This window comes from Hydra vulgaris, chromosome 02, assembly GCF_038396675.1.
Source record: "Hydra vulgaris chromosome 02, alternate assembly HydraT2T_AEP".
NCBI lineage: Eukaryota > Metazoa > Cnidaria > Hydrozoa > Anthoathecata > Hydridae > Hydra > Hydra vulgaris.
Window position 1 is genome coordinate 31,667,489 of NC_088921.1, and position 56,205 is coordinate 31,723,693.

General features: G+C 26.9%; 1 protein-coding gene across 2 annotated transcripts; it reads right to left on the bottom strand.

Annotated features, from left to right (window-relative positions):
* Positions 1-27,632: 27,632 nt before the first annotated feature.
* On the bottom strand, positions 27,633-55,036 carry LOC100200171 (probable ATP-dependent RNA helicase DDX4). 2 transcript variants are annotated; one of them, XM_065790613.1, is made up of 8 exons: positions 54,960-55,036; positions 51,199-51,243; positions 48,836-49,203; positions 47,973-48,236; positions 42,701-43,299; positions 38,371-38,641; positions 32,713-32,820; positions 27,633-28,044 (listed from the first exon to the last, which is right to left on the bottom strand). In XM_065790613.1, the coding sequence occupies exons 2-8, from the start codon at positions 51,230-51,232 to the stop codon at positions 27,994-27,996; spliced, it is 1,695 nt and encodes a 564-aa protein (XP_065646685.1). In that variant the 5' UTR covers positions 51,233-51,243; positions 54,960-55,036; the 3' UTR covers positions 27,633-27,993. The 2 variants fall into 2 exon arrangements, with proteins under 2 accessions (XP_065646685.1, XP_065646684.1); XM_065790612.1 differs by having other exon boundaries at positions 54,588-54,968.
* Between the last annotated feature and the right edge of the window lie 1,169 nt (positions 55,037-56,205).

Genomic DNA, 56,205 nt, shown 5'->3' on the forward strand with positions numbered 1-56,205 from the left:
TTCGATTTTAGTAAACTAGGAGAGGACCAGGATTTTGGAAATTAAACTCTTCCCTTTTAGAAATAGAGGTGCAAAGGCAAAAATTTGAACTCTTAATTTAAGATTGGCAAACAAAAATTTTAAAGTGGTGGGACGACTGCAAACTTTTTGTTATGACTGAATTAAAACACATATCGATACAGAAAAGTGCAAAAACTAAAAAATAAATCAAAAGGATTGAAAACGAAATCCAACGGGAGGGGCAAAATACTATACCAAATTTAGACAGCATCAAAGAAAAACGCGAAGCTCTTTTCTCATCGAGAAAGGAGAAAAACCTTCAAAATTTCTGTATAGTTTGGAAAAACTTAACAGCGGAACAAGTTAATTAAACAAAATACACCAAAACATCATTATGCAAAAACAGCCAAAACTATATCTTGTCACACATCACTAAACATTTGAGTGATGGTGAAAAAAAAAATTTTAAACACCCGTCTAACCGGCACGGAACTAAAAGAAGCCTTTTTTAAATTTGAAAACGGAAAATCTCCGGGATATGACGGATTTGCATATTTTAGAAAAAGATTTTGAAGAACTTACCTACGAAATCCTTTTCGTACAAAAAAATACTAGCCACTCTATGAAAAAATCAATAATTTTACTGATTCCCAAATAAAGAGATCTTACTGAATGCAAAAATTGGAGACCCATATACTTAACCGGCGCTGATTACAAAATAATCACAAAAGCGCTGGCTCTAAGATTTGCAAAAGTAATGGGGAAAATTATAGAACTAAATTAGATTTGTGGAATCCCAGGTAAAAACATTTTTTCAAATTTACATCTAGTTTGTAATCTAATAGATTATGCAGAATTTAAAAATCTACTTAGTTTCATTTTACCAACAGATCAAGAAAAGGCGTTTGACAAAGTAGATCGTGCGTTTCTGCTTCAGATTCTCCAAAAATTCAATCTCAGAGAAAATTTTGTATCCTTTATTAACACCTTTTTTTTTTTTTTTTGTTCTTTTTATTACATTATAAATAAGCATTTCGTTACAATATTTAAAATACAAATATATAATAATAAAAACATGTATATATATATATATATATATATATATATATATATATATATATATATATATATATATATATATATATATATATATATATATATATATATATATATATATATATATATATATATATATATATAGGAATTGTGTTAATATTTCCAGTAAGAGTGCTCAATACAGCGTGTTATATAATTAGTAGAGCAAATAATACTGTGAAAACTAAATAATTATTAATATATATTTCAATTACATTACTTAAAGTTAAGATCAATTTCAATTTTCAAAGATAAATTTTTAAAGATAAGATCAATTTCATTCCAAATATCCAGAAATATAATATAAAATCTCGAAAAAAAACATTATCTGGTTTAACCCACCTTATTCGCTCAACGTCAGAACAAACGTAGCCAAAACCTTTTTGGGTACAATTGATAAATGTTTCCCTAAAGGCCACAAATTTCACAAACTTTTTAATCGAAACAACTTAAAGGTTACTTATAGCTGCCTTCCAAACATCAAGAGTATTATTACTTCTCATAATAAAAAGATATTATTTAAATCTCATGAAAATGCCAATCAATTATGCAATTGTCGACAAACCACCTTATGCCCACTCAACGGAAAATGCCTTACAAAAAATCTTATTTATATTTGTAACGTAAAAACTCACCAAGAAGAAGAAGGATATTATTACATTGGGCTTACTGAGAAAACCTTCAAAGACAGATGGTATAAACATAAAAACTCCTTTGTTTATGAAAGTAAGGCCAATTCCACTGAACTTTCAAAATTTGTGTGGGAATGCAAAAATAATACCTTCGAACCTATATTAAAATGGAATATTCTCGATCAAGCGGAGCCATTCAAACCTGGTGGTAAATTTTGCAATTTATGCTTGACAAAAAAATACCACATTATCACATCACCATTAAATTTGCTTAACAAACGAACCGAGCTTGCGTCAAAATGCCGCCATGAAAATAAATTTCTATTTAAAAACTTTAATGTCATCAAAGCGGACACTCCATAGCATTTTTTGTATATAATTTTTGTCGTTATTTTTTGTTGTTGTTACATCTGATGATCGCTATTGCGTGAAGCTTTAAGTAATGTAATTGAAATATATATTAATAATTATTTAGTTTTCACAATATATATATATATATATATATATATATATATATATATATATATATATATATATATATATATATATATATATATATATATATATATATATAATAATCGTTATTAAATAATAAAAGAACGCGGGAACTCGTAGAAGACCATACCGTCTTGTCGTCGAGTACCGCTAAGAAACGATCGTGTTAAAATTTATAAGATATTTACAAGATAAAAAATAAGTTAAACTGAAACTTAAAATATTCCGTTACAAATACAAGATACATTATTATATATTACAGTTGTTAATGATGTATATATAATTTTTATAAATCAATAGTTAAATAGGGGGTAAAAAGGAAGATCACTAAAAAAAAAAAAAAAATCAAAAGTATATTGTTACATCTTCAATTGTAAAAATGAGTTTTTTAAGCTTTCTTTTAAAAGAAAAGTAGTTACTTTGATGAATAAAATCCTTAGTAAAATTTTTTAAAACTATTTTATTCCATAAGAATGGTCCGCGATAATCAATACAAAATTTAAAAAGATTTGTTTGAAAAATGGGCTGCTTAATAAAATTATCATTCCGCAAAATGTATTTATTTTTATCTTTCGATGAATACAAATTATGGAAAGAAATAGGGGATGAATTGGTTTTACATTTAAACATAAAACAAAGAATATTAAAAATGTTAAGCTCATATATATTAAAAACTTTCATTTCAAATAATAGAGGCTTGGCATGAGTATAACGGTCTTTAAAATATATGAGACGTGCTACATGCTTCTGCTGACAATAAAGAGGTTTAAGTTTAATTTTCTTTGCACTACCCCAAGCAATGTTTGCATAGTTTATGTGACAATGAACAAATGAGTGATATAATTGTACTAAAGTACGTTTATTTAAAACATTTCTTGCTTTGTACAATATTCCTATACTTTTTGAAATTTTACTTGATAAGTTTTTAATGTGACTTTTCCATGTAAGATTTTCATCTATACAAACACCTAGAAGTTGGTTACTGTTACTTGTTTAATTTGTATATTGTCAATAACAAGATGAGGCATGTTAATTGGCAGTTTATGTTTTTTGATAAGAGGATGGAAAAGAACCCATTTAGTTTTATCAATGTTAAGAGATAATTTAATAGTCTTAAACCAGTCAGATATTTTGATTAACTCGATGTTCAAGCAACTAAATAAAGTAGGAATGCTTTTGTGTGACATAAATAAATTGGTGTCATATTTAAACATAATTGTTATTAAATCCGAGGCTTTGTATAAATCATTAATATAAATAAGGAAAAGAAGAGGTCCTAATATGGATCCTTGAGGAACTCCACATGTAATATTTAACAAATTTGATGATAATGTTTCATCGGCGTAAACAAATTGTTTGCGATTAGTTAAATAACTTTTTAACAATTTTAAAACATTGCCTGTTATACCACAACATTTTAATTTTTTAGCAAGAATTTTATGATAAATGGTATCAAACGCTTTCGCTAAATCAATAAATATTCCCAATGTGAATTTAAAATTATTAAATGAGTCTGATATACTTCTTGTAAGCTGAATAATTGCATGCTCTATTGAATTATTTTTTTTAAATCCATATTGCATGTTATATAATAATTTGTTTGATAAAAGGTGATTGTATATTCTGTTGTACAAAATTCTTTCTAAAATTTTAGAAAAAACAGAGAGGTTAGAAATTGGACAATAGTGTTTAACATTAGTTTTTTCTCCTTCTTTAAATATAGGAATAATTTTTGCTATTTTTAAATCATCAGGAAAAATTCCCTGATTAATAGAGCATTTAAAAATTTGGAAAAGTATGTCTTTTAAAACGTCAAAACAGTTTATAATAACGTTCCCATTGACATCATCTGGACCAACTGCTTTATTTGACTTTAACAAATTATAAGCACTTTCAAACTCTTCAAAAGACAGATCAAAAAAATTTAGATACGAGTTTAGAAGGTCATATGTTGCCTTAAATGATTTTTTAGGGTTTGGAATTATTTCGGCTAGGTTTTGACCTACAGATACAAAATATTTATTAAATTCGGAAGCAATTATTTTTTGATCAAGAATAAAATTATCATCTACTTTAATAACTAAGGGCAAAGATTGCGATGTTTTTTTAGTGTTACCCGTAATTTCGTTTATTAGTTGCCAAGTGATTTTAGAGTTTAATTTGGATTTTTCAAGTAAATTAGTGTAATATATTAATTTTGATTTTTTCCTTAGGCGTTCAAATAGTCTTACGTAATTTTTATAATTGGTCTTACTCTCAGTTGTTTTTAATTTTAAATATTTAAAATAAAGTTTTTGTTTAATTTTAGATGATTTTAGAATACCCTTAGTAATCCATGGCGATTTAAATTTTTTATGTTTGTAATTAATTTCTACTTTGGGAAAATTGATGTCATAAATTTCATAAAAAATTAAAAAAAAAAAATTTGTATATTAAATTAATGTCTTCAGAAAAGTTAATAATGTCCCAATTAACTAAGTTGATATTTAAAAGATTTTAGGTTTTTATTATGAAAAAGTTGTTTTTTAAATGATTTTTTTTCATTATATAAAATTTTTGCATAAATATCTATTGAAAAGAAAATAGGGAAATGATCAGATATGCCACTTTTAATAATGCCTTTTTTAAGCGAATTATTAAAAATATCATTGGTTATAATGTTATCAATTAAGGAATTTGTTGTTTGAGTAATTCTTAATGGTTTGTTTATTAGAGAAACTGCTCCATTTTCAAATAGGCCATTATAAAACCCATTAATGTCTTTTTTGACGTGATACTCAAAGCAATTTAAATTCAGATCACCTAATATGTAAAGTAATTTCTTTTCGTGGTTGATTTTATTTACAATATCGTCATATAAAAATGAACTAAATGTTTTAATTTCGCCAGTAGGTGGGCGATAACAACAGCTAATTACAGTGTTTTTAGTTTTATTGCTTAATATTTCAATCGTTAAAACCTCTATATTGACGTCAGAAATACTCATGTCATGCCTTATATTCAGAAGTTTCAGCATCTGTTCTTAATGGCGATTTCCTGTCGGTCTCTTTTCCTACGGAAAAAGAAGTTAGACAAGACGACCCCCTCTCTCTATTGCTGTATGTTTTTGTGGCTGAAGCTTTGACTTTGGTGATCCAAAGTGTGGCTGAAGCTTTTTTTTTTTTTTTTTTTTTTTAATTTTATTTTGCCGTATAATACTATTTACAATGAGAAAAATCGTTTACATATATAATAAATGGCCGGAGCAAGAAGAAGACATACTGTCTTATCACCGAGCCCCGTTAACATTGAAGCCGTCAGTTAATATTACAATTAAAAAACTTTAAACATAAAAGTTTATATATATATATATATATATATATATATATATATATATATATATATATATATATATATATATATATTTCTACAAAGATATTATAAAACTTATAATAAGATATTAAAATAGCATAAGTTTTCAATAACAACATATTTAAATGAAAAATAAAAGTCAGAAGATCAAAAAAAAAAAATAATAAGTTATGACTTTTTCACAAAAAAAAAAAAAAAAAAAAGTAGATGAAAACCTATTCAGTATATATTTTTATTATTTTATAATCAAATTTTAAAATAAATATTTTAGATAGAAATTTTTTCCTAATAAGAAACGTTTACATACTATTTTGAATTGTTCAAAAGATATGTTTTGAAGAATGTTATTTTTATTTATTTTTTGAAAAAATTCATTCCATAGAAATGCTCCACGATATTGAATTTGGAATGAACTGAGTTTGAAATAGAATCTTGGAACTACAAAATTATCATTTGAAAAATTTGTGGGGTACTTATGAGAAATTTTAGTAAAGTAAGAGTGAAATATATTAGGCGACAAACCATGTTTAGATTTAAACATGAACAGCATAACTTGATATATATTAAGTTTATAAACATTGAGTGCAATAAGGTCAATTAAGAGAGACTCTCCATGAGCAGTTCTCTTAACGCTAAAATAATTTTGCATGCAATTTTTTGTTTACTATAAATTTTTTTAAGCTTTCCATAGTTGCTACTTCCCCATGCAATATTGCAATAGGATAGATAACTATGGATAAATGAAAAATATATAATTTTTAAAGACTTGATATTAAGAAATAGTTTAACTCTATATAGAACAGAAGTATTTTTGGAAATTTTATTTTCAATAGATTTAATTTGAGATTTCCATGATATATTTTCATCTAATATTATTCCCAGGAAGTTTACATTTGATTCTCTTTTAATAACTGAATTATTCATAAAGAGATTGGGTAATTTTAGAGGGAGGTGATCACTCTTACTAGGTTTATGAAACAACAAAAATTTAGTTTTCAGTACATTTAATGTAAGTTTATTACAAATAATCCAACCATTAACTTTTATTAGTTCTTCATTAAATATTTTAAAAAGATCTTTTATATTTTTATTTGAGTAAAAAAGATTAGAGTCGTCAGCAAACAAAATAAGATTTAAAGTCTTTGAAGCTAAATATAAATCGTTAATGTACAACAAGAATAATAGTGGTCCTAGGATGGATCCCTGGGGAACACCACAAGTTATAACTTTGTTTCCTGTTTCATTTTCTTTATACACTATGTATTGTTTCCTGTTTGACAGGTAGTTTTTAAACCAGAGTAGGTTATTGTTTAATACTCCATAGAGTTCTAGTTTTTCTATAAGTATGTCATGGTCAACTGTGTCAAATGCTTTTGACAGATCAATAAAAACTCCTAGTGTATAACAATCATTATTGAACTCATCGGATATATAATTTATTAAATCGATTACTGCATGATCCGTTGAATGTTTTTTTTTGAATCCAAATTGTTTATTATACAGTATTTTGTTTTTGGTTAAATATTTATTAGGCCTATCATACATAATACGTTCTAACAATTTTGAAAAGCATGGTAAGACAGAAATAGGTCTATAATTTGACATAATTGTGTTATCGCCAGTTTTAAAAATAGGTGATATTTTAGCAACTTTTAATTTCTCTGGTACAATACCGGATTGTATTGAAAGGTTAAAAATATGAAACAAAGATGGTTCTATGATATCTAAGATTGCTTTAACTAAGTTCACGCTAATTTGATCAATGCCAGCTAAATTTGGGCCAACTTCAAGGAAATAGTCGTTGAGCTTTTCAACGATGGTTTCTTTATTACTGATCATTTCCCCATCAATTATGAGTTTTTGTGGCAAATTATTGTTAGAACATCTTTTTTTACCAATTATCTGGTTAATCCCATTCCAAGTTTTTTGAGTGTTTCCTTGTGTTTTTTTCAGCATCTTAGCATAATAAATTCTTTTAGAGTGTTTCTTTGTTTTTTCAAATAAACGTTTATAATTTTTGTAATTTATTTCATTTGTTAATGATTTATGTTTTAGATATTTTTCATAAAGTTTTTGTTTTCTCTTAGATGATTTAAGTAAACCTTTGGTCATCCAAGGGCATAAAAGTGATTTTGAATTTATAACTATTTTTTTTAGTGGAAATGCCAAATCGTAATATTTACAAAACTGCGCCAAAAAAAGATCATACGCCTTATTTGCCTCTTGTGATTGTAATATAAGGTCCCAATCAATTTTTTCTTATAAGAGATTTCGAAAGTGCAACAAGGAGTTTTCATCGATCTGTCGCATTTGGATTGTAGATTTTAAAGCAGAATGATTATCAGTTATATTATTTGTAATTAAGAATATTGGGAAATGATCTGTTATGTCAGTTTTGATTATACCAGATTCTAAGAGGCAATTATGAATATTATTAGTAAATATATTATCAAGTAATGTTGATGAAGTGTTAGTTATTCTGGTTGATTTGCTTATTGTTGGAATTATATCATGTTGAACTAAGGTATTTAAAAATATTGAACATTTACATTTGAAGAATGATTTAACAAGTTTACATTGTAGTCACCAGTTAAGTAAACGTGTTTCTTTGTTATGTTGGTGTTGCTTAAAAAAATTTTTAAATAAGATTTAAATATTTTAAAATTCCCACCTGGCTTTCTATAAATAGAATTAATAATAATATTTTTGGTTGCTTTATTTATTATTTCGATGCACAACGACTCACAATCTGTATCATTAACATTGACGTCATTACGCAATATAAAGTTAATAGATTTGTGAATAAAGATACTTACACCGCCACCAACGTGGGTTTTACGAAGTTGGTGAATTGATACGTAGTTATTTAATTCATAATTACAATTTTTTTCATTGCTTTTTAACCACGTTTCCGTGAGACTAATTATTTTAAAATCGTGGTTTAGATCATGCAATAATGGTTTTAGATTATCAAAGTTTTTATTAATACTTCGAATGTTTAGATTTAAAATTGAAAAATTATTATTTATTTTTTTACTAAAAAATTGAGTAGATTCACGGACTGAATAGTATTCACTTACAATGTTTTTTTCATTGAAATAATCATCAAAGCTGCTATTTTCCTTATTAAAATTAAATAAAAAGTTGTCATCCATTTCGAAATAAAAAAAAATAATAAAATAATTTCGTAATCACGAAAGTAAGATATTAAAAATTTAAAATACTAGGATATTAAATTATTACTTTTCTTTGAAGCCCAATCGCGTATGATAAGCTTATCATACGAGATGGTTGCAAACTTTCCTGCCGCTCGTTCGATTTTCATCTGTTCTCGTAGATTCTTCCTAATTTGCATTGTCTCAGCGCAAAAATCTTCATTTATATAGATATTTTTACCTTTAAGATTAGTGGTCTTTTTAAGAATATCGATTTTATCTTTAAAGTCCAGAAAGTCCAGTGGTCTTTTTAAGAATATCGATTTTATCTTTAAAGTTTTTTTTTAGAGCTAGGAAAAAGCAGAGTAAAAGCTCAAGTTTCTAGGACTTTGTCACTCAGGGGAAAGACTATTTTGATAAATACGCTAGCAATGTCAAAAGTGTGGTTCCTAGCAAACGTGTTACCCACTCCAGATTGGGTAATAGAGAGTCTGCATAGAGCCCTTTTTGAAAATCTGTGGCAAAGACCAATTTCAACCCCGTCAAATAAGAGAAACTTTTCCTACTCGTCAAAAGCAGGGGTCTCAGAATATTACCAAAGGAGCAAAGCTTTGCGCTCCGCCTCAAGACACTCTTTATTTTTAATTAATTATTTTAGGTGCCCAAGAGGTTCTTACGGTCTTATCACAGAGCACTATGAAATAGTATCTAAAAGGAAGTTCACACCTTCTTCCTTACCGAAGTTATTTAACTTGCCCAAAAGTGGCATTGAACCACGGATCTCTAGTTTATGAGGCAAGCGTGCTAACCATTGTGTTACGGCTGCTCTTGCGTTCTTTCAAATAAAAGAACGCAAAGAGGATAAAACTCACAATTCTTACTACTTTTCATTATTGGGTGGCATCATTATATTCAGTATTGGGTGGCAAGTTGACTTATAAAATTTACAAAACAAAACCAAAGCTGAAATTTCTCAAGACAAAACACTTTTTCAAAACACTCGGACAACAAAATATCTCAATATTACAAAACTACAATTAAAATCTTGGGCAAATACGATTCCCTATTCAACATCCCCTAAAATCAACAAAAAACTTTTACTTAGAAGTGGCAAAAAACAAAAAGACAGTCCTCTGAGCAGAACTTTTCTGAAACAGTTCAACAAAAACAACAATGCCGTGGGCCCAGATTTGGAAAAAAAACTTTACCTCCCACGCATCCGTACTGACACAAAATACCCTATTCCGATTTCTTCACAACAGCCTGCCTTCTGCTGCCTTGCTTTCTAAAAGCACAAGGCAACAGATCGTGAAAAACAAACGTAAAACCTGCAGAAAAATTGAGGACAATCTGCACATCTTTGCCTACTTTCCTCCTTCTGTTACAACATGGGAATACTTTAAATATGTATATAAATCCTTAACAATTAATTTAAACAATTAAATTCTCCAATAAATTCAATTTTTTCAATTGAAACTGTGAATTTATTGGAAAAAAAGCTCTCGAAACTTTCTGTTGACACTCTCGAAGTTCTCTAATAAATTCAATTTTCTCAATTGAAACTGTAAATTTATTGGAAAAAAAGTTCTCGACACTCTCGAAGTTCTCCAATAAATTCAATTTTCTCAATTGAAACTGTGAATTTATTGGAAAAAAAGCTCTCGAAGCTGCTGTTGACACTCACTCAAACCATCATGAGTGAAATATGGAACAGCAGATGCCACCATATGTTTAACAATTCCAAAATTGACCCTTTGGTAGTGTTCAGAGTAATAATCAGGAATATCAGAAATATTATTACTTTAAAATTTAACTGTTATGTCCTTAGAAACACTGCGGTCATTTTCTGTCAATTTTTCTTTATTTAAAACGTTTTTTGTCAAATAGAGAATGGGAATCTGAAACAAAACATATGAGCTAAATTAAAACACTGGTTCATAGTAAGAACTAAAGGTTTAGTAAAGGTTTCCTGCTCCCTGAAAATATTTTTCCTTTTTTACAACAAAATATTATTATTTATGATTAGACAATCACTGATAGCCCTTATTTTATGATATATAACTTCATCATTTTAAATGTTTTCCATAGCGTTCATAAAGTAGTGTTTGTATAAAAGTCCCGTAATTTTTTAATTTTCTTTAACGAAATCTTTTTTTACAAAAAAACTCTTAACTAATCTTAAACGTCTTCTTCTTATCTAAATTTTCGATTTCTTTTCGCACAACAGCCCAAAAATAAAATAACAAAAAATACAAAAAAAATATAAAATCAAAAAAATATAAATCAAAAAATACAAAAATATTAAAAAGATAATATATATATATATATATATATATATATATATATATATATATATATATATATATATATATATATATATATATATATATATATATATATATATATATTGTTAAAAAAAAATACGGATAGAGAATGTATAAATCATGAAACAAAACAGTCTTATATATTATAAACCAATTGCCATAACCTTAGAAAAGCGGAATTATGTTATTGTACTTATAGTATACATTATATGTTGTGTTTTTTTTTTTTTTTTTTTGTTAATGCAGAAATAGTTGTTGAAAAATTGTAAATAGGGTCGTTTCCACACTTATGGTGAGTTCAACAAAAGATATTGTAATATGTTAGATTAATCAAAAAGTAGAAATGCATTAAAAATGAATTTTTGCAGCCGTCAATGTAATACTATAAGGGTTAGTTTAAAACTATTCTCACTCTGAAATTTAAATCAATAATGTACTTATTTTGATCAAACTTTTAAAGCGCAGTTTTCCATACTTATCGTTAGTATTTCGCACATATCGTAAAATATTGTCGACTCTTATCGTATATCTTAAAATCTGCTTTAGTGTCTGGTTTAAAATGCGCTCGCGGTTTCAAATGAAAATTTAATGCATTAGTAACATTTTATTAAACGTTTTTAGGTGTATAAATAAAAAGAAGACTATTAAATAAACATTAATTATATAGTAATAAAAATATTATTATGAATTAAAACTAAAGATTTTAAAGCATTTCCATTACTTTACTACATATTCTTTAAGTTCTTAAACTGGAAATGATAGAGTTTCATCATAACTAAGTATTTCATAATTATTATCAACGTTTTAATGGAACTCGTATTCTGACTCAGTTTCATTCTTTTGCAACTTTTTTTCTTCAAAATATTCATGTTTTCTCTTTTCTTTTTTAGTTTTTTCATTTAATAACTTTTTCTCCATAGCCAATTGTTTCTTTTCTTAATTTTTGATCTTTTATTTGTGATTTTTCTTGCACTTTTGTTTTCTGAATTTGTTTCAGATGTTACAACCGATGGTAGACGTTCTACTTTGCGCTTGGACATTTGAACTGGTTGTTTTGGCCGTATTAAAACACTTTCGATTGGATTTATGATTTCTGCTGCTATTTTTAAACTGAAACAAGCTGGTTTTGGTTCCATTACAGCTGCATTATTGCAATCAGGCATTTCCATATCGGTTATACCTTGCACATTTTCTAAATTACAAGATGTTGATAGATTTTTATTACCCTGTTGTATTTCATCAGGTAAAATTATGGTCTTATATGTTTCAGATAAGGCTCTTTTCCAAAAATGAAACGACTGAAGGTATTCAAGATCACCTTTCCAACCTAAATGTTCTTTAGCCATTTTAAACTGTTCAAAAATACATAAATCAATGCACTTTTCAAAAAAGATTATGGGACAGGAAGCTGATAAAGTCACACTTGAATGGTTCTCTTCCAAATAAGGAGCTGGAGTAACAGTTGACTCAGATAATTTTTGAACAATTTTTTTGTAGTCAGCACTATTAGCATCAAATGGAAAAATTCTGGTATTTTTAAAACCACTTTTAATATTATTTGCCATACATTTCATTTGCCCAAAAACTGCTACATCGAGCGGCTGCAAAATATGTGTTGCATTTGGGAACAAAGCAACAAGAATTATTCCATTTTTGAGCAAAACTCACTAAGTTCAATAAAAAAATGTGATGCATGACCATCAAAAAAGTAATAATTGGTAAAGGAACTTCTTCTTTTATCAAAAATGAATGAAAAACGTTTGTAATACACTCAAAAAAACATTCTGTGGTCATCCAACCATTTTCTTTTTTTCCAATACCCCATCCTGATTGAGCAGCATTTATAATTCTGTTTGGAAAACTTGAATTATAAAAGCTGTTTCAAAAGTTCCGCTCACATTTACTGCAAATAAAGTGGTGATGCATTTTTATTATTCTTCATATGTAGGGGAGACCGGGGCTAGTTGGCTCGGTTTTTACTCTATGAGCTCTGTAGCCCTAACAGTACATTTTTTTTAAAATATTAAAGTGTAGTCTTAAAGAGTATGGATTAGGGTATCTTATAAAATTTGCATTCATTTAAAAAAAAAAATTCTTGGGGCCTTTCCGGACCCTCAAAAAAAAAAAAAAATTTGCGCTAACTTACCCCACCACGGGGTAATATGGCGCAAACTATAAAAATGATTATTAATGCACTATTAAGTGCAAAATTAATAGAAATTTTTTTTAAATTAATTTTTGAAACAATTTTATCCCAAAATTTAATATTACTTTTAGCTGGTACCAAATATTAGTCCGTATAAAAGCCAAACAGTAACCCACCTTTTATCTGTGGAAAAAAAAACTAAACAAAATTTTTTTAAATCTCTTTTGTAAGAATAAATATTTTCAATATTGTTAAAAATAAAAAAAAAAATAAAAAAAAAATTTTATAAAAATAAATATTTTTTTCCATAGTAAATGCTATGAGCCAACTTACCCCGTAAAAAATTTGTCAACTTACCCCGAAAGCTTTTTTTTTAATAAACAGTCTATAGATCCTGAAAAACGGCAGCTTTGAAAAAAAAGTCTGACTGGATATAGTAAACCAATTGTGACTGGAACTTTTACAATAATTTTTTTTTCATACGACTAAATATTTTCTTTGTAGAGTAAAAAGGAAGCGATGTTCTAAAAGTTACGTTTTTGTCCAAAAAACGCATAAATCTCAATATCTCCCATGCGCATGCGCGAATCCTGACAATACTACAGTGAATGATGAAATGGTCAATGAGGAAGTTTCTGAGTAATTTTTGTCACTTTCTGATGAAAGGCTCTAAAGATAATCGCAGTTCGTCAACTTACCCCTGCGGCCAACTAGCCCCGGTCTCCCCTACTTTTTCCTCGTTCACCAATTAATAAATAAGTTTTTGATGACAACTGAAAACCATTCTCATCCATATTGAAAACGCGCATTGAATCATTTAAATATTAAGCGTTTTCTCCTTAAAGCTTCTTTATTTCAGTGAACCAATCTTTTATGGCTTTTTCAGTTACTCCTCCTCTAGCTCGGTTAAAGTATTCACCTCGTTTTTGAGAGCTGTTTGTGACGGCAAAGAAATGCATAAAACCAACCTTTGTAAGACGGTTTTTAGTAAATTGTGTTTTTATATTGTTGGAATTCAAAAAATTTTCCACAGCATCTAATAGCTGTACTACAGACATGGCAAATCACATTCTGAGTTAGTAACAACTCGACTAACTTATTTTCAACTTGTTCACCTAAAACCGATTCATACCCGCAGTGCTTTATCTTCAAAGAAGTTCTTCTAGATATTTTATCGTCTTGCTTAGATATTTTAAACGTCTTGCTCACTTTGTACACAACCATACCTTTTTTTACAGCATTAATAGCATCACGTAATTGACTATCTGTATATTAAAGTCTTCGTTTTGAGCTACAAACTTTTGTCTTATATTTTTGTCTTGCCATTGTAAAATAATCGTAAAATGATATTTATTTTTATAGTAAAAAAGAAACAAACTGATTATTCATTGGACATACGATAAGTATGAAATTACATTTTTTTTAGTTCATACATCTAAAACAATGTTAAACAATGGCTTGACACAAACAGCTTGTAAACAACTATGATATAGCAAGAATACCATGTTATTATTTACATTTTGTAAATCACAAAAAAAATCTACGTACAATTATAACTAAGTGTAGAGTGTTTACAGCTATAATCCTGATTATTCAAACATAAACAAAGAAATTTTTAATTATCTTGAACAAAAACTTCTTTTTTAATTTCATGTTGCATTTGAGGTACATTTTGAGAAAAATTTAACACCCTGTGATAAATTATTTGAAAAACTAATTATACATAGATGAATTTTAAACGTTACTACATTGGATCAAAATCATTATTAGCTGGACAAAAGTAATAACTTTTAAAATAATTATCAGATTTTCCCCAAAATTACCATGTTGAGTATACTTCATACTACGAATATAATGGTAGCATTAGATTGTTTATTAGGTTGCTATGAATATCTATATTTCATAGCAACAGTCTATTGTGCATATTTACCTAAATTAAGAGAGTTAAAACATCAAATTTATTAACTAAAGTGATAATAATATAACCACATTTTCTGTATTAGACTGATAACACAAACAAAATATTACTATTTTTTGGTGTTGCTATGAAGTTTTTGAGCCTTAAAAACCTCCTAATCGTACACAAAAGAACTCCATTTATCGTTACCATGGTGATTATTGTTACCATGGTGATTATTGATACCATATTGTGGTGTGTTTTAAGAATCTTTTGATATTTGCTTAAAAAACTTAAACTATAAAACTTTGCTTAAAATCACTAGCTCTAGTAGTAAAAACAACTATTTGTGCCGAAACTGATAGCGGCTAAACAAACCTTTTAGCGAGAGATAACGACAGTAAAACCTTCATACTCTTTATTAAACACTACCAACGCCTTTGTTCTGTGCACTTTTAACATTTCAAGTGGTCAAAAAGTTCATGTTGCATGAAAGATGATACCGTCCATCTGCAAACAAAATAGTTAAACAAATTAAAAACTACACACATTATTTGGTATGGAGTAATTATCAAAAAAACATTCGCGAATAGTTCCGTTACGCAATAGTACCAAAAACTTACGTAATAGTACTAAGCTTTATTTTTACGAAATTATCCTGAAAGAGCAATTTAAAATAAAAATTTGAAATAAAACTATTATAAGTAAAGTTTTAATATATTGTAAACAGATAGTTTAAAAATTAGTAAAAAAAATTGGAAAAAGTTGTATAGAATTTCATGATTTGTATTAGTTGTAATCTATATAAAATATTGCTAGATGAAAGTTTAAAATAAGATATTTTGTGGTTCATTCTCAGAGTCTGTATTTTACCCGATTCAAAACATACTTTATGTTAAATCACTATCTTATAGTGTTCCAAAAGTATAGTATAGTGTTATGTTGCATATTATCTACAAAACAAACGTTTATCGACCTAAAAATACTTAATTTTAGTCAGCCGAATCTTTTCCAGCCAACTCGCTTTAATTAGGTTTTTTATTGTTTTATAAAGATACATTTTGATTACGTAAGAAATAATTATTTCGGGACTAGATAATGTTAAACATCTTATATTAAACTTCTTGAGTAGCATTCATTAAACTTCTTGAGTAGCATTCATCATTCTTAAGTGAGTTTCAGTGAAATTAGATTGGATTTGGAAAGATTTACTATCAAAAGCAGAGCTGTGGCTAGACTCCCCCATACACCCCAATAAGGAGGAGAGGGAGCTCAGCGAATTTAGGGGGCCTATTTTCAAAATTAGGGCCCCTATTGCAAAATGTAAGGAGGTTTTTTTATATGTAAATAAGTAATATCTAATGGAAAATTTTTCAAGATTTTGGGGCCCTAATGACAGATTTTAGGGAAGGGGGAGCCTCGGACCTAATAGTCACAGCACTGACTGAAAAGGTAAGTATTTTGATTATGTTAGTTTTTAGCATGTGAAGGATATGTTTCTTTATAGTGTCAAACTTTGAGTCCTAATTTTCAAAAGTTTAAAGCACAAGTTTTAAGAGAGTACTTAAAATTGCGTGCCTCAATTTTTTTCTTTAAATTATAGATACACACAATTTTTGTCACTAGTGAATTGTGTGCCTCTATATTTTTAAGAAAAAAAAAATGAGGCACAGTTTGTAGTACACTACAAACTCTCACAGTTTGTAAACATAACAACTTAAAATATGCAACATCAGAAATATGTTTACAATATAGATTTATTTTTACTTAGATCTTTAATCAGAACTATTTATACCTTTTTTTTTTTTTTTTAAATATATATTTGCTGTTTATGTAATAAGAAAATATAATTACAAAGAAACATTTACATACAAAAAAAGTTGACTTATATAAAAAACAGGCAGGGGCTCAAAGAAGATACGGATGATTAAAGTCACCACAATTTTTTCATAGAGCCCCTATGTGGGCTTTACAAGTTTAAAATAGAATATGATTGTTAAAAATACTATGTACAATTCCAATTTAATAAAAAGATAAAAAACTTTCATAAATATTTACATTTAAAGAAAGAAAGTAAATAGTATCAATATAATTTTAACGATAGTCATTTAAAAATACTGACAAATTATTTTAAAGATAAAAAATGAGACAATCAAACAAATAAAAAAACTAAGAATAATGGAATTCGATGTTCATTTCGAAAAATTAAAAAATTATTTATAATGTTTAAAAATTTTATTTTGTATTAGAAACTTAAAGGAGTTTAGTGATTTTACCGTATTTAAATGTTCTGTTTTTTGAAATGTGTTCCATAGTTTCGGTCCACGGTATGCTATTCCATATTCAGAACACTTCCTCCTAATTCTAGGCAATTTGTAAGTATTCCATTGATTTATTCTAAGAGAGTAATTATTGTTAACATTTTTCGTAAATTTATTATTAAAGGTTTTTGGAATCAGGCTGTTATTATATTTATACCTAAAAATTAAGTGTAGGTAAATATTAACTTCATATATACTCACCATTTGCATGTCTTTCATTAGTAGTTTTGCATGTTCATATTTTTTTTCGTATATATAAGTCTGCATGCATGTTTTTGTAGAGGAAATATTTTTTTAAGTTTTGTTGGTTGAGTACTAGCCCATGTAATATTGGAATAGTAAATAAAACAATGTATTAGGTCAAAATATACTAGTTTCAGACTTTCTAATGTTACCTATGGGCGAATACGGTACATCAAACCAATTGTTTTACTAATTTTTGATTGGATATAATTTATGTGAGGAAGCCGGGATCAAAAGTTGAACAATCAAAAGTCGAACGATAAAATGGTGGGTATAGTTTTTTATAGTTTTTTTGTTTTCTCTTACTTTGAACTAATATGATTTTAATTACCTTAGTTTTCTGAAGTTTAAAAAGTGGAATGTTTAAAATCCAAAATGATTTTTTTACATTCGTCTCAAAACAGTAGGCTACTTAAAAAATTTTTTTATACACAAGTGGGCAAAATCTAAGATAATCTGAAGTTTGATCAATTAATTTAAAGTTGATTACTTAAAATTACTACTTTAACTGAAAACTTGCAAAATGACTTTTAAAAATGGAAGCTCTTGTAATAACTGCATTTAAAAAAACTTCTAGGAACTGTAACTGGTAGTAACTTTCAACTGCGCGGGAAATTTGGAAAGCCACTAGAATTTTTGAAGTTGAAGTCGCAAGATCCAATTCAATTAAAATTTGAATATGAAGTGTGCATAGGTTACACTACCTGAAATGTTTCATTTCTTTTTTTGGCACTTCCATCAATTCAACAAATTTTTTAATCAATTTGTCCACATGTAGATTATTTTTAATCAATTTGTCCACATGTAAAATTTAACTCAGATAGTTATGCTAGCAAATACCCAAGTAAAGAAAGCTTCAAATGCGAGGTGTTATTTTGATTGTTTGGTTTAGATGATTTTGGCAAACTCCTGTTGTGAGAAAGGGTCATACCACCCAAAAGAGGGCAATTTCAAGTTTTTTTGTTTTTTTTTAACATCTTTCCTTCTAACATCTCAGCAAGCAAACACTGTTAGAGCTCGGAGTCAAAAAAAAGAGAAAAGATTAAGTTTATGGAGTAAAATAACGATTGAAAGACTTAAAAGATTGCAAATTATACAAATCGGGAAAACAAGATGAAGGAAACAAATTCCAAAGAGTTGATGTTTGAGGAAAAAGAAATTAAGAAAGGAATAAAAAAGTGGCAAGCACGATAAAGAGATGCAACCTTAGGAAATGCTAATTATGCAATTAATTTGGTAGTTGGTTTCCAAGAAAGATCAGAAGTAGGATTTAATCCTAGAAGATGAAGGGTAGATGTCTCATTGAGTAAATTACCGTTCATAAATATAAGATAATCTAGATTATTGTGATAACGATTAGCTGAAAAAATCGTAGCTCTTTAAAGCAGCGCCCATTATAGTATTTATAGAGAAAGATATATTTTTTATATTTTTTAATATAGTATTTATAGAGAAAGAGAAACAACATTATGACAATGTGAAAACTGTTGAAGATTAACTGCAAGAGCAGGTTCAACTATATTTACAATGCGTTTTAGCACCTTGTCTAAAAGAAAAAGGGCATTATTAGAAGATCCACCACAGATATGCAACGGTATTCCATACAAGGCCGGATTTGAGATTTATAGAGATTAGAATCCGAAGTAAGAAAGTGCCAAGCGTGATAAAGAGATACAAATTTAGCAGATGCTAACTTTGCAACGGATTTGGTTTCCAAAAAAGATTAGGAGTAAGAGTTAATCCTAGAAGATGAAGGGTAGATGACTCATCGAGTACATTACCGTTCATAAATAAAGGAAGATCTAAATTATTATAGTTATATTATAGTTAACGACTCGCAATCTGCATTATTTATGCTAAGATTTTCTATCGTTTCGAAAATAGATGAAACTTTAATAAAAATACTCACTCCTCCACTGATTCCCTTTTTCCTTGCTTGATGAATTGATTTATAACCCGATAAATAAAAATTTGAGTTTGAATCATCTCCATTTTGAAACCAGGTTTCTGGTAGGCATATTACTCTAAATTTGTGGTTTAAATTTTCTCACATTATTTTCAAATTTTAAAAATTTTTATTCATACTCCGGATATTTAGGTTTAACAGCGAAAAAGATGGTGAAGAATTAAGAAAGCTAGAAGCCTCACTGAAATTAAAATAATTAGTTTCGATTGAAAGTTTGTCAAAAATGTTTACATCAGGATCAATGTCATTTATTAAAAGTATATTATCTCTGTGAGACATATTTAAAATGTTTGATATAATGGTTTCTGCCATGTTAAATGTTGAAAATTATTTTCTTACAGCTATTTATGAGGTTGATCATATTTTATTTTTTATTAGTTTTACTAATAAGTTTTTCGTTATTTTTAATGAAAGCATATTTTAGATTAATGATTTTGTCATACCTAACGACAACATTCTTACAGTTTTAACGTCTTTTTTTGACTTCAGTCTGCAATCTCATTCTAATAATTAAGGTATCGAGCGAAAAATCTTCGTTTATATACATGATTGTTCCTTTTAGTTTGTGCGATTCTTGAAAGATTTTGGCTTTATCTTTGTGTCTAAGTAAATTAATTAAAACTGTTCTTAGACTATCCTTTCTCAATCCGATCCGATGAGCTTGCTCGATTTCAACTCCATTCAGTCCTAATTTAGATAAAAATAATTGAACTTTCTCTTCGGTTTCAATCCAAGTTTCTTTTGCACTTTCTGGTATTCCATCAATTCGCAGATTTTTTTTCGAGATCTATCTTCGATTTTTCTGTATTTTTCGTTTCTATTTTCCGTTAGATTATTTTCCTTTTCAAAGCGTTCGTTGTTTTCTTCGTAGGCTTTAGCTATTTTTTTATTGAAAAGTTCTTCTTGAAAATTTAAAGATAATTTTACGTCTTCAATATTTTTTACCAAAGTTTTGATTTGGTTAGCATTTTCTTTAAAACTTTCATCGACTTTATCAAGCCGCTCATTTATGATTTTCGTGTTTGCACTTAAAGTTTCGACAAATATTTTTTCTTGTTGTTTCAGCATCGCCTCTGTTTCCTTTCTAAATTCAAATAACATTTCCTGTAGCATTTTTTTAATTTCTGCAAGTGTAACTGCCATTTGTTATGTTTTACGGTCCAATAAGTTTTTTATTTATTCAATTTTTTTTTAATTTTTTTTAAGTAAAACAACATTTTTTTTAAACATAAAAACGGGTCTGCTCTTCTTGAAGGCTTATCGCAAAAAACTAGCGCAAGCAGGTAAACAAAGCAATTTCTGCTAAATAGAGGGGAAGAAATTTAATTGTTTACATTATATAACAGTATTTAGGCATCACTCATAGTTAAAAATTTCAAGCTGTCCCGCTTCTCGCGCGTCCCATTTCTCCCCACTCTCCCCTATATAAATATATATTTATATATATATATATATATATATATATATATATATATATATATATATATATATATATATATATATATATATATGTATATATATATATATATATATATATATATATATATATAATATATATATATATATATATATATATATATATATATATATTAACAAAGAAAAAACAACTTTTTCTATGGTACTTTAAGTTTCATGCCTATACGGCAATCGTAGGCCATTGAATACAAATTCAAAAACAGTAAGAAAAACCCGCTAAAAACTACAAAATACTGTGTAGTGGGATCTTAACGGAATTTATTCTTGTGTCTGCATTTTGAAACCAACTCATTTCGTTTATTTAACAATTTACCACCTTTATAGGTTAAAATAAGGAGTTTTTCGTATAAACAATATATATATATATATATATATATATATATATATATATATATATATATATATATATATATATATATATATACCGTTATATACCGTTATATACCGTTATATACTGATAGTGGCTAAACAAACCTTTTAGCTAAGTTTTTAGACTCAGATGGTTTATTTTTTACAAAGGTAATACTGGAATTTTTCAATCGTTTTAGATAGTCTTAATGACTGAGAACCACAATAATATTACCAAAATAGACTAAAAGATTAAAAATTAAAATTCTGCGGCTTCGTGCACCACCATGGCTCATGTATGTAATATACAGCTCTAAAAAAGTCCAATCACGGCTACGATTACTGTTAATGGATGGTACCGTACATCTGCAAACGAAATAGTTGAATTAAAAACTACACACTTTTTATTTGGTTTGGAGTAATTATCTAAAGAACATTTGCAAATAGTTGCGTAACGTAATAGTAACCATAAAATACCGGGAGATACCTGAAAATAAAAACTTTATTGTTACAAAATTATCCTGAAATAGCAATGTAAAGTTTAAATGTATTGTAAACAGATAGTTTAGAAAGTTGTAAAGAGTATACGAAAAAGATGTATAGAACTTCATCAACTATATTAGTTGTAATTTATATAAAATATTGATAAATAAAATCTTAAAATAAGATACTTTGTAGTTCATTCTCGGAGTCTGTATTTTACCCGAATCAAAACATATTTTATGTTAAATCGCTATTTTATATATAAGATAGCGATTTAACATCTACTTTTGTAACACTATATATAGTGTTCCAAAAGTACAGTATAGCGTTATGCTGAAAGTATTTTTAGTTTATCAAACTAAAAATACCTTATTTTACTCAGTCGACTCTTTTCCAGCCAACTCGTACTAATTTTATTTTTTTAATAATGATACATTTTTCTTACGTAAGAAATAATTCTTCCGTGACAAGACAATGTTAAACATCTTAAATTAAACTTCTTAAGTAGCGTCATTCAAAGTGAATTTCAGTTTTGGAAAGATTTACTATCTAAAGCAGAGCTGTGGCTAGGCTCCCCCACACACACCAATAAGGAGGAGGGGGGCTTAACGAATTTAGGGGGCCCATTTGCAAGTTTTGGGGCTCTTTTGCAAACGTAAGCAAGATTTTTTTGTTTTTTTTATAAGTAATATTTAATGGAAAATTTTTTAAGATTTTGAGGCCCTAATGACAGGTTTTAGGAAAGGGGGATCCTCGGACCCAGTAGCGACAGCACTGAGTAAAATGGTAAGCATTTTGATTAATATTTGTTTTTAGCATGTGAAGGATATGTTTCTTTACAGAGTAAACCTTTAAGTCCTAGTTTTCTAAAGTTTAAAGCACAAGTATTAAGAGAGAACTTAAAATTGCGCAATTTTTTAAAAATATATAGGCACACAAATTTTACTAACTAGTGAATTGTGCGCATGTATATTATTAAGAAAATTTTAAACTTTATGTTTTTAAGAAAAAAATTGAGGCACAGTTTATAGTGTGCCATAAACTCTCACAGTTTGTAAGCATAATAATGTAAAAATGCAACATCAGAAATATGTAATTAATAAAAAATTATTTTTGCTTTTTTAAATCTTCAATCAAGCAGAAGAGAGATTATTTCAAGCTCAAATGCCCCCTACAAGCAATCGAATGGTAATAACAATTAAATGGTAGTAACATCAGCAAACAGTACCATATTAGATGTGAGAATTTCTGGAAGATTGTTAATGTAAATTAAAAAAAAGTATAAAGCCAAGGGTAGAACTTTAAGGAATCCCTGAAGTTACAGGATATGAAGATGAGAGCTGTTCATTTAGGACAGCTTTTATACTACGACTGGTAAGGAGGGATTCAATAATCTTAAAGATGATACCTGATACACTGTAATAAGAAAGCTTACGGAAAAAACAAGTACGCCAAACTTTATCAAAAGTTTCAGAAATTCAAGAGCGATAGCCGTAACCTCTCCACCTCTATCTCATGCACGATAAAACCTATCTATTGTTACTGTTAGCAAATCAGCTGTATAACGAGAAAATTAAAATCCATAGCGATGATCAAAAAGTAAATGTTTATATTCAATATGAGAGATTAAGTGTTTGATTAGTATTAAAAACAGTCAGGTCTGGAAATTTAGACTCTTCCATGAGCAGTTCTGTGTCTACTGCCTCCTCAAGCAGAACTTTATCTCCAGTAAAGCGCAATGCATCTTATGGCCAATTTGAAGAAAGTGATTCAGAAGGAAATGGAAATCAACTTAATCAGGACTTCACTGGCTTAAGGCAAAATTTTGATAACAATGATTTCACTGGAGCAGCTGTAGCGCAGTGGTAGCGCACTTGCCTCAGAAACATAGGATCCGTGGTTCAAACCCCACCTCTGGGCAAGTTTTGCGACATTGGTTAGGAAGGAGGCGTGAGCTTCCAATTAAATGCTCATCCGCGGTGCTCTTCTGGGGCCACCTTAATAGAACTATTAAAAAAAATAAAAAACATCCCCTGAATTCAAACAAAGGCAACTTAAAGGTACAGGTGTTTAATGGTTGAACGTATTTAAATGTCTTATAGTTTTATCCATATGCCAAAATCTTATAAATACAACTTAATCCAGTATAACTATTAGCAGTTAAAATTTTTGTAAGAAAGAGCTAAGATATTTAGACGATAAGTGAATATGAAAATATTGCTAAAAATATTAACATTAACATTTTGTTTTATTTTCAGGTCTCAAGGAATTTCAATGCATCAAAAAAAATCTCCTTTTGGTTCATCTTATCGCCATTATTAATATCTTTATGTTGATTCTTCAATATTTGAAGATATTTAAATTTTTATATAAGAAGAATTATTATGTTTCACATTTTGTGTTACTAAAGTTAATTTTCAAGTAAATGTCTGGTTCCTTTGCAGCATTAAAATCAACTGGAAATAACATAGACAGGCAAAATTTTGCAGATGTTTAGAGCTTAGAAATAAAAACCAAGATAGATATTGGGAAATCTAAGTGCGTAAAAAAAAAGTTGCAAAATATTGCACATCTAAATTATTCTGTAAGTAAAAAAAATTAGTTCATGTTTGAACAATACCCAAGTAATAGTGGATGCTTGGAAAAATAATTTAAAACAAGTTAAAATACAATAGCTTTTGGACTTTTAAATTAACACATTACACTTGAACAGTTATTGCATCAAAGAAGTACTATAGTTATTACAATGTTATTACAATTGTTTTTCATCACAACAATACAATAAAATAGTTTTTGTAATTGTTTTTCATCACAACAATACAAAATATTAGCTTTGGAATATAAAGTATTGCCAGAACAAAAACAATACAATAGTTATTGTGATTGTTAACCATCACAGCAATACAATACCGATAAACAATGTTTTCATTATTTCTCTGGTATTACAATACAATATTGTATTGTGTTATTGTATTTAATTTTATCAATTACCATTACAACTGTTGGTACCCTATTACTGGTTTGTAGAACAACATCATCAAATGCACTTAAAATTTATATTAGGAAAAACAGCTATAAATTTTTGATAAAATAATTTACAGAAAACAATAAAAAATACGAAAATGCTAAAGAAATGCTGAATCAGGGTAAAAAAAATGAAGACTTTGCGAAAGAAAAATGTTAAAATGTAAGGATTTATTGCTCAAAACAAAAAAATTGAAATAGTTAATACTGGATTATTAATTAAATTATGCATCCCTTGATTTGCTACAAGTCCGGATGTACTTGTCATCAATTCAAAAGCATATTTTTACTAATTTAATGTCCTTACAGAAATAGAATTGCAAAACTTCATGGTTTTTCTGATAAAGAGAAAATTTATATTGGTTCATTAACTAAAAGAAAATTGTGGCATATTATGTATAAGTTGGCCAAATTGGAATTTTGCATCAAGTTTAAGTTTATAAAATTTGACTTTGTGAAAAGAAATTTTGAAACATAATTTTTTTTTTCTACAAAAAACCAAGTCGAAACCATGTTAAAAACATGAATCGTTGGTCAATCGATATAATTTTTTACCTCGGATCATTTAGATAAGTTAAACTACTTATCATCTTTTTTCAAAATTGGTTTTTCATTTTGCTTTTAAGCTTTTCTAGCAAGATTCTGAAGCTTTAGTAACATAATTCTAAATTTTACGATTGTTTCTTTCAGATAAAAGCTTATAATATTTAGTCGAATCGACTATTGTAAGAAGTTTTTTTTATTAATACTAGTTGTAAATCTTTGATATTTTTTGAAATTATTTCGCACCCAGAACTATTCTTTTTCAAGTTTAAAGTGAACTTACACACTTTAGTTCGTTTCCTTACTTCAAAGTTATTGACATCTCCTTTACGTCTATATTTAAATATTTCTTTACACCAAGGTTTATAAATATCACCCTTTTTTTTCTTGTTTGGGAAAAAAATAGAACAATGCCAGTCTTTTCTATAAAACACAGGGTATATAGCAATAGATACCTCTTTCATTTTTTTTCACCTCTTTTGATCTGATAATGTTTGAGTTTGAATAAAGCATTTTAAGGAACAAAATTATTAATTTAGTTTGTTTATCATGTGTTAAAATTTGTGTCCTTAATAATCTCAATAAAATTAGAGAAACTTTCTCTTAAATAATCCCGTCTACATACTAACTGTTAAATTTTCCTGTTTTTTTCATACCCAAATAATTATTCAGTATAAACCTTAAAATCTATAAGTAAAACCATATTTAAATTTCAAATCGTAATAGAGCGGCAACGTTGCGTTGTTTACAAGCGTTGCCGACGAAATAAATTTGATACCCTTTGTTTACGCCTGGGATTTTTTTCATACATTTATTAGTTGCAAGAATTAGGTGTCTTCCGCAAAGTATGTACACAGGTATAGGGCGAGGGGGAGTTGCCTAAAAATGTACGAACGTGTACAAGGGGGAGGGGGTATCACAGACAGCGAGAGCGTGGCTATCTTTTGTTCTTTATCACTCTCCTAAAACATTTTTTTTCTTTCTATCAACAAAAGTAATGAACTTCACGAGTTTAAAAAAGCAATTTTATGTCAAGCGACAGAGTAGTGTCGAATTAACTAAGAGATTTTTGTTTTCAATGCTTTGAAAAACTTTTGCATCGAAAAGGTGCCTGTGTGTTAATTTTATAATTGATAATGCGTGGGTACGCCTAAAGGAAGGGGATTGAAAAGCAAACTGATGCGTATAAAGGTAGGGGAAGGTCTCAAATTAGGAGTTATACCGTACAAACTTTTTGGATGTTCCTTTACACAACTAATCAGTTAAAAATAATGACATTTATTACGAAACAACCTAATGTCATCGAACTAGATAAAACACTGAATTTTTAAAAAAACTTTTCGTAAAAAAGTAGTTTAATTTTCTTTTAAATTAAGTCACAAAAAGACTCAATTATAAGTAATGATATTTATAGCCAAGTTAGTATGTAACTTAATAACTTTTTTACAACTCTGCATTTAACTTGCAGAATGAATTTGTTGCCTTTTTTTTAAAAAAAAAAACGCCCTCAACTATTAATATTCTCTCTTGTAATACTAATTTGATATAACCTTGTAATAAAAATCTTTATTAAAAAAAATTGCACTTTAACACTTTTTAGCATTAAAATGTTTCAATGTGTTTTAATCTCATTAAATATTTTCTACTTGCTTTACTACCGAAAACCTGACGCAAATAGTTTAAATATATAATTTTCTCATTTTTGAGCTTGGAAAACACCTTAGGTAGAGCTGTTAAAAAAACCCCTAAGTGAGCAACCAAAATCAAATCAACACAGTTATAGTTTTATTGATGTTTTACGCCGGTTTGATAACCAAGCGGTGTCAATTTAACGTCCTCTGGAAGAAATCGAAATAAATTTATAAAGGTTATTCAAAATGCTAAGATTATTATCTGTAGTGATATCTAAATGGATTAAATAGAATCTTGGAGCTATTGTAAGCGTGCTCACCTATTGAAAGTGTTATTGAAATTTTTATTCAATATTTATAATTTATATCATTAAATTCAGATGTTGTTTAAACATTTTTTCCACAAGAATACGACATAAATTCATAATTGAATAACACGAATGTTCAAAGCATGCTTTGAATATTAATGTTTTCTAGTCAATTTTATAAAAAAAAGTTTATCTTCTTAGATCAAACAAATTTTTATTTAAAACACATTAATTTTTTTTTAAATACACAGTATTCAGTGTGCAATCGTATAAATTTTGCCAAAAAAAAGTTGGTTCTTTACGCTATATCAAACGATGACTTTATAATGAAATACCAAAAAATACCAATAAATCTTTAATATAAATCAAGTAATAAAAATAAAGTTAATAAAAAACACAAGTATTCGAAGTACGACCGTACCAGTTTTACCAAAAAGATTGCTCCTTTAAGTTGTACGCACGACTTCATAAAAAATGGCAATAAACTATTTAAAAGGTTGTTTAAAATTTTAACAAACTCAATCTTAACGAAATCATGCATAGAAGTTTCTTCAGTCATTCATTATTAGCAGGTGAAAAATCGCACTCAAGAGTTATTGTTGATATCTAAGAGAAAATAATATAACTGTGGAAAAAAAAAAAGTTGTGGATGTAAACAAATAAATACAATGAAATGAAACAATATAGTATATAATTAAGAATAATGATGTAATCAAAGTTGTCCGTAGCGTACGATACGTAGCGTAACGAAATAATAAAATGGCCCTGTATCGTATGTGTATCGTGTGTACGGGCAGATTTGTATTTGGGTAGTTGATTCCCCTTGTTATTGACGTTTACATTTTTACTATAGATTTAAACTGTTTTGATTTTTTTAAATGGATATATGGATAGATTTCAATTGCATTCGTTATGTTTACCATAGTTTACCGAAGGTTTTTGTTATATATTAAAGATATGGGCATCGTCTGATTCTATTTGGCAGTGGCGTGAAATGGTTACTAGATAATAATCGGTTGAAATTAAAATGTATCTTTTGTCTTGCAAGGACACAACATGACGCAGCTCGTGTAGGAAAACCAAATAGACCTTTACCTCCAATTGTACGTCAGCAATCTTAAGATATGATACGTGCTTTGCAACAAAATAAACAAAAAAAAGATAATGAATGAGACAGAGCTGGGCTATTATGAGCCTCGGGAAGATGACGTAGAAGATTCACAAGATGATGATGATGATGACAGTTTTGTACAGATTTACCAAGTTCTAGGGGCAGGAGAAAGCCAATGAGGCATTAAGGAGATAAATCTGGGAGGATGAGAAGAGGTGATGCAAAAACTTGTTCGTTTACCTAGTGTTAGAGCTTCGACCGGATGGTTAAATTGGTATAGAGTTTCTATATATAATTCATTGGCAAAGAGTTTCTGCCGAGTTAGTTCCATTGGCATTAAGAACTTTTATCCTTCTTATTTAGGATCAGGTGATCAGCCTCATGTTAGTGCATCAATGAAATTTTAAGGTATGGTGGATCGTGCAGAACTGGAAATAGGAAAATAGTTTTATATTGCATGTATTCCTTTCAATGCAGCTAATTCTTTTTAGTCCCAAGTCATGGCAGATGGTATTGCTTCTATGGGCCCTGGATTTAAAGTGCCATCATATCATAAGTTGAGGGGCAAATTTCTTGATACTACAATGAAAGATGTTTAAGAAATTTGTGAAGCAATAAAATCAAATTGGAAAGAGACCAGTTGTTCTGTAATGGCTGATGGATGGACAGGTACACGATCATGAATACTTGCCAACCTCCTTGCTTACTGTCTTATAGATACAATGTTCTTAAAATCTATCAATTTGTCTGACATTCTAAAGACTTCTGAGATTTTATTTAATGTGTTCGTTAGGGTGCTATAATAGTTTGGACTAGCCATTATTGTACAATTTATTACAGACAATGAAGAATGAATAATTACAAAAAATTATAGAGCTGCAGGAAACATGTTACTTCAGATGTACAGAAAATTTTATTGGACTTCATGTGCTACTTATTATGAATTATATTATTTATGAGGCAGATGTTTGCTTGTGAAGAATGGGCTGCATATCTAAATGCTAATAAAAAAAAGTTGCTGGTAGATGTGGATAATAAATTTAAGAATGCATTTTGGGAATCATGTTAATGAAGATCTGCATTCCATTACTCTAACTCCTCAGGTTAGCTGATAGCAAGGATAGACCTTCTATAGCGTATTTGTATGATGCTATGGATAAAGTAAAACAGGCAATTCGAGATGAAAGCAAGAAAGATATTAGTTATACCCATATAGAAGGTCATAGAAAAAAGGTGGGCTGGACAGCTTCATCAACCTTTCATGCAGCTGCTTACTATCTAAATCCTCCAATACGAATTTCTGGCACATTTAAAAAGGATAGAAAAGTTATGCGTTGTTTATTAAATTGTGTTGTAGTGTTAGTGACAGGTAAGGAAGCACAAGATGCTGTGCACAATAAGTTAGATCTATATGACAACTGTTTAGGAGACATGGGAATAGGCACAACCATTCGAGCAAAAACAAACATGTGAAAACAAATAAATTTCGAATTTTTTTTTTCGAAATCTTTTTTATTTACCTTTAGTTTTTTTCTGTTGTTTTAATTTTTTACTTTAACTGGTATTGAATTATTTTTAGTAGATTTGTGGTGGAATAGGTTTGAAAATGATCGTCCAAATTTTAAAGTTTTCGCAGTTTAAGTCCTCAGTCAAACATGCAGTGCCAGTGAATGTGAAACGAATTGCAGTGTTTTTCAACATATCCATAGCAAAAAAAGAAATATACTCAAACATTAGAGGTTGAATAACCTTGTCTTTTTTTAAAATAACATGAGGTTGAAACAAAGCTAATACAACTTAATATTTAGCATTTCGTATTTGCAAAAGTCTTATATTGGTACGTATTAAGTTATTAACAATTTTTCTCTTTATAGATGTAGATAATTACAAAGAAGATCAGCAAGAAAACATACATCTCAATACAAGCCCCTCAGCTTAGAGAACTTTGATGATCTCGAACAATGAATTGAAAAAAGAAGTACCATATTTGACAATAAAGATCTTCAGTGCTTGACCCTCGAAGCAGAGCAATCTGGATTTGGATATGTTATAATAAAGATAATGAATGAGGATGTATTTTATATTATTCATTGTTAAAAACTTAAACAACGTTATGAATTATGATGTTTATAACTTTATATAAATGATGGTTCGTAAATTCCAAAGTATGAGGTATTGTGTAAAACAATTGACTTTTGTGAAGGGCATATTATTCAAGAGTTTTCCTGAGTTTGTCATATTTTTTCTGAATTTATGTTATTTTTTTCTAAAAAAAAAAAAAGTGATGCGATTACGATACGCTACGCGGTCGCTAAACGATAACGATATACTTGTTACGCTAAGAACAACTTTGGACTACATTGTAATGTAACTTCCGTTCGGTAATATTTTAAGGTTATCATATAAACTTATTAGGCATTAATGCAATGATAACGTAACTTAAGTTAACTTTAGTTTACTTAGGGGTATTGGTAAAACTAATTAAACCTTGGTAAAGCTGCTAAAATTTTCAACTACACCATTAGTGGGTAAATAAATATTATGGCAATAACAGTTTCATCAAGTGGTTGTGATAAAGAAGATGGGTCATGGCATACTAAGGGCGTATTTACCTGTTTTGAATTTATTTTATCTGCTACGCTTAAAGCAACAGACAATGTTGTTGGAATAAGCTATACCCAAAGTCAAAAGCATCTAAAATATCTGGTAGAGTAGCAGTGTCATCAAATTTCAATCTATTGTGCATCTATTAAATGCACAAGCTACAAAATTTGAAGAAAAAATTAAAGAGTCCCTAAAAGACAAAGATGGTCAGAATGTTCCAACTGAAAATAACGAAGATGATTTCCTCTTCTCTGAAGTTAGCAAACTAAATATAATGTCATGTGACGGCTTTCTACAGGATTCTGACCATACTTTGGCCATGCTCCACTGTCATATAGCAGTCAAGCATGTTTTTATTAAATACAACACTACACTGCCATCAAGTGCTCCAGTTGAAAGACTTTTTAGCAACAGATCATTAATTATGACAAAACGGAGAAACAGACTGAACAATGATTTGTTTGAAAATCTTTTATTAATAAGCAAAATGGGAAGATTGAGTTATAAAACCTCAAATTATTATAATTTAGAAGTTTCAATGTTTTGCTTTATGCATCGGCACTGCAGATGTCAGCTTCGTGAAAAGCACAAGCAGTCCATAGACACACAGACTTTTATTAAATACCTATTCTAATTATATGGCACAACCATAGATGATAGAATATTATATGTATTATGTATTATAATGCATAATTGTTTAAATTCTTTTATAATTGTTTTAATTTTTTTGGTGCACCTTTCAGCTAATAATAATGGGAAAGTAATGATTACATGTCGAAAGTAATGGAGAAGTAATCATTACTGCACCAATAAAAAGTAATGGAGAAAGTAATCATTACTTTTCCAGTGAAAAGTAATGGCCAAAGTAATCATTACAAAATCTAATGTAATGGATACAACACTGTATATAGCGTATTTTATAAATGATTGTGCAATGACATTTGAATGTAAAATAGGTATCAGTTATAATTTTTTATTTAACAGGGTCTTTTGGCCTGCTCTCCTTGTTTTAAGTATAACTCTTGAAAAAGTTTTACAAATACCAAACAACTTAGATAGAACCCGATTTTGTCTATTTATAAACTTCAACCATTTGGCTTTTCAAGACTTCATTGACAAGAAGTAAAATATAAACTATTTTTCTTGTTAAATAAACAGCAAGCAATGATTGGTTACTTTGTTCTCAATTATACAATTTTTATTCAATTATATGAAGATTGTGTTGTATAAAGTATGATTATTGCACTTTTATTTAAAACTGTCTGCAACTTTGATACAAAAGATCAACTGTGTAACTTTAATACAGAAATATGTAAACTAAATACAAAAGGTCAATTGTATACTTTTAAAATGAAAGACAGTGAAACATTTATTTCTATTTAAAAAGTAATAATCTTTTTTGATCACAAAAAAAGCATCTTGTGCATAAATTATTATAAAAATGTAAGTTAAGCTTAAATTATTATCAACTTTCTATCAAGATTATACCAACCAAATATTAGATTTTCCAATAATACTTGCTTAATTTTGAAAATCATAAACTAAAATAAAAAACATACTGCTTTCCTGGAGTCTTTTGAAGCAAATTTTCCGGCTCTTGATCCGTAAGCTGTTCCAGTTGCATTTTCTGCAATACATTCAAGCCACTCAGGAACTTCTTGTTCCGACTAAATAGAAATAACTGTAACTAACAATAGTGAAGTAACAAATAAATAATAATATTGGTTTATTTAAGTCAAAATAATCTTGTTTATTGTCTTATTTGATTATTTTCTATATTGCAAAAATAACACTTTTGTGATTTTAAAATTACTTTTTTTTACAAAGTTTGTATATATAAAAAGAATACAAAAAGAAAATATTTTATATACTTTTCAAATGTCTTTCATATGTTTTAATAAAAATTTAAATAAAATATTATTTATACATCCTGTTTACATTTTTATTTTTAATTTTAAAGCATTGCACGTCCAATTATTTGGTATATAAAAATACAGTATTATTTAAAAAAAAGTCTTCAAGTTTATGTTTTTATTATATTTGGTATTTGTTTGTATTATAGTTATATTTAATTGTATTGTTTATTTAATTATAACTTTTATTTTCATGGAGAAAAATTTTGGTACTCATAGTGAAAGTACTAAAAAAATAATAGTGAAAGTACTGAAAAAATAATAGTGAAAGTACCAACAAAAATGTAAATTTACCAACATCTCAATTATTCTTATAATGATCATGGCTCGTTTAAAGGCTTTTATTATCATCATTTGCGCAGAATCCCTACATTAGTATTTAATTATTAGTGATAACAGAAGTCTAAGTTTTTTTTTTAAATTTTTATTTAGGTGCCTCAAGAAGTCCTTACATTCTTATCACAGAGCACTGCGGATGAGCATTTAAATGGAAGTTCACGCCTCCTTTCTAATTGATGTCACCAAACTTGCCCAGAGGTGGGGTTTGAACCACAGATCCTTTGTGTCTGAGGTTCCACTATGCCACGGCTGCTCTATTCCTATATATAATTTCAATTTATTCAATTTCCTATATATAAGTTTTCAAAAACTTATATATAGGAAATTGAATTTGAAAAAATAAAATAGGATAAAGCTGTAATTATGGTTAAAGAAAATCTTATAAAAAAGCTAAACTTTCCAATTCAACATGAAAAACTACAGTGTAAAGAAAAATTTAAAAAAGCAGAAAACCAAAAATGCGTGACTTTATCAACTTGTTCAATGTAACTAATGAAAAAAGAGAATGGATCTACCAAGAACCAGAGATTTCTATTACCTTCAAATGTCAATAAATGGTAGAGCACCACAATTAAAAATATAATACAATCATTCACAATCACCATAGTCATTTTTTTTATGTTTTGAGAAATTGAAAAAAATGAAAAAATACTTTTTCACTTACTTAATGAAACAAAAAAAAAACTATTTTCTAATGTAAGATATAGGTAATTTTTAATATAATAGAAGATTGTCAAAACAATACATTTTAAATATTGACTTAAAACCCCCTAAAAATGACTTGTGCAATTGTGAAATGATTGTGAGGATATGCATTGAGTTCATCCAAGTAATCAAAAGTTTATCAAACAAAAGTTCAGCCAAAAAAATAAAAAATGTAACAAGAAATTAAGCAACTAAAAAAACTCCAAAACAAAACAATAACAACTGAAAAGAAAAAACACAGTTTTGGCAGTGGTTTTAAAGCCTCCAACATTATTTGTTATCAGTAGATTTTTTTATTCTAAATCCAATTCAAAATAATGTCAAAATGGAGAATACAGAGTTATAAAGATAATTTTCCAAAAAATTAATTTAATGTAAGCAAATCCTTGCACTAAATAATAGCAAAAAGTTTTGGTTATTGGTAGCAAAGTCCTTTTTTATTGAAGTATGGAATAGGTGTAAGTAGGGGAGTAAAGTATTAGAGTTGATGATGTTTATCTTGATAGGATAAACTAGTTATTGGCACTGAGACTCTTTGAAATGTTAACATCAATAAAATATATCAAAATATGAGATGGTCCATACCAGGTTTTAAAACATAGAGGGTTGCTTTAATTTAATGAGAAAAGTAAAACCAGAAAATTTCAGTATCTTTTGTGGTTTATCAGATATGATCATTTGAAGTTTGTGATTTTTCCAAAAAGAGAAATCATAAACCAAAAAAGAGATTCAGTTTTATTCATACTATTATAGCTCTATATTCTTAATACTAAATTTCAGAAAATTTTGTTTGTTTTTGTTATATACAACTCTAGACTTACTTTTGTGAAATATTGACTTTAAATTTTTTAATTTCAAATTTAATCCATTATAACTATGATATAATATAAAAGCCGTTCAAAAAGAATGTTTATTTTTTTTAGTTTCTAAATATGGTAGGCTTCCTAATTTTTTAAAGTTTGCTGATGAATCCTAAAAATGACTCTAGCTAAAACTGAAGCTAAAACTATTTTATTTTTTACTATAAATCAACTAAGCCTAGAATCAACATTAAACAGTTTTTAACAATAATCTTATTTTTAAATGATTTAGAGTTGATTACAGTAATTTTAGGAAAAAAATAATTGTGGTACTCATGGCAAAGTTGCTAAGTCAGCACATTGAAACTAGTAAGAAATGCATTTAAAACAATAAATTTAAAGTTATTGATTACTTTATTTTGTATTATATATAGTAATACAAAATGTATTTGTAAAAAAAGTGTTTCATTATCAGTACTGTATATAAGACTTAAAATAATCAAGAATTTGTGAACTTACAATGTAAAGTAAATCATTTATGATGTAAAGTATTAAAAAAATATATTATTCAAACTATTAGTTTTTTTTTTTTTTTTATTTGAATTTTTCATGATATATTTTTCTATACATATATATATATATATATACATATTTTTTTTTTATTTGAATTTTTCATGCTATATTTTTCTATACAATGTTTTTATCCGAAGATATTGTTGGCTTAGCATAGGAACAGCCACAAATAGTCATTAAGACTAATCCAAAGTAGCGTCCGTTATTGACCAACATTATCGTTATCATCGTGAAAAAGTTCAACTTGATTTAAGTTTTTAAATTAGTTTAAAAACAATTAAAAAATTGATTTAAAAAAAGTTTATAAATTGATTTAAAAATAAATTAATTCATTTATTTAAAACATAAACTGTGGCTTATCTAATGTTTTATTTTTTTGCTACTTTTAAAAATCATTTAGAGTAATTACCTGGTTAAAAGCTTTGTACAGAATGTTGAAAAAAAATTTTTTTTTTTTTTAAAACAACAAACGCAATTACAAAAATTACTCATGTACACATGATACTTGCAAACATGATAGTTTTAAACTTCAGAATTTCAAAAGAAGACTTTAATACAACCTTTAATATCCTCAATTGATCTTTTTTTTTTTTTTTAGATTATTTAACTCCCAAGGCCCGAGGGGGGCCACTACAGTCGAGGAGGCTACTCATTTTTTTTTTTTTTTTTTTTCCAATCTCAAAAACTTGTAGCTAATAATGGCATGGTCAGCTATGCAGAAAGATGAATAAGATCCATACTGTAACCATAAAGAAAATAGCAACTGTTTTAGGAGTTTTTCTGAATTTAATAAACAATGAACCAAAAAGCAAATGCAAAAGATGAAATGAACCAAATGCCAAAATGCAAAGTTAAACAAGACTAGCTAATGGAATTAATTACAGCAAAATTTGATATTTATTTAAAATCAGAAAAACTTAATTACCGACTTGAGAGTTGGAACATTGATTATACGCTCAACTATTTTTATTAAAATAAAATGCATGTCGTAATGGCAAACTGTCTAAAAAGAGGGAAGATCTAGTAAGAAAGTAAAAACCCAAGTTTATGACTATCAATTAGATTAGTATTCACAAATGTGACCTGGGAAGAAACAACATGTTTCAACTAAGGTTGATAGTAAAAGAAATTTTCAAAGAAGACTCCTATTAGCTAATTTGCTCAGGTATCAACCACTAAAAGAGCATCTTACTAAATTTTTTGACAAAGACAGTATTGAAAAAATTACCTCTGCACTTTAATTAAGTGGCAATAGCCAACAAAAAGCATGACAATTTCAGTAACTCTTCCAGCAGATTTTATTGAAAAAGTTTGTCAATAAATATAGAGATCACTATATAGCCAAAAATTAAGCAGCATATTTTCAGCATACATAAATTGTGTTACCATAATCATATCTTAATGTTATTTAACTTTGCTGAAAATTTTCAATTCAAGATGCAAGTGTCAATTGGAACAACAGTCAAGCAATGTTAGGTTCTTTTGTTATTTGCCTTATGGAAGAAAATAAATTAAAATGTAAAAGCATTTTTGTCATCTATCAATGTGTATACTAATAAAAATGTTTATACTAATGTAATGAGTATATTAATGTTTTAACAATACAGCAGACCCATAATATGCTACTTGCATCTCTTTCTCTTAGTTTTTATGTGTTTATGATGTAAAATGGTTTTTGTGCAGCATTATGGAAATATCTGAAGAAAATCAAGATATCTTTTTAAAGTGTGTGCAACAATCTATTTTGATAAAGATTTTTACATAGCTATATAAAGAAGACATTTTACATTTTGCTTTATTTAACAATTAAATTTCTTTAAACTAATATATTTGTATTTGGTTAGTTATGCTTGTTTTATGTTATTATTGATTGGTAATTAAAATAATAATTTCTGATATAATTACCACAAAAAAATCTTTTGGTACAGCCACACAACTACAAAACCCTTTTGTTAAGCTTAGATTAAAAAAAAAACTCTGTATACCAGCATTCTATATTGGATACCAACATGATTCTCAATAGAATACAAAACAATTATGTGACAAACAATTATTTTGATCAAGCAACTAAACTCAGTTTTTGATTCATAAGTAAACTAAGAGCTGAGTATGAGCAACTGAAAGCATCTATTGACAATTTTGAAATCAATATAAAGTGGAAAAATTTACTGGAGAGATAATTTGACTTTCTTTAAATACTTATTTAAGGGAGTTGCAATAAAAAAAGTAATATATAAAACTTTGCAAAATATGAGCAATGCAAAATGGAATAGCTATGCTATTCCATTTTGCATAAATCTATGCTTTGCTATATTTTTATTTTAGCAACTAAAGCATAAAAGCATAAAAATGGCCTATTATGTGACTTATTATTATTATTATTATCATTATTATTATTATTATTATTATTATTATTATTATTATTATATATGTGACTTTATTAGTGACATGTAGCTTTCAAGTTTTATCAAGACAACTACAATAAAGTTTCAAAGTTTTATAATTCACTTATGCGGTAGTGGTGTAGTGGTAGAGTGCTCATCTCATAAGTGAGTAGTTCCGATTTTGATCCCTATTTTAATTAGATGTAAATCCATTTTAATAATCAAATATTTATGCTGACATTTTTGCAGTTAAAATCATCTTATAAAACATTGAAAAAATTAATAAATTTATTTGAAAAATGTAAACAAAAACCATTATGTTTGTATATTTTTTTTTAAATGTGACAGTCTTACTAAAAAATTTAGTTTGCACAACTGATACCATGAACATTACTTTTAACATGAATGTTACACAACTTTAAATGCAAATTAATTAACTCATACCATACTCTGTTATTTTTCATAAAAAAGGTCTAAAGAATAAAATATTAAAACAACTATACCATTGATAAATTTTTTACTAATCCTCTTGCAATAGGATCATCACGATTTTCAACAAAAAATGATATTGATTTTCCAGCATGACCAGCTCTTCCTGTTCGCCCAATTCTATATAAATAAGTTGATATATCCTGAGGCAAGTCATAATTGATAACAGTTTTGACTTCGATAATGTCAAGACCTCGTGCAGACACACTTGTGCATATCATTATTGGTTTGACACCCGTGTTAAATTGATGTAATGCCTCTTCTCTGTCTCTTTGACATCGGTCTCTAAACAAAATAACAATCATACCTAATAAGTAACAATTTTGCATAACATCTTATTATTTTTAGAGTCTGTTGATCTAATATTAGAAATTTATTTATAAAATAAATTTATTTAAATATAAAAAAAAAATTAAACTACAAATAATGTAAAAACAATTTTATTTTATAATAATTAAAAAATGATTTACAAAATAAAACAGCAATTCAGATATTTAAACATTAGGTAAGGCATGATGCACAAGTATTAAAGACTTTTACAAGTGAAATTAACCAAATTTTTATACACAATTAAAAACACCCAGATAAAAAAATTTAAACACAAATTTGTAAAAGAACTTTTAAAAATTAACAAAACAAATTAAAAAAAACAAACAAATCTCTTAACATTGTTAAAGTTTATTCTTACAATATGTGTAATGTACAAATAATTCCATATAAAATTTTTATTCAAGACTTTCCAAAATGATGATGACCAATGGGATTTTCAAAATATTTTAACAACCATCTAACTGATTATTATAATTTTTTTTCCTTATTTAAAGCAAATTTATCTTGCTTTTAAATAATATAATGGTATTTTTGAAAAAAATGAATTTTCAAGTAGAACTGAGAAAATTCATTTTAAAAAAGTGACTTAAAAAGTGCATTGTTCTAGTGGGGCGACTGAATAAGTGCGAATTTCATAACTGCGAATCTGCATAAGTGCGACTGGCATAAGTGCGAACTGGCATAAGTGCGAACTGGCACAAGCGCGAACTGGCATAAGTGCGAATCACTTGCAAAAACTGGCATAAGTGCGAACTAGCACAAGCGCGAACTGGCATAAGTGCGCTGAAAGAATTTGCAAACATTGGCATAAGTGCGAACTGGCAGAAGTGCGAACTGGCATAAGTGCGAATCAATTGCAAAAACTAGCATAAGTGCGAACTGGCACAAGCGCGAATTAGCATAAGTGCGCCGAAAGAATTTGCAAACATTGGCATAAGTGCAAATTGGCATAAGTGGCGAATTGGCAAGTTCGCCAATTGGCACTTATGCCAATTCGCACTTATGCCAGTTCGCACTTATGCCAGTTCGCACTTATGCCAATTCGCACTTATGCCAATGTTTGCAAATTCTTTTGGCACACTTATGCCAGTTTTTGCAATTGATTCGCACTTATACCAGTTCGCACTTATGCCAATGTTTGCAAATTCTTTCGGCGCACTTATGCCAGTTCGCGCTTGTGCTAGTTCGCACTTATGCCAGTTTTTGCAAGTGATTCGCACTTATGCCAGTCTTTGCAACTGCTTCGCACTTATGCAGATTCGCAGTTATGAAATTCACACTTATTCAGCCTCCTCGTTCTAGTTAATTCGCAAGTGGAAAAGTATAAAGTTTAAAAAAAAAATTATTTTATCATTAAATTAGGAAGTGAAGGTTGCGGATTTAAAAGAAAGTTGAGAAACAAAGAATGAGGTCTTTAAAAATCAAATCTAAAACTTGAAGAAAAAATACAACAAAAAAAAAAAATTACAAAAAAGAATAATAGCGTAATGGAAATATTTTCAGGTTGTTGGTATACAAATGCTATTTTAAATTAAATTGTAAATACAATGAATTTATTCCAGAAATAGTCACATTTTATCCACAGATTTTTTAGTGAAACCTGTTTTGTTAAATAATGTTCTTGGTTAAAATATTTCTTGAAAAGATTGAGTAAGCAAACAAGGACTAAATGACAAAAACATAGAGCGAAACTGGACATCATTCTATATTTGTAATCAAAAGATAATATGCGGGTGTATTTAGAGACTAAGTACAAGTGACAATAAATTAGGAATTACAATACTGGTTTACAGGTTTTATAATTATATATTATACAGGTTTATAGATTTAATCAAAATAAATAAATTTAATACTGATAAATAAATTTGTTATTACTAACATCAATAAAAACTGTTATAAAAACTAAAGAAACTGTGATCATCTATTCAACAAGAAACTAGACTTATGGATAAAAATTAACTATGGAATTATTTTAAACAAGTACAAAATAGAAGTATAGGTCAATGGAAGAAATGCTCAAAAACAATTCAAACGTGTGGGAGAACTTCAAATATTTAGTAAAAAATTAACCTTTTAAAGAAGAATAAATGAATTTAATTAAAATCTGTTTAAATTTTAATTCAATTCATAAATTCTTCTTTCTTTTTTTGTTTTCTCAAAAAGAACTGTTTTTCTATTTTCATTTGATTTTTTTAACTAAAATAATGATAAGCATTTTTATCTTTAGTGTGTCATTTGGAGCTTTAATAAAAGACTGATCAATAAAACTGAATTTAAATAAATTTCATTTTTACTTGTCTTTACTCCAGCAATATTTGCTTTCATTTGCGTGTAGAAGTAGCTAGCTTTTTTGTGTATACTTTTTTTTTTAGAAAAAAAACCTTTTGAACCTCAGCAGCTTCTGCTGCTGTAGTAAATTTCTCCAATCCTTCACATGTCTGGCAGGTATCAGGCTTTTCAAATGAATAGTTAAAATGTGTTATAAAGTGAAAACAAAAATAATCATACATAACTATTGGCTTTAGATAATTATGCTTACTTTTTTTAGCTGTCAATTGCAACACAAAATATATTGTAAACCATCTTTCTTGTATAAATACTGTGTTTTGCGTAAAGCAGTTGAAAAATATGATACTATTCTATAACAATGTATATGTTTGAAACAACTGCTAAAAATATTTCAACTGAACTAGCATGTTTTTTAAACTCACAAAAAAGCTTGAAAAATGTGTCAAAAACACAAAATACGTCAGGTGCAAAAAGTAGGTAACTCTGGAATTATATAATTTTTGCACAAAATAAATGTAGAAAATAAGTATCATTAAGTCAAATGTTTAGTTGAATGAAATAAGGAGTGCTCTAATCTAAACTATTTTTGCATCAATTGCAAAAGTGGAGTTACATTGTTTTTGCAGTGAAGTTTTCAATTAAAAGAAATTACAACCTATTAGTAAAAAATAAGTATTCTGGTCTATTTATTTGAACTATATGTGTTTGTATGTTTATATATTGTGCATATTTGGCTATTAAACTGACTTTTCAATTAATTAATTTAAAATTTTTATGTACTTGACCTAATATTATCAGAATCAGAAAGAAGAATAGTTCATTTGAATCATTTTGATGAATGATGGGCACTTAGTTGCTAGCATTAAATTCTAAAGTTTTTTTATTCTTTTAAAAATAACTTTAACAAAATTATTTCTAAAAGAATAAAAATTTAAACATTAAAAAAAAATTTGCACTATAAAAGAAATTATAGATGTCAAAACTTAGGTGTTATTTGTTTTGTGTTATTTATTTGGTGTTATTTATTTGGTATTATTTATTTGATGCTATTTCTTTGGTGTTATTTATTTGGTGTTATTTATTTGGTTTTAATTATTTGGTGTTATTTGTTTTGTGTTATTTATTTGGTGTTATATGTTTAGTGTTATCTATTTAGTGTTATGTTTGATGTTATTTGTTTGTTAGCAACAAAAATATGTTTTTATAATTTATGCCATAGTTTTATTAATTAGTGTTGCATACCATAAAAACAATTACAAAAGAAATAAAATAATTCAAATCAATTTGAATTATTACAGACCAAGAGGTGATTAAAACATTTACAGCAAGTCACAAGTCAACAAGTTGCCATAACATAATTATCTGGTCTAAAAAATCTTTAAATGACTTAATGACCATAATATCTTATGAAAATTAACCATTTATGAAATTATTAAAAGATGTTTAACAACCAATGAATTTATAACTGATGATTTATGAGTTGATGACATAAAAAGTTTAATTAGTTAATGATCTTGTCATTAAATTTAATAATAAAAAAAAAAGAAAATAAATAAAAATTAGGACAGATTTTTTCTGTAAGTTCATAAACAGAAAAGTCACTCATAGGAGCAAAAAAGAACACAATTTTTTAATCAAATTATTTGAAATAAATAATATTCTTCAATGTCAGTAACCACTAAATAAATTAATCTGAAAAAAGAACAACAACAATAAAAAAAATACTTATGAAATACAGTGACTTTAAAACCACAACAACATAAAAACTTTGCTAGTTTTCTTGTTTCTTTCTTTGTTTCCACAAAAACAACTGTTTTTCTATTTTCAATCGATTCTTTAACTAAAATATCGATAAGCATTTTTATCTTTGGTGTGTCATTTTGAACTTTAATAAAAGACTGATCAATAAAATTAACAGTTCCATCAATACTTCCTACAGAAATGAAAATATAGTCATCTTTGAGAAGTTTTTTAAGAGTTTCATTGATACTTGTTCGATTATTTTTTATCTTTGCATTGTTGTGACTGACTTTTTTATTTTCAGACTCTACAGCTTTGTTATCTTTAATCTCTTTATCATCTGTATCATCTTTCTCAGTATTAACCTTTGCATTATTATCAACAACTTTTTGATCAACATCACATTTAACTTTTGGATCAATACAAAAGTCATCAGGAAGTGTAGCACAAAACAAAACTGTTTGTCTATTTTCTTTTGCTGGCAAATAATTTTTATTCAGTTTTTCTATGTCCGAGATAAAATTACTCCCCAGCATATGATCTCCTTCATCCAAAACAAATATTTGAACAGTTGATAGTAAACTCTAAATTATAATTTAATCATGATTTTAGCAACAACAAATTATCTTAGCAATACAAAGTATCAACAAAACAACTTTTTATAACTATACATATGTATGTATAATTTTATAATATATATATATATATATATATATATATATATATATATATATATATATATATATATATATATATATATATATATATGTATATATATATATATATATATATATATATATATATATATATATATATATATATATATATATATATATATATATATATATATATATATGTATATATATATATATATATATATATATATATATATATATATATATATATATATATATATATATATATATATATATATATATATATATATATATATATAGATATATATATATATATATATATATATATATATATATATATATATATATATATATATATATATATATATATATATATATATATATATATATATATATATATATATATATGAGTAAATGTTCCAGGTAACAAAAGAAAAACTATTCAAACTAAGATGAGTAAAATATAGTTATTATTTAAATTTTGACAAATGTTTAAAAAATTTTTTCTCTAACATTGAAGGCCTTTCACATAAAATCTTCAGCTGTGTATGAGATATACAAAACTAAAAAAACTCTTTATATTGAACTTCCTATAAAAATTTTTTTTTAAAAAAGGAAGTAATTAAGGGTATATAAAGAACTATAATTAACAAAATTATAGCATAACTTGATACTAGTTGGTAAGGAAAATTTTAAAAATAATGTGAAAATAATTACTTCCTGTTTATATGTTCATGTATCATGTCCCTGTTTATGTAGGTGAGCTTCATAAATAAGAAGTAAATTCTCATTTGACAGTTTTAACATCGGAAATAATTTAAAAAAAGGTTCATTTTTATGGCAATTGAAAACATGCTGATCAAATTTATCTGAACCAATACCTGTTCTGCATGTGTAGATGTGTAGATTAGTTCTTAACCTTAGGTTATTAGTTTTACCAATGTATGTTGTTTTTCCATCGCATCCATTACATGATAGAAAATAAATAATATTTTTTGAATTACATGATATTGAAGTTTTAATGTACCATACTTTACCAGATGATGTGGTAAAATGGTTAACAAACTGAAGATACATTGAACATAACTTACAACGTTTTGATATGCATTTTAAAACCTTGCATTCATCGTTAATAAAAACTGGTTTCTTATTAAAACTTGATGTACTAATGTCTCTTAAAATATTTTTTGGTTGGCGTTGTGATAGTACAATATAAGTGTTTTCAAAAACTGATTTTCATTTATTGTCTAAAACAGATAGTTTCAAAATACCATGTAGAGTAGTTAACAAATTTTCAAAATTAATATTTGCAAAATTTGTAGTTACAAAAGGTATAATTTTGTTCTTTTCTCTTTTTTGAGGTGCTGGTCCCTGTAGTTGAGCTTTAAAGATTCCATTATTAATGATTTTTACTGGGTAATTGCATCAAACTAAAAATTGTTTTAGTTGTTGAAGTCTGATTTCCATTTTTATTGGATTAGATACAAAACAAATGATTCGTTTAGCTAATGTAAAAGGTATATTTTCCTTTTTGTGTTTAGGGTGATGGCTTTTGTAATTTAGATAGTCATGGGAGTTTGTAGGTTTATAAAAAATATATGTTTCAATAATGTTGTTATCATGTAGAATAACTGTTATATCTAAAAAGTTTAAAAATTGGTACTGAGTGGTATTCGTATATGAAATTTTAGATTGTTCTTCTGTTTATTTGATATTGGGGTGTAAAGAATTGAGACACTTTAACAGCAAATTAACATTAATTGATTTTAATAAAGCAACAAAAGCATCATCCATGTATCTTTTGAAATTGTTTTGAATATTCTCGCACTCAATTTTATTGAAGAAAATAGGTAAAACTTTAGGAAATAATTTCACTTCTTTAAGATATCCTACTACTAAACAAGCATATGGTAGAGCCATTTTTGTTCCCATAGCTGTTCCGATTAGTTGATTGAAAAACTCATTATTGAAAGTAAAATTATTGTTCTTTAAAATAAAATTCACGCTTTCTAAAATAAAAGCTTCCGAAAATCTGATAGGTATATCATCACGTAATTTACTTATCCAAAATTTAATCGCTTCTAAACCTAGTTCATGAGAAATACTAGTATAAAGATTAGAAATATCAACACTGTATAAAGTAGTATTTTGGTACTCCATATTGTTAGGTAGTACTCTAATGAAATGCCAATCATCTTTTATATATGTGGTTAATTTTGGTACAAGAGGTGATAAGATTTTTTCAACGAGTTCACTAAGGCGCTGGGTAGGCGAAAAAGAACCTCCAACTATTGGTCTTCCATTCAGATCATCGGGGCATAAACATTCAATATATTCCTTATTAGATTCTTTTATAAAATTTTCTATTGCATTAGATTTGTGAATTTTCGGTAACACATAAAAATTGCTAGTTTTCCATTCATAGTTTTTGAGATAAGTAATTTCTTTTTTTGTTAAACATTCTTTAAATTTATCCACGTGATTTTTAAGTTTCTTAAAACATATTTCATCTGTGTTACTATTAACTTTTTTATATGTTTCAGTTAATAAATGGTCATGGTACACAAGTTTATCTCTATAGTAATCTGCATCCATCAGAACTAAACAACCTCCTTTATCAGCAGATTTAATGATAATTTTGTTGTTACTCTTTAGTTCTTCTAAAGCATTATGTTCCTTTTTTGTAATGTTATATTTTACTTTCATTTCACCAGGAACTAAGTTATTTATTTGTTGTACAATGTTTGATAAAAGAGGATTCGATGTGAACATTTCCCGATTAGATTTATCTTTTACTAAGGATTCATCGCTGTATTCTTTATCATAAAACTGTTCGTGGATGATCAATTTCCTTGTAAATTCAAAAATATTATTTATTTTCTATCATGTAATGGATGCGATGGAAAAACAACATACATTGGTAAAACTAATAACCTAAGGTTAAGAACTAATCTACACATCTACACATGCAGAACAGGTATTGGTTCAGATAAATTTGATCAGCATGTTTTCAATTGCCATAAAAATGAACCTTTTTTTAAATTATTTCCGATGTTAAAATTCTCAAATGAGAATTTACTTCTTATTTATGAAGCTCACCTACAAAAACAGGGACATGATACAATGAACATATAAACAGGAAGTAATTATTTTCACATTACTTTTAAAAATTTCCTTACCAACTAGTATCAAGTTATGCTATAATTTTGTTAATTATAGTTCTTTATATAAACCTTAATTACTTCCTTTTTTTTAAAAAAAAATTTTTTTATAGGAAGTTCAATATAAAGAGTTTTTTTAGTTTTGTATATCTCATACACAGCTGAAGATTTTATATGAAAGGCCTTCTGTGATAGATAAAAAATTTTTTAAATATTTGTCAAAATTTAAATAATAAATATATTTTACTTATCTTAGTTTGAATAGTTTTTCTTTTGTTACCTGGAACATTTACTCATATTTGTTAAAAAATTTGTTCAATGTTCTTAAAGAACAGAGCAATAATAAATTAGTAAAAACACTTATCTAATTTTTAGTTTTCTTCAACAGCTTGTTTCTCCATCAGTAGGTTCATCAGGAAGAATGTCTAAACATCAAAAATTTCAAATTATAGAAAAATTATTTCACAAGAAGTTGAGAATTGTTATAACTAATTAAGTAATAACTGTAGTATTTTGCAACCAGCAAGTTGCATTAACTACATTAGATAATTTAAAAATCACGAAAAGATTTCTTTAGAATTAGGATAATTTTAGACTGGTCATTTGTTTTTATAATTTTTTTAAATAAACTTATTTTCATGTCTGCATTTGGAAATTAATTCAGTAGCCAAATATACTTTGATAGCATAGTCCCTTTTGGGTATTTTTTTATGTTTAAAAGATTACTTGTGGTCTATTTGCCCTTGGTTAAGCCAATATATTCTTTATTGGCTTAACCAAGGGCAAATGGAAAAAACGTTATGTTAACCACAATAAATCTTTTAAACATAAAAAATACCCAAAAGAGACTATGCTATCAAAATATATTTGGTTACTTCTTAAAACTGCACCCACCTATAATAACATTTCCAAAAAATGTATACTATGTTTACAAGAAAAATTTGAAATTATTACTCATTTAAATCAAGAAAATTTACTAAATAAAAAATCTGAATTAATTTCCAAATACAGACATGAAATAAAGTTTCTTTTAAAAAGTTATAAAAACAAATGACCAGTCTAAAATTATCCTAATTCTAAAGAATTCTTTTCATGATTTTTTAATTATCGAATGTAGTTGATGTAACTTCCTGGTTGCAAAATACTACAGTTATTACATAATTAATTATAACAATTCCCAACTTCTTGTGAAATAATTTTTCTATAATTTGAAATTTTAGATGTTTAGACATTCTTCCTGATGAACCTACTGATGGAGAAAAAAGCTGTTGAAGAAAACTAAAAATTAGATAAATGTTTTTACTAATTAATATATATATATATATATATATATATATATATATATATATATATATATATATATATATATATATATATATATATATATATATATATATATATATATATAGTTTTAAAGTAAAAACTATGAAACAAAATTACTTTTAATATTTTTAAGATACCCTCTACTCTACCCAATGTACCAATTAATATATCACATCCAGCATTTATATTGGCAATGTTTTCACTAATATCTTTCCCACCATACACACAACAGCATTTTATGTGAGTTTCTTTTGTTAATCGCACAGCATCTCGATGTATTTGAATTGCAAGTTCCCGTGTTGGTGTAAGTATAAAAGCATAAGGTTGTTTAGTTGTCGGTTTTGATAAAACTTTTACAATAATTGGAATTAAAAAAGCTGCCTGTAATAAAGTAAATTAAAATAAATTCATAAAAAGTACATTAAAATAGTCCATAAATAATAAAATAACTTTTAAAGTTAAAAATAATTTAGGCAGTTTTAATAAATTAAAAAAAAGTTTACTTTTTTAAAAAAATATTTACAAAATTGTTTAATAATAATATTCTTAACTATTAAAAAAAGTATTTATTTTAAGTAAAACAAAAGTTAAATATATAAACTCAGTTAAATATTTTGTTAACTTTTTTTAAAGACAAAAATCTTTCTTTACTAATGAGGTTTAAAAATCATATTTAACTTCAATAATTACGAAAAAAAAATTTGAACATGTAACATGTTGTAAATGTGAGTGTGACAGTGGAAATATGTAAATATGATATAAAAATATGTGAATATGCGGATGTTTCAAATAAAAGGTCACATATAAGTGCGTGAATGTGACAAAAAAAAAATTGAAACAAAATCAAAAATTACTTTTATTTGAATTTCTCCTGATTAGTTCAAGTTCTAACTTTACATCAATCAATTTTAAAAAAATTAATAGAGGTAAAAATTTAAACTTGGATTTAAAAAAAATTTTTAACTAAGCCAAAAACCTACCGTTTTTCCTGATCCGGTTTGTGCACAAACAACAAGATCTAACCCTTGAATCATAAGTGGAATTGCACTTTTTTGAACAGGTGTTGGCTTTTTGTAGAATAATTTGAATATTGAACAAGGTAGTTCTTTAAAAGATTCAAAGTCTGTAATTGGACTAGGTAAATTTGCAATGTTTTGTCCGGATATTTTTACTTGCAATGTATCGTAATTTTTGAAAAAGATTCCAGGTTGTCGAACATAGCTGTCATCTGGTAAAGAATTTACAGACATACACTGACAGTCTTCTTTACATATAGCACACCATTCTTGACAAACAAAGCAGTTGCAATCTTTACACTTTAATTGGGGTGTCTCAGATAAGTTTAAACCTAAAAAATAATTAAAACTAAATTTAAAACGTAAATTTTGCTAGCTACCTATTCTGAGAACGAAAGGATATTCCTCAAGCTATTTGCATCACTTCTAAAACACCCTCAAGCTATTTACTGCTAAAAAGGAAAAATAAAAGCATTGAAATATTAGTTAAAAATTGAAGCTGTTGTAATTGAAATTTGAATGCTGGCAGATTTTGTATCTAGAACATATTATGATAAAATGCTGCACACATAGAAACAAATAAAAGCTTAAATGAAAATAAATTTTATTAATCAAAGTATAAAATACTTTTACTGTCTTTCAAACAAAAATTTGTTGATTTTATACTTAATTTAATTAATTTTATACTTAACTTAATTAATTTTATACTTAATTTAATTAATTTTATACTTAATTTAATTAATTTTATACTTAATTTAATTAATTTTATACTTAATTTAATTAATTTTATACTTAATTAGTAATCTTTTTAAAATAAGCTAAATTGATTATTAAGTCATGGTAATTGATTACAAATTGCCAACTTTACATTATATACTTTATTAACTTTGAATATTCTAGAAATGTATTTGTCATCAATCCAGATGGAAAAGCTTGTGCAGAAATAAAAGTAAAGAAAAAACAGAACAATAGTTATAGTGTAAGTATCAAAGAAGTGAATATAATCTTTGAAACTTTAAAAATTACAATTCAGTTGATACAAGGTCTGGCTGGTCTGGCACTTGAAATAGGTATATCAAAATAATTGTCCATTTCTTTCAGCACGAAACTCAAAGAATCTAGAAAATGCCTAAAATATGTTGTATAACAAACTAAGGTTGTTTTAAATAATAAATTTTATAATTATTTTCTAAAAACAGTTGTTTAAAAACCTGGAGAAACTTAAAGCCTTAAAATAAAAAACTTTTTCTTTAAAATCTTTTAGAAAAATGCAAAAACTTAAGGCACATGCTTTACATTAACTTCCTAGAAAAAATTGAGAATGTCAATTAAAAAACCTTTCTTTTTTTCAAACATCTTCACTTTCAACAAGGCTGCAAGCAACCACTATTAGAGTTGGAAGTTACTGAGAGAGGAAAGATGAAGTTTGTAAAGCAAGATAATGATTAACAGACAACTTAAAAGATTGCAAATTATATGAGTCAGGAAAACAATATAAAGGGAGCGAATTCCAAAAATTGATGTTCGAGGAAAAAAAACTAGACAAATAAGAACTTTTTGGAGCACTTAGAAACAGTCACAGAAAAAGGATGAGACTTAATTAAATGATGAGTAACATAAAAAAGAATTTTAGTAGATGGCACAAGAGATGCTAGCTCTTTGGAGCAGCACCCATTATAGTATTTATAGAAAAGAGAAAGAGAAGCAATGTTATGACAATGTGACAATTGTTGAAGGTTGGCTGCAAGAACAGGCCCAACAATGTTTACAATGCGTTTTTACACCTTGTCTAAAAAAGAAAGGGCATCATTCAGAGATTTGCTCCATACAAGGATGGATTTGAGATTTATAGAGATAAAAAATAGAATCCAGAGTAAAAATGTGGCAAGCATGATAAAAAAGATACAACCTTAGCAGATGCTAATATCTATATTGCATGAATTAGATATATGGTTAATGAATTAGATATATGGTTTCCAAGATATATCAGTAAGAGTTAATCCTAGAAGATGTATATTACTGTTCATAAAGAAGATCTAGATTATTGCGATAACAATTAGCTAAAAAAAGTTGAGTTTTATCCCAGTTGAATATATTAACAAAACGTATTTATATGTATATGATAATTATTTATATGTTATTATTTATATGTTAATGTATATGGTAATATACATTATGTGTATTGCAATATAAATATTAGCCTGTTTAAAATATATCCAAAAAACTATACAGATACAAACGATTTTAATAAATTTAAACAGCTTCGCACTGCCCAACATAAATATAAAGTTATAAACAAACATGAATTTATAATTTATAAAATGTACCTTCAAGTAGTTGTGCAAGTTTTTCAACATCCATTATTCAATTTTCTAAAAAAAAAAAATACCTACGATAAAGATACTTACTACGATAAGTAATACTAATATATTAAAACTGTTAATAAGATCGAAATGATAGTGAGATGGTTGGTTCCAAAAAACAACAATTTTTTGCATTAGATAATAAACTTTTATCGCTTAGTTCTAACATATTAAACAATTATTTTCTGAAAAAATTTATTATACCCTCAATTAAAATATTTTTTTACTTAAGATTAATAGGTATACTAATACATAAGTACTTAAATTTCATATTTATTGTTAAACGTAATAAGTTTATAAACTTTTTGCAAAGAATTATTACTTTGTTTTAAGGTAGTTCAAATTTTTTATTCTTTTTATTATTGATTAACTTGTGTTTAAATGACCAAAGAAACACTTAACAAGCATTAAAATTTTTTCAGTTAAAACAAAAATTAATAGAAAAGATTATTATATCAAGTTTAAATTTAATGATAATACTATCATACTAAATAGAAAGTTAATAAGCAAATTGATAATTAAAAATTTATATTGTTATTTATTAAATGTTGATTTTTCAATGCGTTGCAAAGTGAAATTATTGTCATTGAAATTTCAAAGTTCCAAGTTTAATATTTGAAAATGCGAAAATACTGTTCCACATTTCAATAAAGAACAACTCCTAAATTGATAAATGCAGCTAAGACAAATCAAAAGACAAATCAAGTGACAACAACAATTTAGGATAATCTAAATTAATGATTATTTTCCTGATTTAATTTTCTATTCAAATTTAGTTTTAGGAAGTATAGTATTTAGTTTTAGGAAGTATAACCCTCTAAAGTTTAAAAAAATAAAGTAACAGTTTAAACATAAATAATACACAAAATAAGATTATCAGAATAAAATAAAAGATACAATCTAAATAATAAAAAAAAGGTTTATAAATAATAAAACTATTAGCTGCATAAAATTATATAACTTTATAAAGTCTTAAATTTATCAATTCAAATGTATAAAATGCCTGTAATATCTACTAAATTTTTAAACAAAAACTAATACCAATTAAATTACTAAATAAAGTAGAAAAGTATTTTTTTTAATTTTAATAAACTATAACAATTAATTAATCCCAAAAATTTATCATTTTATTAGATTATTCAACTAACATCTGTCTTTTATATGAAAAAAAATCTTTTTTAAAAAAAATAAATAGTTTGTTTCAATTTAATTCAAAATTGACTCTTTACTCCATTACTCCATTTCAAAATTTGCTTCTTTACTCCATTTTTCTAAAACATCTATCTCTGTAACAAATTTGCCTTCTTTTCACACACATTTTAAGTTTACACTGGGGTTTCAGAAATTCATTTTTTGAGCTGTTAAAACAAAAACCTATTTAAATTGATATTTCATTTAACAAGAAAATTGTAAGCAACTGATAAATTACCTTTTATCTAAACTGATTTTTAATTCTAACATGTAATTTTTCAAAAATTGTATTGAGTTTTAAATTAAGATTCAAATCTCACCAATAGTGCCATTTTTTATCAAATGGTGTAGTTTAACTCATTCAATATATGCAAGAACAGCTTGTTATTTTGTCTTTTCAAATTTTTTTTGTGGGGTTTTTTTTTCTTTATTCACCCTGCATTTTATTTTCAGATCCACTTTGTAACATTTTTTTTAATGAATAATGTGCATGGTTCCACACTTGAGTGGTTCGAAGTTTCCACAGTGCTATTCTCATAGTTAAGAGTAAAATTAAGGAAAAATTAAAGCAAATTTAAGCAACCAGATGCCTAATTTGTGACGAATTTCTTTAAGCTCATTTAACAGAAGTTGCTTAAGAACACCATTTACATTTCATATAATAACTTTAACACTAAATTTAATGAACAAATGTAATGTGTGCATATTAAAATTTTGCCACAAAAATAAATATATAAGTCTATATTGTTGTGTTTGTTATTCATAATACTTTACTCGATCCAGGATCAAGTAAAGTTTATGTAATTAAATAATAAATTCGCTATTTAAAAATATATTATTTAGGGCACTATCTCCATGGCAGAGTGTAGATGCCTCTTAGATATTTTTCAATTAATATTAGTTAATTTGGCATTAATTTGGGTTTTGGCCTAGCCCTATAAATTATTGGCAGTAGCAAAATATAGTTTACATCATGGCTTCAATAACGATGTCAAGGGTGACTTGAAGCCTTTTTTACTGTACCACATGTTACCAGAAAGCTGGCAGGGTTGGGGCCAAACACATTTGATCAAATACAATTGTGTTCTCAATACTCAAATAAAAATTTAAAAATATATGTAATTGTATTTTCTAAATATGTGTACAAATACAAATATTTGCATTTTAGTTTAAGAGAATATACAAATACTTTTCATTTATTTTTAAATTTTTTAAAAATAAATAATCAACTTTATTTATTACTTTAAATGTTTAAATAGTTAATTTTTATTCAGCCTATTAAAAATATATTTGTTCCTAATTTTAAGGAAAAATTAAAAAAAAAAACTAAACTCTGTTACTTATATTGTCACAGTATTGTTACTTATATCACTTAAAAACAAACTTCAAAATTATTTCAGTGTTTAAAATGAAAGATATTGTTACAAAAAAAACATAGTAATTAAAAAAACAGCTCCTGTTTTTTTAATTACTATGTTTTTTTCAAATAAATGCCAGTCACCCTTGTTTATAAAACTAGAAATACATTTCAATCAAATACAAATATTTAAAGTTTTTATTAAATACAAATAAAATAATATATGTATTTGACCCCAACCATTCAAGCAGGGTGACCTTAGTGATTGAAAATATCAAAAAAAAAATTCTACTAAAAATATAATGTTATAAGTTATTTAACTATTATATTACAGCACTTATAATTAGAATTAATTATAGTAACATTTTCATACACACGAAAAAAAATAAAACATCAACACTTTTGAACGAGTTTTTGAAATTTTGACATGCATATCAAGTTTTAAAAGACTTGTCTAAGCGCGTCTCTCAGACATATTTAATGTGTTGTTATTTGAGACTTTTAACATTATTGCTTTAGACCCTTGGTTGAATGAGAATAGCTTAAATTAATTCAAAATTGATGTGTTTTTTTGGATTCTTTTAGAGTTTAACAACATTTCAGCTTCTTCAAACGTGACGCTTTTGTTTCGAGAATCTGAATACACGCTTTTGTTTCGAGAGTCTGAATAGCACGCCAATTGTATATGAAAAATGTTTGTGAAAGTATCTTTATTGAAAAACAAATCAATTTTATTTCAGTCCGACGATAGCTTTTTTTTTTAATTTTTTTTTTTAGATTAATATACACGTATACATACACTTACTTTAGTTCGAGCTTGCTCTTCTAATACACTATTTCAGGCGCTCTATCCAAACAGATTAATTCAATAATAAGTTTACAAAATTTATTAACCAATCAAATTTTTTTGCGAAATAAAACTCGAGACAAAATTCTTAGAATTGCGATTATTAGCACGAACTATTTTATTATTTGCTAAAAATGTTGATCGACATTTTTTGAATTAGCTGCGTAATAAATAACAACTCCTTATATTTCTAAGTATTATGAATTTCTATTATCTGAATTCAGCTTCAAGTTTATCGAATTATAAAATATATCTATTTTATTTTTATTCGTATGTTTTATTTTAGCTTTTTCATTATTTTAATTTATCTACATTAGTACTTTACTTTACCTTTTAGCTGTACATTACTCTATTGTGAAAACTTTAATTTTAGTTCCGTTGGGATAGTTATTAAAGGTTCTTATTTTAATAAAATTCGCTTATAAAAATAATTAATGGATGGTTTTAATAACCCTTTTTATTTGCATTAATTCCCAAAGTGCTTGACGATGTTTGGTTTTAATTCACTAAATGCTCTTTTTATTTTTTTTTATATATTTTTTTTTAAATATTAAAAAAATATTAAAAAAAAAAAAGTTACACAATCTATTGTTGTTTTTTTAACTAAGTCAAAAAATTTTATTTTATTAACTCTTTTTAACTTTATTTTTGTTGTTAATTTACTATATTTATTTAAATGAAGTTAATTTTATTAATTTTCATTGGATAAAACTTTAAAAAATAAACTTTTATTAGCTAAAAAAATCTGATGTAAGTTTTATGAAATAAAAAACTGTTTAAAAAAAAAAAACTACTGAAGAACGAGTTATGACGACTTTAACATAAGTAGACGAAAAAACTAACGGTATAAATGGTGAGAGAAAATCCCTTTTGAATCTACACTGGAAATTTATTACGCCTCTTTTGTTTAGTATGTTGTCTTGATTTTAGGGGCATTAAAAAAATAAAGCCATGACCGAATAAAGTTAATAAAGGGAATAAAGTTTAGACTTTAGGACATCCGAAAATAGGTAATTGAAATCTTACTATTACTTCCAAAGAAATAAAAGTCGAGTTTAAGTTTAGCAATAAATCGATTTTTTTTTTCGCCTAAAATCAAAACAAATTTACTTTTTTACATTATTAACGGAACTTCGGGTATTCTTCATTTGATTCTTGAATGGCTTTAAAAAATTTTAAAGCTATATCCGTTATATAATTAGATGGCAATGTAAAACATATTACTTATCAGAAAGTGTATTTTTATAAAGGCAAATTTATCAAATTTCATTGGTACCGTAAAAGGGGGTAAATAGGAATAGTAAGGCGAATAGTGACAGAAAGCCGAAAAGTCCAAAAAGCAACTGGAACAGCTGATAAACGAGTAAAACCTTTTTCACATTAATTATGACTAAGGCCCATACAGTTGATTTGATTTTGCTGTGATATTAACTGTTGCAGTAAATCATGTTTAAAAAAAGCCAAAAAGTGCGAAAAAAGTAAGAAAATTTTTTTAACGCAGACCATTGAAGGTATAATTGTGAAACTTTACTAAATTGTTGCATAAGCAATTTGATAAAACTGTGAAAAATTACAG

What these genes read in the sequence shown, in the direction of transcription:
- LOC100200171 (XM_065790613.1), bottom strand. Translation starts at nt 51,232, where the DNA reads ATGGATGTTGAAAAACTTGCACAACTACTTGAAG. An exon ending in ACTTGCACAACTACTTGAAG is followed by an intron (nt 49,204 to 51,198) that starts GTACATTTTATA and finishes ATTATTTTTTAG; the next exon opens with GTTTAAACTTATCTGAGACA. An exon ending in CAAAAGACTCCAGGAAAGCA is followed by an intron (nt 28,045 to 32,712) that starts GTATGTTTTTTA and finishes ATTTTCTCTTAG; the next exon opens with ATATCAACAATAACTCTTGA.